The sequence below is a fragment of the Eschrichtius robustus genome, chromosome 2 (genome assembly GCF_028021215.1).
Source record: "Eschrichtius robustus isolate mEscRob2 chromosome 2, mEscRob2.pri, whole genome shotgun sequence".
Lineage (NCBI taxonomy): Eukaryota > Metazoa > Chordata > Mammalia > Artiodactyla > Eschrichtiidae > Eschrichtius > Eschrichtius robustus.
Window position 1 is genome coordinate 5,350,263 of NC_090825.1, and position 69,690 is coordinate 5,419,952.

At 53.6% G+C, this 69,690-nt stretch overlaps 1 protein-coding gene across 2 annotated transcripts; it reads left to right on the forward strand.

Annotated features, from left to right (window-relative positions):
• Positions 1–1,819: 1,819 nt before the first annotated feature.
• TENT4A (terminal nucleotidyltransferase 4A) lies at positions 1,820–45,448 on the forward strand. Of its 2 annotated transcripts, none has more exons than XM_068535132.1 (13): positions 1,820–2,573; positions 27,073–27,196; positions 28,010–28,056; positions 28,943–29,063; positions 31,286–31,393; positions 32,433–32,561; positions 34,932–35,145; positions 37,045–37,171; positions 38,187–38,287; positions 38,868–39,040; positions 39,461–39,619; positions 41,577–41,741; positions 43,208–45,448. In XM_068535132.1, exons 1-13 carry the CDS (start codon positions 1,861–1,863, stop codon positions 43,400–43,402), a joined length of 2,376 nt encoding a protein of 791 aa, XP_068391233.1. In that variant the 5' UTR covers positions 1,820–1,860; the 3' UTR covers positions 43,403–45,448. The 2 variants fall into 2 exon arrangements, with proteins under 2 accessions (XP_068391233.1, XP_068391234.1); XM_068535133.1 differs by having other exon boundaries at positions 43,211–45,448.
• The last annotated feature ends 24,242 nt before the right edge of the window (positions 45,449–69,690 follow it).

Genomic DNA, 69,690 nt, shown 5'->3' on the forward strand with positions numbered 1-69,690 from the left:
AGACGAGGAACAGACCATTTGAAATACGCCTTGTTCCCACACATTTAACAGGAATGGCGCCCAGGCGCTGTGGGAGTGAGGCACACAGCCTCAGGGTCCTGGCTCGGTGCCGTGAAGTCGCCTGGCCCGGGAACGCATTCCCCGGACTCAGGCCAGGACGCGGGGAGCGGGGTGGGGGTGGGGGTGGGGGGTGCCGCGGGGTCCGGCAGGCAGTCTGGGCTCCCATGGCACCGGCAGGCTTGCTTTGGATCTCACAGACTGCGTGGTTAGCTTTGCATTCCAAGCAATACTATTGTCATACCCGGCTCAGAGCATCCTCTGGACACGGGGAACTCAAAAGAGCAGACAGCTGGGCAGTTCTCCAATGCATCCTGCCAACCCTGTGCCAGCTCGAACAGCCAAGGCCACGCGCCCGACACCCACGTACACGGGCTGTTTCTCTGATGGGCAGCACTGCCAAGCTTGCCTCGGGAAATCGCTCCAGTGAGCTAAGCTGAACGTTTTTACACCCGTTTCTGCATAGAAAATCATTTTTAAAAGAAACTAAAATAGCCTGTGAGGAAACCGGCAGATTAGGGTTCTGCCAGGGCGCCCCTGGGCCCCGCTCCTGGCAGCCGCTCAGGGGCCGGTGCCGGCCGGGCCGCAGGGTGTGAGACCTGCTCCTCCGGGAGGACGCCGGCGAGCACTTGTGAGGGCGCCGACACAGGGACCGCAGCGTGACCGGCGGCACGCAGGACCCTGATGGACGGGAGGGGGCTTGGGGCATCTTTGTCCTTTCCCTGGAGCAGCGACGGGACCGCAGTGGGACCTCTCAGTTCCCTACGCAGGGCTGGAGGGTCGGCCGGCTGAGGGCGAGGACCCCGCACGGGGTCGCGGAAACGTCCACCGGCAGCCTCCTTGCGTCCCTGCGCACGCGCGGCGCGGCTAGGCGGCTGCCGGTACTCCAGGGCCAGCGCGCATGTCTCCACGCCTCAGCCTGCGCGCGACGGAGGGAGGTGGGGCTGTCGGCCGCGCCGAGGGCGGCGCGCCGCCTCGAGGCTTCTCCGTGCCCCACCGCAGCCCAGTTTGGTCTAGAAAGGCCCACGAAACTGCCGCCGCCGCCGCCCCCCTCCAGCCCCTCCCTGTCGCGTATCCTTCCGACGCGGTGCCCCCCCTGCCCCCCCAGGGCCTCGCCGAGGAGAACCCCAGTACGCAGGCGCGGTAACCAAGGCGGCGGTGTCTAGTGAGGATTTGAAATCGGCCGCGCGTGCGCACTGGCGTCCCGGCCCCGGCAAGGGAGGCCGCGCTTCCTCCCCACCACCCCCCGCCCGGCTCCCTCCCCGCCCCTCATTGGAGCGGAGGCGGCGGCGCCCCCTCCTTCCCCCGCGCCCTGTCGCCGCCGAGAGTGTCTTTTCGCCGCCGCCGCCGCCGCTGCAGGAGCGCGGAGTGAGCGGCGCGAGCGTGACCGAGGGCCCGGCGCACGGCGGCGGCCCTCCCGCGGGTCCCGGGCTGCGCGGCGCCTGGGCCCGCCCCCTCGGCCCTGCCTCCCGCCCCCTCCGATGGCCTCTCCCGCCGGCCCGAGTGGAACGCCGCCGCCGCCGCGGCCCCCGCGCCCGCCCCGCGCCGCGTGAAGGGAGCCCGACAGGCCTGAGCAGCCCGCCGCGGCCTGCCCGGGCCCCGCCAGGCGGCCGCGAGCCGGGACCCCGACGGGAGCCGCCGCCGCGAGCCGGCCTGAGCCGCGGCGCAGGCCCGCCCGCCCGTCCGTCCGCCCGGCCGCGCGCGGCCCGTCCGTCCGTCCGTGCGCGGCGCGGCCGGGGCTCGGGGCGCGGCGGGGGCGGGGCCGGGGCGGACGGGCGCGCGGGCCCGCGGGGCGGCGCGTGGATGGATCCGCGCGTGGCCTGGATCCAGCCCGAGCAGAAGGGGCCGGCCAATGCCCTGTGGATGCAGATCTGGGAGACCTCGCAGGGCGTGGGCCGCGGCGGCTCGGGCTTCGCGTCCTACTTCTGCCTCAACTCGCCCGCACTGGACACGGCAGCCGCGGCGGGGACGGCCGGGCTGGGTGGCGGCGGCCTGGCGGGGCCCGCGTTGCCCGCCGCGTCGCCCCCGCCGCCCGCGCCGGGCCCCGCCGCGCTGCCCCCCGCGCTGCTGACGGCGCTTGGGCCCGCGGCTGAGGGCGCCCGGCGCCTGCACAAGTCGCCGTCTCTGTCGTCGTCGTCGTCGTCCTCGTCCAACGCCGAGTCGGGCACGGAGAGCCCCGGCTGCTCCTCGTCGTCCTCCAGCAGCGCCTCGCTCGGCCGGGCGGGAGGAGGCCGCGGCGGCGCCTTCTTCCACTTCGCCGACGGTCCTTCGAGCGGCCCCGGCGCGGCCAACGGGCACCCCGGGCCGCGCGGCCCCGCGCCCGCCGGCTCCCCGCTGCAGCACCAGTTCCACCCGGGCCGCCGGAAACGCGAGAACAAGGCCAGCACGTACGGCCTCAACTACCTGCTGTCTGGCAGCCGCGCGGCCGCGCTGAGCGGAGGGGGCGGCCCCGGGCCCCAGGCGCCGCGGCCCGGCACGCCGTGGAAGAGCCGCGCTTACAGCCCGGGTATCCAAGGGTGAGTGCGCATGGCGCGGCGCGGGGACCGGGGAGGGGGGCGGGGGGGTGGCGCCCTCCCGTGGGGATCCCGGCCCGGCCGGGCGCGCCACCCCGCCGCGGGGCTCCCCGGGCAGCGCCGCGGGAGCTCGGAGGTCCCCATCCAGGCTCCCGTCTTATTTGGAGGATGGATGTTGGAGGCCATCGTCCGACTCCCTGGGAGGTTGTTGTTATTTCCATTTTAAACTCCTCTTAACAAACGAGTGAAATGTCCGGATTCTTGCACTATCAGTGCAGGAAAGGGACCGTTGAGACCGATTTGTGCGGATGTTTTCATTTTCTCCCTGGCGAAACTGGAAAGGAGGTCGCCTAACTTTCTCTCCGTCTCCTCCCACCCCACCCCGACAGGTTAGGGACCTTTTGTCAAAGTCGGGTGCAAATAGGTGTGGAGTTTTATGTTACCTTGCAGAGGATTATAGTATTGCCAGGAATTTGAATTAAGTGGCAGGTAAATATTGGTTAAATGTAACTTTGTTTCTCAGCGGAAATCCATTTGAAAGAGGATTAGATTTTTGGTAGCGATACAATTTAACCAACAGCGAATTTAGAAATGACATTTTCGGGAGTGGGTTTCAATGTTACGGTTTAATTTTGTGCCGAAAGTGACAAATAGCATTATCTGCAGGTTGTTGTTTTTTTTTTTTTTTTAAAACAAGTTAGTTGCATTCAAAGAAAGTAAGGTTTGTAGCAAATACTTATTCTCTGGAAAGCGTCACTTCTGTTTTATGTATTTCCACATCAGCCTAAAGGGGATTAGAAGTTCCTTTTAGGGCTAGTGCAATTACAGACGCAAAGACTGGTAAAAAAGGTGGGTGTGTGTTGTGTTGGAGCAGTCCCAGGTGACGCTGCTCAGGTGTGAGCGCTACTTACCCAGCCCTCTTACCTTCCTGTGCTTTTCTGAGCACCTGGAAACAAGATATCTGTATGTAGGTTTTATGTTGGCATTTCAGGACTTAAATCATAAACTCTCCTTGTACGATCTCATGCTGACTTAAAGGGCACCTAATGATTTTCCTGGGTGTTAGGGTTGGAAAACATTAGAAGCTTAGAAATCCCTCAATTGCTAGGTGTTGAAATTATCTCTTCAAGTAACTTTTTCTCTTCATAGGTCTATTTATTCTGGTTTGAAGTGTATTGTAAAACACTTAAGTTGATACTACTTTAGAGAGTGTATGATACCCAGTAACAGCTGCGTTCTGCAACTCGTTTCACCTGGTGTGGGTTGGAAGCATTACTTTCTTAAGTTCCTTGAAGCCTTGAGCATGCGCTCAGCCCCAAGGAGGAGCCCAGACTCCTCTTCCCTCTCTTTCTCCAGTTCTTACTTGTAGAACTTTCTAAGAAGAGGTGGTGGGGACAGTTTCTTCCTTTCTTCCTTTCATTTATTTATTTTTTGGGCTGCGTTGGGTCTTCGTTGCTGCACACAGGCTTTCTCTAGTTGCGGCGAGCGGGGGCTACTCTTCATTGCGGTGCACGGGCTTCTCATTGCCGTGGCTTCTCTTGTTGCGGAGCATGGGCTCTAGACGCATGGGCTTCAGTAGTTGCAGCATGCGGGCGCAGTAGTTGTGACTCGCGGGCTCTAGAGCGCAGGCTCAGTAGTTGGTGGCGCACGGGCTTAGTTGCTCCGCGGCACGTGGGATCTTCCCCGACCAGGGCTCGAACCCATGTCCTCTGCATTGGCAGGCGGATTCTTAACCACTGCGCCACCAGGGAAGTCCCGGACACAGTTTCTTGATGTATGGCGTTAAACGTAAAAGTTCTTCGGGGGACCTGTAGGTTTCCAGCCTGTCTTGTAACTGGAATTGACTCTCTGTTTTAGCACTTGGAAAACAGAAGGCACGTGGTCTTTGCTTGTAGAGCATTTTTGGGCCCAGACTGTCTGGAGTCCTGCTTCTTCCTCTCATGAGGTGGTAGCAGTGCCAGTGTGATGTCCTTGTTCAAACTGCTCAGGCTCTGGAAGCTGTTTCCTCATCCATAGTTTCTAGTAAGCCTCAGTACCTAGGTTGCTATCGCTTTCCTTAATAAATGAGCCTACCACCTGCCAGGAGCTGCCCTGGGACCTGGGGGAGGGGTCGGCATGGGGGAGACAGCCTCAGGATCCTGACTTGGAAACCTGAGTCCGGGGTGCCCGCACCTAGGGCCCATGAGCCCTGCCTGTTCAGTCTCTCTCTGCCTGTCCTCCTCACCGTCACGTGGCCGGTTGTCATCTCTAGTGAGGTTGCTCACGAACCCCGAGGTGGTCATCACGCATTCTTGCCCCCCTTGGACTGTTCCCGGCGTGGCCGGGAACATACCGCCTCTATGGGTGGCCCTGGGCCTGTCCACTCTCTGCCGTCCCTGCCTCGAGGAGCAGCCTGCTGGGACTGCCTGTCACGTGCCTGGAAGGGTGAGTACCCTGCGCTTGCTTCGCTGCTCTGAATCCTAGCGGACTGCCCACCTAGGAGGGCGGAGCGGAGGAAGAGTGCACCGGAGGGAGGCGTCCTTCGTGAGCAGACATCTCCACGGGGCCCGCCGGGCTTCTCCAGCTAACTTTTTGGTATCGAGAAATAGCTGTGTCTGGAACTTGCTCCAGGCTACCAGCTTACCCAGAGTGATGAGGAAGGCCCCCAGAAGGTCTCTCACTTGTGGCTTAGAAAGGGAAAGAACTGAAATAAGAGATCCTAGGCCAGCCGGCAGAAAAGAAGCTTGTTGATGAGAAGTTGCTCAGCCCATCTAGTCTCAGGACAGCATTTCTGGAAAGACAGTGTCTGCAGTCCTCAAGAAAGGGTAAGCGGTTGCTGGCGGGTGGGAGTGTGAGTAGCGTCAGCTGAGCCCCATTGGGCCTTTGCCTGGTGGCCCATGTGGCAGCTGGCACCATCCCTTCTTTCTTGGGGAGGTTTCTGCCCTTGGGAACTTTGCCTGGTGGCCGCCTTGTAAGATGACCAACCTGTTTTCATCCTTGAGTAAGACGAAGAGAAGGCAGGTGACAGTGGGCAGGAATTAGTGCGAGAACCTTCGGAGCGGAGAAGGCCAGATTCTTGTTGTGGAGCTGCCGCTGGTTCTGGTTCTTAGTCTGTTTCCTTGGTTGAGCTCTCAGTCTCGAGGCTGACCCTGAGCATGTGTCCTGGCCTCTGGCTGCCGCCACTTTCTCCGGCCCTTGTCTCCTGACCCAGCAGTACTTTGTGACTTTGCCTGGGTCAGTCTCAACAGCTTCAGAAACCTTCCCAGTTGAAAGGTAAAGAGAAGTCCTGCATAAGTGAGAGTGGGCGCGTGGACCTCAGATACTCTGCCGCATCCTTCCTGGTGCCCTGTAGACCCCCAGGAGGGAGATCCTGGAATGGGAGAGGACCCAGCGCCCTGGCGGACGCCTGCAGTCCGGGCCCTGCCCTGGCTTGCGTTCAGCGTTTGTCCTCTCAGGCCTGCCCGCAGTGTGCAGGGTCACATGCAGCACCCTCCCTGCGGGGCCCTTGACAGTATTTCATTTTTTTAACATCCTCTGTTCCCTCAAAGAAAATTCACTTAGCCTGAAGTTTGTGAGAAGCCGACAGATGTTGTTTCAGAGGAGTGGCCAGCGTGCCCCGCCGGGCCCCGGCCTGGGTTCTTTCTGACTCCACGCATGTTCTCTTTTCTCCTTTCTCCCGAGTCAGTGCCTGGAGAAGATTCAGGATCCCTTCTCTCCCTCTGTGCCCCCAGCCTGACGTGGCACTACCTACAGTCCAACGAATGGCCTCCCACGGCTCGTCCTTAGGGGACCAGTGGGAGGGCACAGGTGAAGGTCTAGCAGGACCCGCCATGGACCATGGCTGTCACCACTCTTGTTGCCTTTGTCTCATTCTCATCTCTTCCTGTAAACATCCGGGGATGCACAGGAATGGTTATTGTGAGATGGTGGCACACGTGGGCCTTGTTTTCTGAGTGTTCATCCTTGGAGGCCCCGAGGGTGACGCGCTGGGCACGAGTTTGCTGCTGCACTGACCGTTCATGAAATTAGCTCCCACTCGGACACTCCTCCCTGCGGGAAAGTTGCGTCCTTGTCCCTGCCCCTCGCGCCACGGCCAGTCTCTCTGCAAAGTGAAATTGAAAATCCAGCACAAGATGCTGGCTGTGACAGTCGGGGAAAGTGATGCCTGGGTGCTGGTAAACAAGGACGGGCAAAGCTAGCACAGGGCTGCCGAGGAGGAGGAGGAGGAGGAGGAGGAGGAGGAGGGGCGGGACGGAGCTCTGGAAGTGGAGGGTCAGGATATTAGGAGTCCTCTGAAAAGTGGGCCCTCAAATGATCTTGTAGAAAATGGCCTCCTGACTGCTCCTGCTGTGGAGGTCAGGGTGGGATAAAGCGGACGTCCTGCTGCTGTGAGCTCTGGATGGAAAAGCAGTGCCAAGGCAATGCCATTGCTGCCGCTTAGACGTGCCACGTGGTTGTGACTTAATTGCTCCTGAAAGTATTTTTAAGTGTTTTAAAGTAAACAGGATTTTCAGAATTTAAGATCTGTTTTTCAAAGTAAAGTCTCAGATCTTCTTTTGGTCTCTGTTTAATATGAAATTTTGGCCCCCATTTTAAATGGATTCGTGTAAATAGAAGGAGGGATAACAGTCATCCTTGGAAAATAAGGCTTTGTGTGCCGTGGTTAGGTCATTATGGCTTAAGATTTGGGTTTTTGGTTGTGAAGTAGAAGAGGGTTGTAGTCAACAAACAAACAAAAGCCTGTGATGTTCAGATTCAGAAACTTGACTTTGATGGTACAGCCAGAAGGCAGGCTCGCCGGGGAGGGGTGACTGAATCTCACTCACTGGAGTCACAGGAGGTTGTCATAAGCCGCAGCGTCACCTGGAAATTGCCACTGGCCAGCACAGCTGTGCAGAGGCCTGCCTAGAAGACTCTGGTCAGCTTGTCAGGGATTTCTTCTCTCAGAAGGCTGCTGAGTGGGTGTGGCACCCGAGGAAGGGCAGGTGGGTGGTCTCGGTAATCGAGACAGGTGCCCCAGACATCTGCCCCCAGTACGAACGAGCCTCCCAGTGAGGTGCTCACAGGTGCCTCTCCCCGACGGCTTGGGATTTGCACTGAAAATGAAATGTCTTATGCTAGGATTTCCATGCTGCACTGGTTTGCTGCTGCTGTGTAACAAATGTCCACGGGCTCAGTGGCTTTACAACAGCACTCATTGATGTCTCACAGGTTCTGGGGGTCAGAGGTTGGCGCTGGGGGCTGGGTTCTCTGCGCAGGGACTCCGCTGGCTGAAGTCTCGGGGCTGCCCGCTGTGTTCTCTGCCGGGGCTCAGGGTCCTCCTGCGAGCTCATTCCTGTTGTTGGCATGATTCCATTCCTTCCAGTTATAGGACTGAGGTCCCTGATTTCTTGCTGGCTGCCCGCTGGGGCCTCTCTCAGCTCCTTTAAGCCACCTGCATCCTTTGGCTCGAGGCCCTTCCATCTTCAAACCCCACCACAGGGCTTTGAATCGCTAGATGGCTCTGCCAGCTGAAGGAAGCCTTCTGCGTTAAGGGCTCATGGAGTTGGGTCAGGTCCACCCACGTGACTGTCTGTGTTTAGGGCACGTAGTCATCATACAGCATAATCACAGGAGCAGTGACAATTTCATCACGGCCGCAGGTGCCGGGGGTCAGGGTACGGAATCTTCTGGGGGCTGCCTGCTGCCTGTGCAGGTGTTCTCTCGTACGTAGACTTCTGTGCTGTGGGAACACAGGTTGTGTTTTTCTTTTCCAACACTTCTCTCCTTTGACTGGACTCCAGCCCATCACGATGACTCTTGCAGATTGTCTGTCCTCTGGCTTGGTTTTCACCCCTGAACTCAGGGACAGCCAGAGTGATCATAGCTGTGAGTGCCTTTCTGTGCCTTTCGCACGTGGACTGTTCTTAAAATATGTCATCTGAGAAGAGGTTATGTGAAAGCCATGTGGATGAACATACGGAAGTTACAGTGATTGAAAAGTCCAGTTTGTGAGGTGTCCTGCACTGGTCAGCTTAGGAAAGGTGCCGTTCCTGTGCTGGGGGAGGGAGGTCAGTGACTCACCCAAGTTGCCTCCTCCGGAGTCTGAGTACAGTGGATCCCCGCAGTGCATCCTTGCTTTGCAGAAGACCCTGCACCGCTTGTCCTGCAGCGCAGGTTAATGGGAGTGGTGTCTTGCCCAGAAGCCCCGCCTCAGAGCTCTGTCTCTTCCTGTGGAGTCACTACTACGCTTTAAAAACTGACCCCTGCTCTCCTGGGTCTCTTCGGGGGAAGATGGGCTGCGTCCTAGCCTGCATTCCCAGTGCCAAGCGTGCACCGAGCCGCTGCTGAGTAAGTGTCTGGTGAGTGAGTGAATGAAAGGAAGGAAGGAAGAGAGAAGGACTCGGGCAGCTTAGAGGAGCAAGTGAGGTGTGGCCGGTCTGCAGAGTTTAAATAAACCCAATGCTAAAAATAACTTTCGCTGTTTGTCTTCGAATTTCTGCAGACTTGATTGCCAACTCTGAAGTTATTTAAATGCAGAATGAAGTAAAATCTCTTGCAGTGTATCTGCCTGCCTTCCTGAAGAGAGTGGTTAAATCAGTTTTATGCCTTGTGACAGAATGTAAAAACAAAACATTCAACAAAAATTCTGTTCTCCGTTAGAAAGGCATCTCCATTTAGTTCCACCTGGTCTTTTTCTTGCTATAAAATTAATACCTGACATGAAAAGTTAGAAAACTTGGTACCTGGCGAGCATCCTGTCACCTGTTCGCACGTGGCCTGGGCTTCGGAAGCCTGTGTTCCCTTTGCTGGTGGGAGGGGACGGAGGCTGGGCCCCGCCCTGGCCTGCGAGGCTCGGCGCAGAAGTTTGTCCTTCTCTGCACTGACAGGGTGGACTTGACTGAGGGCTCTGAGGTTCCCCATGGTGGGGAGCGGCTTTGATTATCAGTACCATGTCTTTTTATGGTGGGCTTGTGCTCTTTTTTAATTCCCAAATCAGCTGCTCCGCACAATCATTTAAGCTCTCTGTGGTTTGAGATCAGAGTTAATTTCCTAAGTGATAACATGTGGATGTAGGTAGTTTATATCTTTTCATGTTTGAAAGAGATTTCAGGTGATCTTAACGTTTCTGGAATCCTGGGAATCTGAAGGAATGGCTAGAATGCTAGTAGTTAAAGGGAGATGAAAAATCAAACTATTTGTGTGTTTTTTTTCTTCCGTCCCGTTAGCATCGGGAAGCATATGCGAGGCCTTGAGCTTGCTGGCTAGCCTGCATCTCGGGTACCCTGGCTCCCGGGTCTGGGCATGGCTGGCTCCATCGAGGGTTCTGACTTCTGAGCCTCAGCGTCCCACCTGTGGAGCAGGGCCTGCCCCATTGCCCTCGCAGGGCTTATTAGAGAAAGGGGACATGGGCTCGCTGTGTGAGTGGTCAGGTGGGGGAATTAGGAGGGCTGCTCCTTTCCTTTTCTCCTCTCTTCTCGAAAGAAATGGAAACCAAACTTCTTGTTGCCAACCAGATATAGACAACTTTCCCTCTCAGGCCAAAACTTTTCTCTTGGAGAGACTGCTGAAGACTTGGAGTTGGTGTCTTCAGGGCAGGCAGCGGGCACAGCTGGAGACAGACCCACCTGATGCGTGGAAATGCTTTCTCCTTTTGAGCCAAGACAAACTTTTCTATTTTTAAAAATTTAAACAATGCCTGAGTCATGTGTCCTCTAGGTATTTAAGTAAGAATCTTGTCTTCCCAGAGCTTTCAGGTTTTTCCTGATGTATTTATCAGGTATGTGTGTGCTGCCCTGTGTAACTTGCTTAGAGTTGTTTGGGATTTTGGTCTTGTTCTGTGCAGAGTGGAAGGAGTGGATGTTATGCTATTTCTCTGAGCTCTTTGCAGCTTTTAGCACATGTTCTGTGTATAGTGCAGGAAGCAAAAGTGAGGGCCTCGGAAGGTCAGAACTAGAGCAGCACCATCTGTGGAACGTTCTGTGAGGATGGGGGGCTCTAGTTCCGTGCTGCCCAGTGTAGTAGTCACCGGCCACGTGTGGCCACTGAGCGCTTGACTGAGGGGATTGAGGAACTGGATTTTAAGTGTTTTTAATTTTAGTTGAAATTTAAATGGTCTTATGTTTGGACAGCACCGAACTGCAGTAACTTTACATTCCTTACGTGGAACACAGATTCCTTACTTGATTCGGTAACTGCTGCCTAAATAAATCCAAACTCAAACAGCAGCAAAAGCTGTGCTACTCAGCAAGTTGCCACTGGAAAGCTCCAGAAATTGTGTTTCTGCGTTTCTAGTATAAATCCTTTTCAGAGGGCTGCTGTTTCAGTAGCACATGAAGCATAAAATGGGTTCCTATGGCTCGGGGTGTCTGGTCCAGCAGGCAGGTGGTGGTTCTCTGCACCTCTGCACACGGGCTAATGACGTAATCCGGCCTCTTGCCACCGAGCAGTGTCCTTGGGCAGCAGCAGCAGGGCGCAGGGACTCCAGCACGGGGTCGGCTGTCCTGCACCAGGTTCCTCCCGGAGTCCTCAGAGCAGGCCCATGAAACGGGTAGTGTTTCTCTTGTTTTGGAGACAGAAGAGCAAAGCCTAGACAGGCTGATGTGATCTGGCCAAAGGTGCTGCATGTGGAAATGTCAGTCTAGCTCTGACATTGCGGAGCTGCAAACAGTTCTTAAACGAAGAACTTAAACGAAGTTCCTTAAATGAAGGAGCCGTCCCCAAGACGCGGGGCTGGAAACTAGCAGCTTGCTCTGCAGACCTGGCTTTCGTGTGTCTGCCGAGGGCCATTTGCTTTTCTGCCTTCCTAGAGAGAGCGGACTGGGGGAGGGGGCCCAGGTCCTCCCATAAGGACTTTGCCGGTCAGATGACCAATGACAGAGATGCGGGAGGTGGGTGGGGGAGCACTGGGGGAGGCCCCGGGGACCAGAAGCCCATCCTGCTGCTGTAGTACAAGGAGTTCCTGCTTCCCCCAGACGTCCGAAGCTGCTTGGGGGCAGTCGTGGTGGAGGCAGCAGGGCTCCTGCCGTCTGGGTTATTCTTAGAAGTTACACTTTATGAAAAACGAAGCATCTGATGAATTGTTGGCTTGTGTTTTTTTCTGGAAGACAGTGGAAAGGCCGAGAAGCAGGACTGGCGAGCGTTTGCCGACTGCCTCCTTGGTGTCAGGCGCTGCCTTCGCTGCAGATCCTGCTTTCTCCCAATATCCCCCGGACAGTAACTCGTTTTAAGTCTTGGTAGATGAAGAAGCGTCTCGCCCAGGGTGCAACCAGAAGATAAAAGAACGGGCGCCTCAGCGCAGGCCTGCTTGACAGAAAAGCCCCTGTGTTCATTGCTGCCTCCCAGGAAGGGGTTGGTGCCCCGAGAGAAAGAGCCAGAAGCAGGAACTTGGTGAACTGGCGGGGGGGAGGGGGCCTTAGCGCCACGCAGTAAGGAGGATTTTGGTTACTGGCGTCTTTTCTAAACGTAAGCAAACAGATCAAAAAATTGAAGTATAACTCTGAAATGACTGAAATAGAAAAGAGGGTACGTTGCATGGCTTGTGAAATGCAAAGAAATTCTGAAGTATTGTTACAAGTTATCTCCTGTAAAAACGTGGGTGAGGAGTCTGTCTAAAGAGTCGGTGTCTCTCGAAGACTGCCTCACAAGAGACAGACGAACTAAACCTAAGTACAAGATGATGGATAGAAATAAGAGTATAGAACTGAGACCAAATGCCAAAGAATGGGGACCTGTGAGAATAGTCACAGGCTAAGGCCTGGAATGAAAGGAAGCTTGCAAGGTTGGTAAGAGTAAAAAGGGCCTCTTAGGATCAGAGTAAGCCCGTAGGAAGTAAGTAAAAAGCTGGGCTGGGAAGACGGCTCAGTGTTCCGGAGCGTTCCGTAGCAGCTGGGTGCTTCCGCTTTTCCTTTGCTCCCATCAGGCAAGTGGTCCTCAGTACTTGTCATGGTATTAATCATCACTGGCCCTACTGAGCCCTCGCCCCTCCCAGGAGAGGGAGAGGGTCTTGCCTCCTTACTGTGTAGGAGAGGGTGGTGTAGGAGAGGGCGTGAGGCTCACACTGCCCATAGGTGCAGAGCTGGCGTGGGAGCCCAGGCAGTCTGATGCCACAGGCCGTCTTCTTAACTGCTGGACCCTCGGAGCAAAGAGGGGATTGTCCAAAGAGGAATAACAATCGGAAGAAAACACTTGCTTACGTTGAGTTCCAGTCTCTAGGTCAAGAGAAATGACTACTGGCTTCTCAGGAGGGGTAGCAGATGACATCATGAAGCTCCGCCCCATCCCTGTACATCTCTCGGGCACCCCGCAGATGGACCCAAGAGGAATCTGAGTAGCTTCCTGCAGAGCCAGCAGCAGGCCCTGGTCTGTCACCCTGCGGCTCTCCAGTGGCTCCTTTACGAACCGGTGACAGCACGGCTGTGCGTGACACCGTGCCTCTATGGTTCTGTTTGCTCGTTGCTTTAAAATGAGAGACTGATTCGGACTGTGCTTTATGCTGATTTTTAAATAATGGTATTGTTTTTATAAAACAGATTTGTGTGTATTTTTTGGTAAAAAGCAGAAAGCTTTAAAAATCAGTCAACCCCACCACCCAGAAATAACCACGGACCCATTAGGTGACTGCCATTGTAGACATCTCTCTAAGCCCCGTATGGACAGACACATGCATTGATCAACAGAAATACTTCTATTACAATTTATGTTCTCCTTAAATACAATTTGCTAAATTATTAATTTTCCGTGAAAGCGAAAGTAATGTTCAACTTCCAAAAGAAATAATAGTTTCTAAGAGATGTTGCTGAGACTAAGAATATAAAGAAGATTAAAAACCTTATGTGGCTAAGTGCAAAGAAAAGTTAAAGTTTTAATGAAATCACTTCAGTTTGTCTGCTGCCATGTAGGGTAGCGATGTTAGCCCTTGCTATGGACTGAGTTGTCTCCACTCAGATCATAGGTTGAAGCCGCAATGTGGTGGCATTAGGAGGTGCGGCCTTTGGGAGGTGATGGGTTTAGATGAGGTCATGGGTGGGGCCTCATCATGGGATTAGTGCCCTTATGAGAAAGATCACAGAGTTCACTCGTTCTCTCTCCACCATGTGAGGGCACATTGAGAAGTTGGCAGTCTGTGAGCCAGGAAGAGGGCCCTCCCCATAACCCGGCCTTGCTGGTGCCTGGATCTTGAACTTCCAGCTTCCAGAACCGTGACACATAAATGTCTGTTGTTTAAGGCGCCCAGTCTGTGGTATCCCTTTACAGCAGCCCAAGCAGACTAAGACAGCCCTTTATGTAGCCTCCCAGCTCCTGATTTGCATTATGTTGTTTGTCTGCCACCATGAGTTAGGCATTTGTATTTTGTTCTGCAATTATGATCACTACCATTTGTTGAGCTCTTACTGAGTGCTAGACCCCATTCTAAATACTTTGTCTGTATTCATTAATCCTCCTGACAATGCCACGTGAGGGGGCGCCATCAGCATCCTCATGTTTCACATGAGGAGACTGAAGCCCAGAGCAGCTGAGGGTCCCGCAGGGTTTTGTAGCGGATTCTGCCATCCTGCCTTGGCCCTGAACACCACAGTTTGCAGTCGATTAGTCTGGGCTCTCTCTTTGCATAGACTTCATGCTGTGCGCCAGGCTCTCACCGGGACTCCCGCAGCTTTCCACGTTCTGGTGGACATCTTCTGCAGGGCTCCGGGGGCCGTACTGCCCGGCCCCACTGTGGGATGGGCTCTGTGCACGGCCCTTCACTCCACTCTGACCGGCCCGGCCTGGTAGCCCTCAGCGCGCTCCATGGGTCCACGCGGCCCTGCTGTATTCCATCTGTGCTGCGTGTCGCGAGTCGAGTTTGTACGGGAGAGCTCGTGGGCTCCGTGTTCCCCGAAGCCTGCCGGGTGCCTAGAGCATGGGGTCCCCGCTTCATGACCTTGGCGTGCTCCCCAACGTCTCTGGCTGCAAATGTTGTCAGAGATCTGGGGCAACACTGATCCCGCTTCAGGGAGGTGGTTTCTCCTGGATGCCCGCCTGGCCGCGCCTTCCTCTCGTCCCCACCTGGTCGTCTCTGCCGCGTTGGCCCTGCATCAGCCCTTCCTGGACCGCAGCTGCCCTTCCACCCGCAGGCCGGGCTCTGCCTTGCCTTTAGGGGCTGGTCCCCTGTCGGGCCTTCGGCGTGGCCCTGGTTTCATCTTCCACCTTTTCCACGTGGACGGCTTGACTCGCTTTCTTTTCCTCTCTGTCCGTCTTCCTTAAACGGGCCCTTCTCAGGTGTTGGCACGGCGGCTTCCCTGTCCTCTCCTGCAGCTCCTTGCCTTCTTTTCACCCTGTGTTTACAGCCACGTTCTCACCGAGGTTTTCTGTAGCACGAGGCGTGGGAGTGGGTTTTCCTGATCCCGGCTGGCCTCTCCTCCCACACTGGGGTCCTTGTCCTCATGATGTTCTGGGCCCCTTTCTCTTCCTCTTTGTTTGCTGTGCCATGTTCGTGGGTTGCCATCTCTGCTGATGCGACCTGAGGGTGTTCTGAGCCCTCCGACCTCCCCTAGAACTTTCCCTCTCAGGCTAGGCTGCAGGTTTGAGAGGCTGCTGTGTCTTTGGCCGACCCTCTGGGACCCGTCGGCCCCCAGGTGGAGAGTCGAGTCTTGGGGCGAGTCCATGGGCCACCTTGTTGGGGACCTGACGTCTGTTCCCTGAATTAGTTCGGCCACTTAGGGCCCAGCTCATGGGGCCCAGTCCTTTCATGGCCTCGGGGTCCTCAGAAGCCTGGTGTCGTCTGCTCTGAAGTTAGCCCAGGGAACAGAAGACCCTCACTGCTGGTGTGTCAGACTCAGGCTCCCCCTGTCCTCTAGGCCCTGCTGACTTCCTCTCAGGGCCTCCAGGTTCGTCCCCTGATCTTTGCACATCTGGCTGCTTCTTGCCCTTCTGTCTTGGCTCCAGTATCAGCTCTTTGGGAGGCCGTCCCTGACCACACGATATAAAGTAGCCATAAAGGCAGCCGTGGCCACCATTTGGAATCTCTGCATAGTGTGCTTATACTTGGGGTTGATTTTGGTTATTTACTTTGCTCCCTTCTCCGTGCCCCTAACCCAATTCAGCGAGCATGAGGGACCTGCTGATTTTGTCTTGCTCACTCTATAGCCTGTGTCAGAGCAGCACCTGCTCCATCGTGGGTTGGCAGTAAATAACTGTACGATGATGACTTGCATCTGCTTTCTGTACTTCAGTATGGACCTAAACCTTTGGATCCGTTAAGTTCTGTGCTTTGCCCTCCCTTCCTCCCTGCCTTTCTATTTTTGCTAGTTTTCCAGCGCTGTTGTGTTGTCCTTTTTCTTAACATTTTTTTCTGGTCATCATGGTGGGGTCTTGGGAGGTTGATGTGTGCTCTTCCTGCCATCTTGAGCCAGAACCCTGGAGCCTGTCTCCTGAGACTTGAAGAGGTAGACATGCCTAGTTCGTGCTGAGCAGAATTGGTACCAATGATTTACTTCCTCCTTTACACTGGATGGAGACATTCCTGCTGATTGAATGAGAAGTAAACATTTGATAATTAGAAGTTATGTTTTTATTTTTCTGATACTGTAAATCAAACTTTGATACATATGCAAATATTGGATACAGGGAAGTTAAGTAGTTTTAATTACAGCAGACGCTCAGATATGCTGACACTCGGGCGTGTGGGGAGACCTGGCTTTCGTGTGGCCATGCGCACTGGCGCCTGGCGGTGACGAGCGCCCACTCTGGTCACATCTGCAGGCCGCATGGAGCTGGACACAGGCTTAACGAGTGCTTTGCCACTCTTGGTGATGTGGAAGGTGATTGGCATGCCCTCCGTCAGGTGCGTTACACACTTGGGCTCTCCTGCCCTGAGGGTCATTGGGATGACTTGTCCCGCCAGGACAGTGTCTCGGGGAGAGGCTGCGCACGTCTCGCGTCCCCTAGCATCACCGCTGAGGGGTCAGGGCCAGGGAGGGCGCAGCCAGCGCCGGGGAAGTGGAGCTGAGGCCCCGGCCGGCTGCAGGAGGCAGATGGGAGGGGGCAGTCGGTGGGGTGTGGACGCTCCGGGGAGCGCTTGGAGCAGTGTGAGCAGAGACACACTGTAGAGCTCCGTGCCAGGAAGCTTCACGGCAGGCGTGAGGCCCAGGCTGGTTGTCCAGCCTCTGAGCACCTGTAAAACGGGAGGTGGTGGTGGTTCTCAGGATCATGCTCGTGAAGTGTGTCCTATGCTGACTGGACAGAGCAGGCAGGTGGTGCGTGTCAGTTACTTATCATCGTCGTAAGAATACTGGTGGGATAGTATCACTGATGAATTTTAAGTTTCTAAGTCTGAAAATAGCCTCAGAATCCTACTCAACACAGCTCTCTGACAGCAGTGCCGTCGATGGGCGCTGGGACGGTGGGGAAGCCTGTTAGCTGCCCCTGGTGTGGTGTGGCCAGAGAGGGTTGGGGTACTTGAGAGAACACCCCCTTCCTCACAGGTCTCTGGGTTCAATCATCTACATCTGCAGAGGTTTTTCTGGGGTTGTAGGGTAGCTTTTTCAGGAGCCCTGTCTTTTGGCGGGGGTGTATGCTAAACCAGTGACTTGGGGTGGCACTAGAACCAGAACTTTAGGGGTGAAGGGACCTTTAGCCTTGCTGGACCTTGGAGCTGAGCAGAGTCACACGAGTAGTGTCCTTGGCCCCCAGGATGCCGGGCATGGGCCGAGCCAGAAGGGAAAGCCCACGTGGGTTTGGCCTTAATGTAAAGGCCAAAGGCAGCCAGTCTCAAAGAAGACTTAAGCACAGCGATGTCTGCTCTTTGATCTTTGGAATAAAGTCAGTGTCAGTAAAGCTGACATGATGACACTTTTTCTTGGCTATGATTATAAAAGCAATAAAGTACTTACTGAAGAAACTTGGAAAATACAGAAAGGAAATTACCCATAATTTTCCTGTTGTTAACACTTTCCTGTTCTTAACAGAGCATATGTCTCTCTGTTATTTTAATGTTACTTTAAATGTGTCACAGATGTGTCATTTTTGTATGTTTGTTTAAATCTAACTCTAGATAAGTGATTCTTCCTGTCTTAAAAAGCTCTTTTAAACAATTTTTAAAGATGGAATTGATGTATATTATTTCCTAAATAACTAGGCAGAGATGTTTACAACTTTTCACTTTTTGTAAACAGCCCATAGTGCATATTTCTGCATGTTTCTGTACGTTGGGCCACTTCCTGAGTGTGGCTTCACAGCCCTGTGGCTGAACGTCAAGATCGAGAGTTGCACAGCTCTGGGTTTGAGTCCTGGTCGTGGAATCTTGGACCATTTACCATCTGTCTAATGAATAGTTTTCTTAAAATCTGTAAAATGGAGAAAATATTGACTAATACTTGCCTCAGGGACTATTTGGGAGACTAACGAAAACGCTGGTAATGTGGGTGGTGTTGTGTAATATCTCAGGGCAGTCATCTTTTCAGGCTCTTACGCATACTGCTTCCCAGAAGGTTATCCAGCTCACCTTCACGAGGGTAAGCATCTCTGGAAACTACGACAGAGGATATAGCTGTTTTCATCTAAAAAATGATCCAGCTACTGGAGCTAGCGAGCAAGGCCGGGCCATCCTGCTTTCAGACTTGGCGGTTCCCTCCGAGCACCGTGGCCTGCAGGGGTCTGTGCTGTGGCTGCCCGGCGAGGCCGCGTGGCCGGTGGGCTGAAGCAGTGCATGGGGCCCAGCCAAGCGCCTTCTTGGCACCCCCCTGCCCCAGCGGCCCTCCCGGCCGTGAGCTCCTCCAGATTGGGGGTCCCGGAGTGCACTGTGGGTTCCGTAGGACACCAGCGTTGGGAGGCTGAGGCCCACTGGTCGTTCTTGCCCATGATGGGTTGAGGACGTGCCACGTGAGTGGGCTGCTTCCCTCTAGGTTGCTCCAGCTGTCCTGGCTCTTTGTGGGTCTGAGCCCTTTCTTTCCTGGGCTGGCCGTGGCCTGGGCCCGGAGCAGCAGGGCTGGGGCCCCAGCCCTCCTCCTGTCTGTCGCTCAGCTCTCAGGCCCTTCCCTGTGCAGCAGCTTCTCTGAGGGCCTCCCTCTCCCGTTAACATTTTAGAGGCTCTTCAGAGGCTCTCCCGCTAGAGAAGGAGCTGTGCACAGGTGGGGCGCTGCGGCAGCGGAGAGAGGCAGAGGTGCAGATCCCGCGGGCGGGCTGATGGGAGCGCTGGCTCAGCAACAGGAAGGAACGCTCTAGAAACACACAGGCTTTCTGCTTTGCAGTTTCAGTCGGCTTCCTCACACTTTTGAGCTTAGATTATAAACAACCTTTGAAGGGCTGATTCAAGACTTTCTAAATAGTGGTACAGACATTAATTGGCCTGTAACAATTAAAGATAAATAAAATGATTTATAATTAGCTCATTAACTGTGTCAGGAAATGGGAGTTTTAAAAAGGATCGTCCATCCCCAAAATAGAAGTGATTCAGTCACTCGCTGCAGGTCTCACTGGTCGCTGCCCAGCAGCCCTTCTTTGCAGCGGGTGGAGAGGCAGCTGCTAACTCGGGACGTCTGGGCCGCCGGGGCGCTCGGACTCCGCTGTCTTAGTGTAAGTGCATCCACGGGGGCTTGAAAATCTACCGTAAAACTCCAGTAGTGAACTCCAAATACTTTCCCCAAGCCATTGTTTTTGGCAAAAATGCAGACAGTGAACATTGTGGAGCTGAGGGGAGGGAGCTCCAATTTCTGAGAAACCACTGGCTTTTTAAGGCTTTTGAGGGTTTTAAGAAGACTTGGAAGGAGTGGGAGAGGGAGAGAATAAATTAACAGTTGAAGTGAGTTTCTAGTGTTTTCTGTGGCATTTTACATTGTAATCAAAAAGCCTGGTTTTCCACAAGCACTTGGAGTTGAGCAGGTTCCTGGAGGGTGTGGAAGGGAAGAGTGACTCACGGTCAGCAGTAGGGCGGGGCCCTGGGGACAGTGGGCTGGGAAAGTTGGATGAGTTAATACTTGAGAGCACAGCTCTGACTGACAGGATTGGGTGCTGACAGGTCTCGCGACCACATTGGAGGAGGCTGCCTTCATTCATCTGGCTTTTCTGTTCCTTAAAGCAGTGAATGAAATCTGACCTCTGACCGTGGCTTTCCTTAGAAAAAGCTGCGGGGATTTCAGATCTAGGGGAACAGGCAACCCTCTGTGCTTCCCCCTTGCAGACCCGCATCAGTAACTGCTTGGCCTGTTAGCTTTGCCCCTTTTCTGTCCACGCTGTTTTATTTTAAGTGTACTTCATTGTCCTCGCTTCTGGCCCCTTGTGTCATTGTGTCTCTCACCTGCTGTGGTGCGTCTGCCTGTCCTCCTTGTTTGTGTACAGAGATGTCACCGTGGAACAACTTGCAGGTTGCGCTGGGCTGGGAATGGGAGAAGGAGCAGCTTTGCGTGGGGCTGGGCACCGAGGCTCCCACGTGAGAAGGCAGGGAAAAACCGGGGGTGGGCGCCACTTCCCCGGGGCCCGCGCTTCAGAACCAGCCAGCCTTCCCTGGCTTCGGTTCAGATTTAGACAGAGTCGGGAACCCTGCAACCCTGCCAGCCCAACTTCTAAAATCGAAAGTCATCCTCCTGAAATGGGTCTTCTCTTTTCATGAATAGCTTTATTAGCTATGAAATTAGATAGTTTGGTTCTCTAACTTAATAATCCATCTTTTGCTCTTTAAAAAAGCTCATTGAATTGGATTTCATAAATGTTTACAGCAACCAACCGTATACCAGCTGCTGAGATAGATACGGAAACATTGCTGATCTTGATAATTTGGGACCAGAAGCAAAAATTAATCTGGGACATGTACTAAAAATTGAAAAGTCAGTCATTACCTTTTGAGTGGGTTTGGCCTCTTACAAGAGAGCAATTGTAAATGAGAAATGTCTTTTTTCATTTTTCAGTGAACTTTATTTTCTAATATCTAGATTAAAAGCATGCTTGTTAATAATGTTCAGAAGTTTGTTTTCCAGTAGTTTCATGATGAAAACTGAAATGCACCGAAAACTCTGGTCTCACCATTTTCATCTTTCTTAAAATAGCCAGGAAGGGAATCAGTTCAGGGCTTGCTCCGCTGCGTTGTATCAATTTGAGATTCTTCCAGATTGACTCTCGGAGTTGCGTGTGGTCTGTATGGGCCAGTAGCCAAGGCTGGAGTGTCTCCGAATCCACTGCTCAGAGACAAGGCATTAGGCGTGCTGCGCTTTCCTGCTTCCGCTGCCTGCAGGGTTCCTTTTGCACACAGACAGCAGACCTTTCCCACCGTGCCCCACCTGATGAGACCACTTAAGAGGCTCAAGCTGCCGCCACACAAAGCCGTCCAGAGCACCGCTCCTTGCGGGCCTTATCCCTTTAGGGCCCACGGTGGCGCGGGCACTCGGGTCCTCAGCTTAGGATGAGGGCTGCGTTGCGCGGAGGTTTCCAGCGTTCGTTCTCGGCCTCGTGGCTGCAAAGTGGGTCCTCTCTGTCGCTCTTGCTGCCCTCTCCCCACAAGACGCCTTGCGGTCAGCTTCTGACTCCCGTATTTCTTTGGATTTGAGGTGCTATTACTTGCAAAAACCCAACCCATTCAAAGTTGTCTTTTTCTGCGGGGCAGAAATATTGGGTTGGCCAAAACGTTCGTTCGGTTTTAAGTAAAACTAAGAGACGCCTTTTTCATTTTCACCAAGAACTTTATTGAACAACATATTCATTAACTGAACGAACTTTTTGGCCAGCCCAATATAAACTTCATCTGGACAACTTCCTACAGATCAGCCAATCTAAAGAGATGCACCGTTATGGAATGTACCATGAAGAAAGAGAAATATTTAACTTTGCATTGATTTAATGCTCAGCCATTGATGGAAAGATGCATCCCAATCTTAGACATGTTGAAATGTTAAGGAAAAAAGAGTACGTTTTCGTGATGATGAAAGAATCGTCTTGCTCAATTCCAGTTACATCAGTTACTTTGGAAAATGCTCTAATCAGGCACCATTGTTACTAACATCTTGTCAGGCTCTTAAATCCTAGTTTCGTAAATGGAGCAGTGAGTATGTGTTTAAATTATATCAAGAACTATAATGCTTAGTTTTGACAGACAAGGCTCTTATTTGTCCACATTTAGCCCTAAGATTCTAAAACGTTTACTTAGAGAACCTTTGAGAGCCCCCGGACCAGGGCGTGTTTTTATCCCTTGTCTCCCGTTGGAAGGCGCGTGGGCAGGGTGCACTCTCCCCAGGCCCCTGGGCGAGGCCTGTGCCCCCTGGGGGTGCCGCCCCTCATTCCCGGACGGTGGCGCCTAGCAGGATGGAAGGAGTGAGGATCCCAGAGAGGGCATGTGGTCCTGGGGCCGCCTGCTCTGCCTGTGCTGAGCGTCGCGTCGCTCAGCCGTCGGGGTGGAGCCCAGGGAGCTGCAGCCGCCAGCCCCACGTGGCTCTTGGGACTGAATGAAGTAAAGCTACAACCTGAGGCCCTCAGTCGCAGCAGCCATGCCTCAGGTGCCCGGTAGCCACTTGCAGAACGGTGTGTGCTCACAGGAGTCCTGTCCGCAGCCTGTGCTGGGGGACGGCTGGGCCCCTCCCACCTTGCCCTCGGCGGGCAGCATCGCTAGCCTGTGCCACCCCACTCCGCGTGGATTTTAGGGCCTGGCAGAGGTGCTGGCACCAGTAAACCGAGGGACTTGGAAACCTCGCTGCTGGTTAGGGGCGGGATGGGAAGGGTGGCGTCAGGGCTTAGAAGCCTGACCGACTTGATGTTCTTTTTTCTTTAAATTAAGCGATCAGTATTCCTAATTAAAATTAGGAAATGAATACAAGCAAAAAGAATAAAAAAATTACAAGTAATCTTGTCATCTAGAAGTACAGTTGACTTTTTTTGTGTTGTATTTAATGTTTTGTTGTTTCCAAGTGTTAAATATAATCAGTGGTGTAATGAGCATCCTCTCGGGCAGTTGTTTTCCCTCTAAAATGTATCATTTTTTCTCCTTTTCCCTTTTAAATTTATACATATGATGAGTACATTCTTGTAAAAACCCAAAATCCCAGCAGCGCCCGAGTGTAGAGTAGGAGGTGGCCACTCTCTCACCAGCTCATCCGTCACCCGCCGCCCTGGCACGCGGGCCTCTTAGACCTTCTCCTGAGTTAGGTGCACGCGGGGTGTGTCTGTCACCTCTCTGTCACGGAGCCTCCCCTTGCTCTTCTCAGTGGGCGGACGGCGCCCCGTCCTGACCCACGGCCCTGCTGCGAGCGTGTATGTGTGGGTCTGGAGCCCAGGTGTCCAGGCGTGGGGTTCCGGGCTCAGCGAGGGATGCCTTTCTTTAGCCTTGAGGTGCGTTGTCAGCTGATCCGAGAGCGTGAGGTCCAGTCCGAGAGAGGCCTGGTCTTTCTGAACAAGTCCTTCCTGCTTCTGACATGTGCACTTGACATTTGCTTTTTAATTTGTTTACACTCCGCATGATTCTTGTTAGAATTTCTTGGTAATTATTTGACTCTCTCAGTCTTTGCGTTGTGATTGTCATTTTTGTGTTGGAGTCTGGAAAGGCCTCCTTCAAGTTCGAGATAGCTGATGGTTCCCCTTGCTTTTTTCCCCTGACTTCTTCTATTTGATGTTTTCATTTAGTAGTTTAACTCTGCATCTGTGTTATGTTTTCAAATGTAGAACAAGGCAGGAATCTAACTTCATTGTTTTTCCACTACTGTGTCAGGATTAGGTTTGGCTACAAAGAGCGAAAGTAACAGAGTGATGGTGGCCTGATCCCAGGGGACCAGCCCACCTTCTCCCTCTGCTGCCTTTCTCAGCCTTGCGGGGATCACGGTTCTGGAGGCCGGCCGCAGGCCAACTCGCTGGGACTAGGGAAGGGGAAGGGGAAAGGGCTGTGGGAGCTCTCCCCTTAGGAAACCCTCCGAGAAGGTCTCCCCAGGGCCTTCCGCTGGGGCCTGCGGTCACCTGCATCTGCAGGATCAGATGGTCCCTGGCCTCTTAAGTGGCCTGGGCCCTCCAGGTGATCGTCGTTCCTGCTGGTTTTGACATACCACCTCTCTGACCCATGATAGAGGAATTTTTCCGTGATGGTCACAGCACAGAAATTTCCTTGGAAGATTTGGAGACTGAAAGCTAGTGGGGTGACGTGAGTTCTAGGAGATGCGGTGACTAAATTGTGAGCCATGGAGGAGACTTGGGTGTGGTTTTATGTAGACGTCTTGTCAGCTGTGAGATTCCTCTGACGTTCTGATATGTGAGAAGAGTAACTGTCCTCGTTTTCAAGTAGAAAAGATCAAAACTTTTGTGGCATAATTCAGCAAAGCACTTTGGAGAACCGAATGCGTGTGTATGTTCAGTGTCGGAAGCAGTGGCTGCACACGTGGTCGCTGGCACTTAGTGTGAGGGTGTGTTGTCCTGACCATCATAGGTCATTTCTTAAAGTGATGAAACTACTTGTAATGTGGTACTGAATAAATAATCCCAGCTCTTTTATTTAGCACTGTTTACATTTTTTTAAAAGGACAGTTGACCATTTAAGTCATTTCTGCTAACAAATCAAGTTATCCGGTACAGGGGTAAACTATTTCTTGGATGTTGATTTTTGATGACATTGTACAGGGAAGGAAGATCTTAAGTGACAAAGTCATAAGCAAAAAATGCATTTTATCGAAACTTGATTCATCCCTCACATATTGGTTGAATGCTCACCACGAGCGAGCGCTGTTGGGGCGCTGAGATCAGGCCTTTGCTCCCGGAGGTCACCTTCCCCGGTCAGAGCCAGGCTGCAGGCGGTCACCACGCCGGGCGGAGGGCGGGGCGCTGCTTCTCCCGCCTGCAGGCTCTGTTGGGCTGCCCTGACCCACAGCTGCACTGCCTGCCCCACCCCTCCCAGCCCTCGTGCTTCCCCTCTCCTCTCAGCGTTCCTTCCACCAAGAGCCTGAGCTGGAGGAGGCAGCTGCAGGGCTCTCTGAATCTGCCTGCGCCTCACGATGGTTGTTAGACCTTCTCGTGCCTTTCTGCTGCACCGATGGTGCACCACCCTCCAGAGCCACGTGGTCCTCAGGCGGCCCCAGCGGTCACGCAGTGCCTCGCCGGTCCCTGCTTGCCTCGAGGAAGAGCCTGCAGGGGCTGGGCCAGAGCCGCGCTGTCCAGCCAGGCCGCAGCAGGATCCCTTCCGTTCCCAGAAGGCAAAGCAAAAATCCTCTTCCTAATATTTGTTACAGCCATTGCCAATTTTTAGATGCAGTTTAATACGAATTTCAGCTAGGCGTTTCGTTAGTGTCTCTTGCCGCCGGAACCCAGCGCTGAAACCAGGAGGCGTGTGCTCCGCCGGCGCTCCGCTCTGGGACGTGGGCGCGCCTCGGCCTCGTTACTCATCTCTCCTGGATCGGGAGGGGAGGCGTGCTTGCCGGTGGCGGGGAAGGGGCGCCCTGCTCTGTGACAGGCACGTCAGCAGGCACCTGACGACGGACACTGTCACCCTGGGCGGTGTCTGTGCCTCCCGGGCCTGGGGACGGGCCTCCTGGGAAGCTGACGGGTGACTTCGCGTGTTGCTCCTTCATATGTGACAGTTCTCGCCACCCTGCAGGCGCAGCCTGGCAGTGACATTTTGGCAAATCGGAATGGCCTGTTTCCTAGATGCTTTAACGTGTTACATTTGTGGGGTGTGGATAGGATTTTGCCACGCCAGGTTTGCTGTTCTTCTTCTGTGTCTCTGGGCCAGTTGCTTAGGTGCTCTAGGCCCATATCCTTATTTGACGTCTCTATACTTCTCTACTCCTGGTGTTACCAGAACAGCGCTGAGCTGCAGGAGAGCGTGTGCTCTCAGTGCTTTGATGGACTGACTGCTCAGCGAGGTGACGGCTGATCCAGTGGCACGTGCTGTTGTCCCGAGGAGCCCTGTGCTGTCTCCTGACAGCGTTACTGTCACTTGTTAACAGGGGGAGGTCCCCGGTGTGGTCACTAACCTGACACATCTGGTCCTGCTGACGACATTGCCGAGCGCTGGGAACCATGGGCCACCCTGCTGACGTGACGTGCCTGCTGAGCTGCTGGAAGAGATGCGGTTAAAGGCTTAGGATGTAGTTGGCTCTGGGTGGTTGTTGAGATGTTAGAAGCTCTACCTGATAAATCGTGGAGTTGGGTAGATATTTTGGAAAAATTACTGCATTTTAATGTTGCATGACTTTCTGCCTTTTTGGGTTTACTAAAAACGGGACTCGTGGCTGAATCAGCAGCATGCTTGGGGTGAAGTTTTGCATGATTTAAAAAAAAAAATTAAACGTGATAACGTCAGGACTCCAATCAGTGATGGCCTCACTGACCTTGCAGATGCACCGTGAACAAGCCTGTCGAGCGTTTATTTCCTGTGTGTGTCCCGTGTGTGCTGTCAGTGGCTTCGAGTGGCTTTTAAACTGAGTGTTAGGATGGTCACTTCAATGAGTAGTGGGGGTGGCAGTCCTGAGGGTGAGAGAGTGAGGCTGGCCTTAAGCAAGAGCTGAGGGAAGGTGAGATGTTAGACGTCCTGTCCTTACCTTTGTCGCTTGGCACTGGAAGGTCTTGTTAAGTATTGTCTGCTGTCGGGTGGACTGTCTTGCTAGCTGTTGAGCTAATGTGATAGTATTGTTGAACAAATTTCATTTTGTCTTCTCTTTTCCTAGCTAATAATCAAACCTAGAATGGAAGCAGCTAGATTTGACTTGACGTAATTCCTAGGATTGGGTTACTTGCTTGCCGGTCTTTAAATCCCTAAAAGTACCTGAGGGTGACCTGTCTTTCCTTCCTGGGTCTGCGGCCCAGATCCTTGGCTGAGACTTGGCTCCCGTTGCCACCGCCAGGGACTGGCGGGGACGTGAGGTTTGGGGCAGGGGTGTGAGGCGGCTTTCGGCGCCCGCTCCTTTCTCCTGAAACCACTGCTTTCTAGACCTTTGTTAGGAAAGACCGAGAGGGAGAGAGGGCCGACTGACGCGTGTCCCGCACACCTTGGGGCTGGCCTCCTTGCGGGAGTCTTGAGGGGGGACGCTCCAGTGCTGAGTTGAGTGGGGCTTTCTGCCCGAGAGACGTGGTCGTGGGCCCTGCGTGCTGGGTCTAGGGTGTTGTCCGCTGGTGGGCCGGGCAGACCTGGCTGTTGAGACTTGGGGCCGCCAGGCTGCCGAGGACACGTGTCTTCCTGGCCTGTCTCAGACCCTTTCGTGAGGGTGCCCGTGGGCGCAGAGCACAGCCCGGACAGGGTGAGAAACCCACTGGGTTTCCCTGCGCTGCCTCAGTTGGGATCACCCTCCGTCTTTCACGGATGGAGTTCTCTCAGTTCGTTCATGTAAAGTCCCTGAAATGTTTCTTTTGAATAAGCCTTTAAATGCCAATTGAAAGTTTTGATATTTATATCAACAAAATTCGCTCGTGTTACTCTGTGGTGCTGAACCGTACCGTGGAATTTCATCCACCACAGAGTGTTCATTTCATTATATACTTTCAGAGGAAACAAGAAACTGGATTTTAAGTGGCCAGAAATATATTTTAGTGTCATGCTGATCTAATAGCAGAATGAGAAGTGTGGTTAAGTTTAATTGTAACTCTAGTGTGTTTCTCTTTTGTCTGCTAGACTTCATGAGGAAATAATTGACTTTTATAACTTCATGTCCCCTTGTCCTGAAGAAGCAGCCATGAGAAGAGAGGTGGTGAAAAGGATCGAAACTGTGGTTAAAGATCTTTGGCCGACGGCTGATGTGGGTATACCCTTTGCACTTCTGTGTCGCTACAAGTTCATGTCAGCACCCTGTGGCCGCCTGTGTCTGTGGGTCTGTGCAGACGTGGCGGAGGCCATGCTTCCAGGTTCCAGGGGGTCCTGGGATGGGTGGCCGCCCTTACCGAGGAGCTGGTTAGAGACGCACGCGCCCTGCCCCGCCCAGTCAGAAACGCTGGGCCTGCCCGGGTGGGATCTCTGCCGAGCTTGGGTGGCTCTGACACCTTCAAGTGTGAGGGCCATTGGCCCGAGGGAGTTCCTTTTTGGAACAGTGTGGTTATTTTTCCTGGTTTAAGTTTACCTTAAGATTAGAAGCTTTACCTCTTCCCTGCATCACCCATCGCAGCGTGTGTTCCGTTTTGTGAAACTACACACCACTGTTCCAGAGAGCGAACGCGTGTGCGTTGAGATGCGGTCCGTGGGCACTTGGAGCGCGGGGCAGCGGGAGACGGCCCTCGGGCCAGCCCCGGGCTTCCCCTCCTGTGCACAGTGACACACGGGGCACTTTCGGCTCTGCACTTTGGTGCCCTGGGACAGAGCCCTGCCCTGCGCCTTCCGCGGGCTTGAAACCGGCTCTCAACAGGCCCCGGCTTTGCGGGCTGTGGGTGAGGCCAGGAACCGTTACGCCCTTTAGTGCTGAGTTGTTAAAAGACTCCTTTCTGGGGCTGGAGTTTACCTTACAGACCGAGAGGAGTTTGTCTGACCGCTGGGCCCTGGCGGCGGCAGCGCGGCGGGAGAAGGGGCGGGGCAGGGCCGTCCGCGTGGCCGCGTCTCAGGCGCTCGCTCTCTGTTGCAGGTGCAGATATTTGGCAGCTTCAGCACGGGCCTCTATCTTCCCACCAGGTGAGGCCCAGCTGCGCCACTGCGCGCGCGGAGGACCAGGGTTGGGTCTGCATAGCGGGGGTGGGGGGTGTCTGCACGTGTGGCAAGGCTAAAGTAGGTTCCTTGCATTCAAAGCTAAGGCTAGAGACGCGAGCGAAAGGAAGAGACGGTGGAGCCCAGAGGGGATATTGCAGGAAATAAAAATTTAATGACCGTTTTGATAATTGACTGCTTTGCATTCTTCCTCTTGCACTTAATGTGGTGGGATACAGAGCGCCTGGCTCCTGGGAGCCGGAGGAAGTGAGAGCCGTGGGAGCAAGTGCAATAGAAGACGGTCTGAGACTTTTGGATTTGTTTTTGAAAGATTCATCTTATGTTTTAATGAAGGTTCAAGCAAACTTCTACTTGAACCGTATTTTGTAGGGATTTTTATGGGATAGAAAAACGTCAAAGAAGTTTGCATTCTAAAGCCGTTCTCCAGTGTACCCTCGTCAAGGACTCTTCAGTATGTTAGTTTCATGTGTATCATTTTATTAAAAGCGTATATTCTCCCAAGCCACTGTTAACGCTTGGAGACTAAAGAGGCCACAGTCTCAGGATTTGGGTTGGCGTTGGCAGGGCCAGCGGGGAACTGGACAGATTCGAGGTGTCCAGGAGCCCGGGCTAGCGCAGCCGTGAGGGCCTCGGTTGCCTCGGGGTGCGGGACACTCGGTCAGCGTTTGCTTTCCACCTCTGTTATGAGTGGCTCGTAAGCTGCTCTCTCTCACCGAGCGAGGGGGGCTTCACGGCACTCCGTCTGCCTCTCGGAGGACCTGCGGGCCTGTGCCGGGGGCGCTGGTTGGCTCGGCCGCGTGCGCTGCCGTGTGGGGAGGCGAGCAGGGCTCACACTCGCTTTTCTCCCACCCAGCGACATCGACTTAGTGGTCTTTGGAAAATGGGAGCGCCCTCCGCTGCAGCTGTTGGAGCAGGCCCTGCGGAAACACAGCGTGGCCGAGCCGGGCTCCATCAAGGTCCTCGACAAGGCGACGGTAAGTGCGGGTTGTGGGCCCCGTCCCCGGGCCCGTGCAGGGGCTCTGCACGCCCGCAGGCAGCCTGCGTCCCACGGGGTCAGCTGATGTGGACAGCGGTTTCTGGCTGCGTGTTTGAAGGCTTCCCTGCTTGTAGTGTAAACGCGCTTGTATTTTTTTGTGGCTAGGAGTTCAAGCTGAGAATGTTTAGATACCATCTGAAGTACAAGCTGTGAGAGCGCCAAACTGTTCCTGCTCTAAAGTGTACGATGGGGTCGTCTCTCGTGAGGCCGCATAGGGAAAGGATGTTAACACCCGAAATGAGACACATCCAGAGGCTGCCTTTTGTGGAGAATGTAGCAGAATGATTAGACTGTGGCATTTATTACGTAGAAAAAGATTACCATTTGCCAAGTTATACTTCAGAGAGAGAAACTTGCCTGTCCTTTCATCGTTCCAAAACTGTACCTGTGTGAAAACTGTGCTTCTCTCGGGAGAGGATGGAAGATGAGGCGGCTTTGGATGCGTGGGCCCAGGTTCACCCTAGTCCAGGGCTGCCGGCAGCTCAGGAGCCCGGGGTTACCTGCCTGTGGGTGCTGGTTATCGGAGCCTCAGCTCTGCCCTTTTGTGGCTCTGCCGTTTGTCCGTCGCGTTGGCCCCTCGAGAGTGCACGGTGGGTGGCCGGTGGTCTCTGACCTGGTGTCCTTGTTGAGGTGTAGAGCAGCTCAGGAGGCTCAGCCTGATTGTCCTGGGTTCCAGAACTTTCTGGAGGACAGACCATATGCTGAGTAGATGCTGCAGGAGCCGCGTGGTCAGGTGGCCCCATTGCTGTCACACGCCTCCTCAGCTGCTGGAGGCCCGTCGTAGGCCGAGGGGCGGGGTCCACGTGCTCTCCTCCACGAGTGTCAGCTGTTGCCAGGCAGCCCTCTCTGCTGGGCAGCCTCGCCGGCATCTCATCACGGGCTCTGAGCCCAGCGCGAGAGCTGTGTTTAAGGTGAAAAGTGGTCTGTTTTGAACAACCACCAGAACATAAGTATTGCAGTGTTACTACCAATCTCCAGAATCTGGGGCTTCAACACATGAGCAAGGGAGAGAGAGAGTGTGTGTGTGTGTGAAGGGCAGGAGGGTGCCGGGAGTGATTTGGGGAGAGAAGTCAGTGCATACAGAAGAGGCTTCATAGCTGTGTCCAGAGGTGCTGGGGAAGATGCTTGCCCCTGAGGAGTTTACCACGTCCGGGAGGCGTGGGCCCTTGACCATGGGCTCCTAAGGCTGAAGCAGTTTTGATCAGTTCTGTGGGAAAGTGTTTTGTTTCCTCTGCCTTCTTGGACCTCGCCCTGCCTGGTGGTGGAGGTGATCTCCAGGAGAGACTGTCACCACCTGCTGGCCTGTCTCTCTCACATGTGTCCTGGGCAGTCGGCCCCCAGGTGTGTATGTTTTAGAGCCCAGAGCAGGTGTGGACTTCCAGACATTTCAAACCTTTCGTGAGACCCCGATTGTTTTGGCGGAGGGAATGTCCTTTTTTATGCCTTAGAGGTTGCCTTTTTTTCTGGAAGAACACAGTTTTGTGTGGGGCAGGTGTGGTCTGAATGGTTGCTTCGGCAGCTTTTATGAGGCTGGTTTTGAGTGCCTTTTGGTGATGATTCTTGTTACTGAGAGTATTTCCAGAATAGCCTTTTATTTGATTTTCAGGGAAAAAAAATTTTTTTAAGTTAAATGGTCTTAAAGAGTGAAAACCCACAGTAGAGTTGTTTGGAAAAACAATATCAGTACAAAATATAATTTAAAAAATGGCGTTGAAGTTACTTTGAATGCTTTCAGAAATTCTAGCAAATGTGATTTGGGGACCAAAAGCTCCTGCCATCCCCAGGCCCTCATGGTGGCACAGGGCCTCAGCTGGCTTCCCCTCATGGTAGGCAGGCTTGTGGAGCACAGGCCCTGCAGAGAGCAGGTGGTTGGTGCTCGGTCACCAGCGAGGCGCCGGGTCAGGCTGGCAGGGCCGGGCAGAGATGAGCGCTAGCTGTTGTCGGATGGGGGGTGGCCTCGCGGGCTCCTGGGGTTGATGCTGGGGAAGTCCCTTTTCTTCTCATCTTTACAATCCGGGGTTCATGATCTCTAAGCCCCTTTTGTGTATAAGGAGAAGAACCCTCTGTACAACTTGCGAAACATCTGATGCCTGAACGTGGAAAACGTTGCCCGTTAAAGCACAATTTTCTGTTTTCTAAAGCACAATTAAATTTTTGCAGGTACCGATAATAAAACTCACAGACCAGGAGACGGAAGTTAAAGTCGACATCAGCTTTAACATGGAGACTGGGGTCCGGGCAGCAGAGTTCATCAAGAATTACATGAAGGTGCTGTCTCAGCAAGTTAGCACAGTGAAAACAAGGGGGTGATAATCTTTAACGAGAAAGACCGTAGCAGTTGAATTTATCCTACAGTACTATTTCTAGAGACGCTTTGAAACTACAGAGCCGTTTTGCAGATTTGCCTTCCTTGGCTAACCGTTTCATACACTTGAGCATTATTTTAGAGCACGTTGTTGAAATATTCTTTCTGATTATTACAAAATGACCATCCCTGTAGCTCAGCGTGCCTGATTGGAAGTTGAGTACATCATAGTGGAGTGTATGTAGATGTGCTTACTTTGGGTGGTCTCAGTGCCTAAGGATGGGACGCCTTCACTGGACTCTGACCAGGTGTGTGGTCCAGTTAAGTGGAGAGTCCTTCCCTCCTGTTGTCGCGGAGGTGGCGAGGCGACCCCAGCACCATCATCTGGACCCTGCCTCTGCCCACAGTTTCGGGACCGTGCGCCTCCAGAGCTCCCCTTCCCTCTGCACCATCAGGCTTGTCTGAAGGGCCATTTCTACCCCAGCAGAGCAGGAAAAGCAGCAGAAGCTTCCACCTCCCTCCACCCCCTTCTCAGCCCTTCTGCCCTCCACCCTTCGCCCTGCGTTTGGCGATGTTGCCTTCTGCTGGCCTCCTGCTGCCCCCCTTGCTCCTCTCATGGGTGCTTCTGAGTGCTGGCGTTTGCACACTGCTGCACAGCCGGTGAGCCCTGAGAGCCCTGCGCTGGGCACCGGCGAGCGGGGAGACACTGGGAGGAAATGCTCATTCACTCCCCAGCCCCACTGGGCTTGGGGTCTCCATGCAGGCTCCCCACCTCATCCCTGCTGAACCGTAACCTGGGGAGGGGCCCCCCAGTGGGGCCCTGACGAGCCCCTCACGTGATTCATTCTCAGGCCCCTACGGTGTGAGGATGATTGGCCTTGAGCCTTCCGAGGGGCAAGAGGATGAAGTGAGCTTCCTGTCTGCCACGTGGAATTTGTTGTGTGAGAAGTCTTCCAAGCCCTAGAATCTAACCAGATGATGTTTTTCTTTTGGAATTTACAGAAATATTCATTGCTGCCTTACTTGATTTTAGTACTGAAACAGTTCCTCCTGCAGAGGGACCTGAATGAAGTTTTTACAGGTGGAATTAGCTCGTACAGCCTAATTTTAATGGCCATCAGCTTTCTACAGGTGAGTGTGCTTTCTCTCGAGAACCTTTGACCCTGAGGCTTCTGTGGGAGTATCCTTCCTTGACGTTCTTACCGGTTGCTTCACGGGTTCCAGCTCCTTGCTGTCCCTTCAGTATTCTGTTTTGGTGTGGTAGAAATTGACTTCTAATCTTCATAATAAAACTCTGTTTTGATCAGTACTTTTTCCTTTGCTCCTTCATAGCTTATTTTTGTATCCGATTTAACTGTTGGAGGGAGGGCTTATCTCGTTCTGTCAATCGGGTGTATATTGATCTATCCTTGAAGAAACACTCTTTATATTTAGAAAAATTTCATGCCTTGAGGGACAGTGAAAAACTGTTTCTCAGTTCTTGACTGTGATTTATACTGCAAAATTTGTCTCAGAAAAAAAGTTGGCTACCACAGAAAGTAAAAAAATACTGAAGAGGGCTTTTTTTTCTGAGTGATGAAAAATCAGTATTTTGTCTTTAATTATCTGTCGCCCTTATTTTGTTGAGTACCATGGAAAAATCAATCAAGAGAGAACCTCCCTAAGTTATTAAATGCTGTGATGCAGTGATAAACTATACTTATACTGATTTTTAGACATATATTCTCTAAGTTAACGGAGACATGAATTGCCCCGTTTACATTTACTGGGATGAAGGACTGCGCCTGTGTTCTAGCTGCACGGCACCGTCCTCCATGTTTACCAGCAGGTTTGCATTTGTGGTTTATGTCCAGAATTTGGTCATTTTTCTCAGTGTCATTAGTACAGCTGACAGTAGGGTTGCTGGTCACAGCGCATGTTGATTTTTTCCACCATGTTGATTTCACCATGTTGATTTCCTTGGCATGTTTTTGCAGAGGTGCTGTAAGAACGGTGAAAATGGAGTTCCGCGCCTGTTTTCTTACCGTTCTAATGACACTGCCTTGGCCTCCCCTTTCACCCCGGAGATGCCGCCCTTGTAGCCGTTCTTCCTGAGTTTTCGGACATTATTTTGAACAGAGCACAACCTTGTGTGCTTTATTTATCTCCTCCCTTTTTCCTGATTGGAACTATTCCAGTAGCCTTGTAACGGACCACTGCCCACTCTCGTGGTGCTGGGCTCCCCGTCTGAAGTGACCACGGAGGCCACACCCGGCCGGGGCGGGGTTGCCCCTGTCCCCTGCCCATCCCTCAGTGCCTTGCCCGCCCTGCCTCAAAGCCGTGACTGCTGTAGCAGTCTGTGTTCATTTCATGGCTCATTGAGGTCAGGAGGCCCAGCCTTGCCCCGGGTGGGCTCTCAGCTGGATGATTTTTGACTAAGGCCAGGAAGATAAGGAAGGGAGAGGTAAGGCAAAAGGAAGAATGTAGCAATGTGCCTTTGTAAGGGCTTCCGAACCCTGAAAACACCTGCAGGCCTTAGAAGCCATATTTCCTTGCAGAGCCCTGTGTTATAAACATTTTCAGCCCTTGTGCTGCCAGGACCTGGACTTTTACGTCCTTTTGGACTTGACCGTCCTTTTCTTGATTGCCGCTGTCCAGTGTGACTTGCTGTGTGAGGGCAGTGCTGTCTGCTCGGTCCAGCAGCATGGCCGTGTGTGCTTTCAGGGCGCTGGCAGTGTGGCTATAGCAGCCCAGCAAACTGAATGTTTAATTTGTTTGTTTTAATCCGTTTAAGTATAAATACTCACATACGACTCGTGGCCGTCACAGTGGGCAGCGCAGGTCCCTGTTGCTCACATTCGTGAGCCTCTTAAATTAGTGACACTTGGGTGGGGTCAGTAGACAGGGGCTTGGAGCTTCAGAATAAATCCATTACCTGCTTCAGGAAAGCGTGGTGTGGAGCTGAGGCTGACGCGCACCCGTATGCCGGGCAGGGATGTGCGTTTGCTGTAAACATCGGGATGCGGTGCTGACTGCCATACGCGGTTTACATGAACCCTTTCACGTGGCGCTGTGGTGCTGTTCAGTCTCACACTGCCCCCTGTTGGCTGTATTTCAGAATCATGGAATTGAGATTAGAATCTGTGAAAGTACCTCCACCATCTAGGTGACTAAATTGTGCAGAATATGGCCCACTTACTTATCAGTGTTTGGGAATTTGCGGTTCATCAGACGTCTGTGTAGGAGGTAGCTATATGGGTTACAGATTTCAAAGAATTAAAGTATAATTTAAAAATTCAGATGAGCAGCCTTTATTTCTTTTGCGCACTCTTGATTGGCAAAAGGTATCCAGACTCAGTGGGTGCCTCCTGGCTGCCTCTGCGAGTGTTCTCGCAGTGCTGGTGAGCAAGCGAGGGCCACCGACTGTGCGCACCCTCGGCTAGCTAGCCGACGCCCCCGCACGCTGCTGTGCGTAGAGAGTGACCGGAATCCCTGCAAACCGTGGATGCCTTGCTTTTACAGTTGCATCCGAGAATTGATGCCCGGAGAGCTGATGAAAACCTTGGAATGCTTCTTGTAGAATTTTTTGAACTCTACGGAAGAAATTTTAATTACTTGAAAACTGGTATTAGAATAAAAGAAGGAGGTGCCTATATCGCCAAAGAGGAGATCATGAAAGCCATGACCAGCGGGTACAGGCCATCGATGCTGTGCATTGAGGACCCCCTGCTGCCTGGTAAGGACCCTCGCTTTGCACTCGCCCCAGCATGGAGGCGTCGCGCGCCAGCCGGGTGTGGAGGGGCATGCACAGGCCCGCCCCCCACCCCCGCGACCACCCCAGCCGAGGGCACGGGATCCGATGCAGGTTCCTGCTGTACTAACAGAGTTAATGGTGGCACGTTCAGAATTTGTTCTTAATGCTTCTAAGTAACGTACTGTAAAGTTGCAACTTTGTTTACTTTCTGTAATCAGAAAAATGTAGAAAGTGAGAATTAAGAAAAAAAAATTACTTTTTCTGAATAGAAAAGTGTTACGTATCCATCAGAAACCATCTGCTTCCCAGAAGTTTGTCACATAGAAAAGTGAAGTATGCCATAATCCCCTCCCTTTTGATGTGTTTTTCTCCAGTTTTCCATATGTGGCTATTAACATTGATTGTTGCCTCCTTATTAATTGAATGGCGTCACATAATACCAACAGACTGCAGCTTGTCGTTTTATTTAAACAATACACCCGAGACCCCTTTCCTGTGTGCATGGGGAGTGTTGGTTGTAAGGGCTTCCTCCCCGAAGACCCCGAGGCAGGTTAGGGCGCTTTACACCCGCACCTTTGGCGGCCGTCTTCTAAATCTTTGCCGATCTGATGAAACCGTGCAGGGCACACTGTCACGCGCCTTACGGCTCTTTAATGATGAGTGAGGTTAGACACAGGGTTCCTGTCAACCACACAGATGTTTGTCGAGCATTTATTAGGTGACACCACACTGTTCTTACTGTTGGTGATAAAGTCAGTGACAGGGAAGGAGGTGGAGATTGTTAGCTCCAGGTACACTGCCCTTGGTGTTACTTTTTGTGTGAGCTCGTGTGCTTTGTCCATCTGTCTGCTGGACTGTCCCCACTGACTTTGTAAGGTCCTCTGTGGGTCAGGGAAGCCTTTCTTTGTTGACATGCTGTACTTTTGTCTCTTGTGTCTGTATTTGGTATTTTTTATTGTTTTGCTCCTGTATATGTTTTCCAACATCCTCAAATTTATGATTTTTGTTTTGTTTTGTTTTGTGGCTTCTGGGGTATGAAGTTTATTTCTCAACAGTCTTTCGGAAGGCTCTCCTCTGTGGTCTGTAAACGCTGTGGCCCACACAGTGCTTATCCCTCAGCCCAGTAGGACAGGTTTCTCTCACCGGTTTGTCTGTTTGGATCAGTTAAATGGCAGCCAATTCCTTGGTCTTCAGTGTTTGCTGAAATGTAACTGAAAAATGAAAACCCACGTAGTTACTGGGTTACATTATTATTAAACCTGGAAAGGAGAAGATTCCAGTACTTAAGGATATGTCTCCTAAAAAACACCCTCACCTGAATTGTGAAGAACGAGTTACGTGTAAAAATTAAAATTGGAAACTCTGCCATTCTTAACAGAAGTCAGCTCCTTGCCTGTAGCTCACTTGCCGACTTCAGTGGCGGCTTCGTTTTTATTTGCCGTCCACCCGAGAGTTTGGCCTGGCACCTTCTGTCCTCGAGGGTTTGCTCCTGCAGGTCGCCTCGGTGCTGACAGGTGTGGGACTCAGGCTGACCTGTCCTCTCGGTCAGGCCCTGGCAGTCTGGTTAAGGTTGTGCTTTGGCTCCATTGAGCTTTCTGCCATCCGGGGGGCGACCCTACTGTTTGAGGAACTGTCACTCTGTCTCCATGAATGACAGCTCTTTTAACGGAGGTGGATCCTGATCTGATGGTGAGATGGGCCCTCGGGCCGGAACACCCCCAGCTGCCCACGGCGATGGGCGCTGTGCACTTCCTGGCACCCGATCCGGCTGTGCTGGGGGGCCTGGAGGGCGTTTCAGGGCTGGGGGCCCGTGTGGGAAAGGCTCACGCAAGAGGACCACGCGGCTGGGTAGCGGCTCCCACGGCAGCCTTTCTGTTTCAGGGAACGACGTGGGCCGGAGCTCCTACGGGGCCATGCAAGTGAAGCAGGTGTTCGACTACGCCTACATCGTTCTCAGCCACGCCGTGTCGCCGCTCGCCAGGTCCTATCCCAACAGAGATTCTGAAAGGTAGCCCCGTCCTGGGTGCCGCAGCCTCTGCAGCACCGGCGCCCTGGCCTCTGTCGTTTGTTGATGGGTGTGCCACCCTATCTTGGGAGAACTGGGAATACTGGTAAAGGAAGGCCTTCCAGGAGTTCAGGATGGCCATTGTGGTCAAGAGTGGAAAATTTTTATTTAGGGAGTTAACATTTTCTCAGGGTGTTAGTTTTGGGGAGATCACTTCTGGTTTTTAAAGCTGTGGCACGGGGGCTTCCCTGGTGGCGCAGTGGTTGGGAGTGTGCCTGCCAATGCGGGGGACACGGGTTCGGGCCCTGGTCTGGGAGGATCCCACATGCCGCGGAGCGACTGGGCCCGTGAGCCACAACTACTGAGCCTGCGCGTCTGGAGCCTGTGCTCCGCAACAAGAGAGGCCGCGATAATGAGGCCCGCGCACCGTGATGAAGAGTGGCCCCCGCTTGCCGCGGCTGGAGAAAGCCCTCGCACGGAAGCGAAGACCCAACACAGCCATAAATAAATAAATATAAATTTAAAAAAAAAATTAAAAAAAAAAAAAGTCAATGACTCAGCTACTTGCCTTTTTAAAGCTGTGGCACGTGGTGCTTTTTCTCAGGCCGTCTTCAAGATGTGGGTGCTCAACTCCGAGGGACACGTCCACCCCCTGCCCCGGCCCCTTCCTGCACACTTGTCCCCCATTCCCTGTTTTGAGTGTGCACTCTCGTGGTGTATGCGCTGGGAAATGGGACCCCCGTGGTCACTGGGGCTGGGGAGGGCGGGCTTCCCTACTCGGCCCTGGGCTTCAGCAGTCTTTTGTAGATAGACGTAGGTCCGAGGACTTCTGCCTAAGAGCACCCACTTTTTCTGTACTGTGATCGCAAAATATGTTTGGGCTCAAACACCAGAAGTCGTACAGATTTTGTAAAATTATTTCGGCTCTTTACCCACCTTTCACTTAACGAGGTTCTGTGTTAAAATGTGAAGTAGCTGCTGGGAAGGATTGTTGACTCCCTGTGTCTTCTTGCTGCAGCACCTTAGGGAGGATCATCAAGGTGACCCAGGAGGTGATCGACTACCGGGCGTGGATCAAGGAGAAGTGGGGCAGCCGGGCCCACGCGGCGCCAGACCCCGGTGAGACGCCAGCCCAGGGCCGTTGCTGACCCGTCGGTGCAGCAGTGTCTCTTTGTCCCTTGGTGGTAAACTGTTCACTCTAAGGACACCTCGCCTTCTGTAAGAGTTTCATTTAAAACTGTTAGGGTTAGGCCAGTGCTGTCCACTAGAAATAACGTGTGTGCCACACGTGCAGTTCTAAAGCTCCTAGTGACTGCATTGCCAGCGTGGAAAGAAGCAGGTGAAATTAATTTTGATAATATATTTTATTTAACTTTTAGTATTCAAAATGTTAACATTTGAACAGGTAGTCAATATACGGAGTTACTGAGATTTCTTTTTGGTACTGCGTCCTTGATATCCAGTGTGTTTTTATACCTAGAGCACATCGTGATCAGGGTTTGTGCAATTTCCAGTTGAAACTGTACATCCACCTTGTTCCAGGCATATTTAAATGTTTTCCAGTAACTGAAGTGTAATTTAAAACATTAATTGAAACTAAGTAAATTAGAAATGCAGTTTGTCAGGCCCCTGAGCAGCATTTAAGGCACGGCGGGGCCCTCGGGCTGAGGTGCGTGACAGCTCTGTCTTCCCTCCGCAGACGACAGGATTAAGACCGCCGAGCGGGTGGGCGCATGCGAGGGGGAGCAGCCTCCGCGCCGGGACCCCGAGTCGCCCTGCGGCCCGCGCCTGGCCCTGTCCCTGCCCAGCCCCCAGCTGCTGTCCTCCGGCTCGTCCGCCTCCTCCGTGTCCTCGCTCTCCGGAAGCGACATCGTGAGTGTGTCTGCTGGGGGCGAGTATGTGTGGAAAATGCCCGCAGCCGTGAGTTTAAACTCTGCCCCCCTCGTTTTATCGCTTGCTCTGTGTGCCTGAGGCCACCCCACGCGCGCGCCCAGCGGTCCCCGCTGAGCCGAGAGCTTCAGGTGGCGGGCACGTGGCCCCTCGGGAGGGTGGGCCCGCGCAGCGCGGCTGCCGTGGGTCGTGTCTTACCCACTTACTGGGAGATGAGACCTTGCAGTCTGGGCGTCTCTTCTGCATTTCCTTTATGTTCTTCTTCAGTTTTGACATGACTCGGGGGAGACCTGGGCAGACCGGGGCTGCCTGCATCCTAGGACCCTGGGGGCTCACCCTCGGCCGCTCCCGTTGATGTGAGGGGCATGGGCCTCGGGTGTAGCCGTCCTCTTGTCCCCCCAGGATTCGGACACGCCCCCCTGCCCGACGCCCAGCGTGCGCCAGTTCAGCCTCCAGGCGCCTGCCCCTCTGCCGGCCAGCCTGCCCGCCGCCCTGCCCGTGCCGAGTGGCAGACCTCAGCCCGCCACGCCCAGGACGCTGGTCATGGCAACTAATACCCAGGTAAGCGGCTGGTGACGGCCCCGGGACCAGCTCCCAGCTGCTGCCTGCGCTGTAGGACTGGCTGATGCGGTAGAACTAGAGAAACAACTTTAACAATCTTTGGAAGGTCCATTTCTGTCTTGTAGGAAATTCTCTTCTCTGGGTGGATAGGATGTAATTCTTGTTCTATAGATGTCCGTGCAGCTGAGGCCCACCATGTCCTGTGTTTGCAGTGAGGGGACTCTTGGTTCCCGGGCACTGAGGTGGCTTTTGACAAGGTCCACATTGTTTTTCTGCAAATTACGTTGGCACCCAGCGTGAGACGACCGTCCTGGGGCCGTGCTGAGAGAGGGACTCTGCTGCTGTCCCTGGCCGGAGACGGACACTGTCCTTGCTTTCCCCTCAGATTCTCAGTGTTTACACTCTCACTAAGTTTTGATATAAACTTTGACTTCTCCACATTATTCATTAGGCAGTATTTATAGGGTTGTTTTCTATTTGAATATGTCCTCTTTTAAAAAATTTAGACAAAATTAGAGCGTAAAAGTTAATTTTAAATATTTTGAATTTGTACCTACTTCCCAAATATACATCAATTACACGTATATAAAACCCGTCACGTTAATTTACTTCTAAAGTAGAGCCAGTTTCTACAGTGTGGGTTACAATCCGAGTGTAAAGCAACGCGATGCGTGCGAATGTGTTGCCGAGTTCCTCGGCGTTGCCTGGCTCTCCGTCCAGGCAGGGCGTTCTCAGGACACGCCCCAGGCCGCGGGGACTGAGGGCAGCGGGTCCAGGATGCGTGGCGGCGGCCATCAGCATAGCACCCCCAGAAACCTTCAGTTGCTGTGTAAGCGTGAAATGAAGAGGCAGGTGCCTGCACTTGGAAGTAAACTCTGCCACAAATGATGAACTTGGCTCTAACCTCTCCTTGGGCTCAGCTCCCTCGAGAGCTGCATGCCGATCGATGCTGCCCGTGCTCTTCCTCCAGGATGCTGGGAGTGTCGGGGGGATGGTCAGGACCACATGCTGTGCCCGGTCCCATCTGTCACACGCACGGACAGTGAGTGAGGCAGAAGCTAAGATCATTCAAGTCTTAAGACGAGGCTCAAAGCCCACTTTCTCATTTTATTCCCAAACTTCAAACATTACTTGCAGTGGAGTAACTAAGGGAAATCCCACTCGAAAACCTCACGTGTACAGTCTCCCCTGCCCGCTCAGCGTGCAACAGGGACTTAGAGCTGGGGCCGCGAAGCCGTCAGAGGTCCCGGGAGTGGGCTCTTCCCGGGGCCTCGTGCCCCTGGGGGCTCAGAGCACCCATGGAGGAGAGGCCGTGGGTGTGCTCAGGCCCCGGGTGGGGGGAGGAGGTGTGAGGAAGGGGCACTGTGTGTGCCCTGCAGCCCCCGAGCGCACCCCTGAGGCCCCAGCTCCTGCTGCAGCCGCTGCCCTGGTGGCCACGGCCACTCTCCAGAGGTCTTTGGGGCAAATGCATACAATTCTAAGACGAGAGCAGTGAGGTTGGTGAAAGTGAGTGGAGGGGCTCCCGCCAGCACCTCTGCACCGTGACGGGCCGGTGATGCAAAGACGGAAGCGTTGGGAACTGGCGAGAGCGGGGGAGGGTGGCCACCCCGTCTGCAGGCCTTCGCTCGGGCCGGCCTCACGCCTTTCATCTGCCTTGTTGAGGACTCTTTCCGGAGACCAGGGGGGACAGGTATTTTGATGACTGTGGTTTTTTTGAATTGTTTGGTTTTCAGTGAATATTAAAACCTCACGACTTGGGTGACTGGACATACTTAACGTCGTCGTTGCTGTTTCAGAGTATAGAATGTGTCCGATTCAAAACAAAATGTTGTAGTCGGACACAAACTAAGGAGCCTGTTTGCAAATGGCACCCTCGTCGGCGCCCGTGGTAAGAACGGGATGGTTTAGCCTGTGTTGCGTTGGTGCCTCATGGATGTCTCCGGTCGCTCTCTCCCAGACCAGGTTTACGATACCTCCACCAACGCTCGGGGTGGCCCCCGTGCCCTGTAGACCAGCTGGCATCGAAGGAGCTCCGGCGCTGAAAGCTGTCCACCACGTGTCTTCCCCGGCCGTCCCGTCTGCGCCCCCCAGCGCGCTCGCCAGCCCTCACCTGTATTACAAGGTACGGGTTCTGTCCGCCCGGGTCCTGGGTTCCCACCAAGCAGGTTTGTGATAGCCCAGTGCTTAACACTTTCTCCACCGGAGAGGGAATTCCACAGAGATTTTTTTTTTTTTTTTCCTTCTCTGATCATTCAGCTTCATGTTTGCTTTCCCTGGTAACAAAACTTTACAAGCATTAAGAAGTTATTTTAAAATTTCGTATAGTTTAATTCATCATGTGTCTCTTTTTTCTATTGAATTTGTTAGCATAAAAATTATGTTTGAAGCGAAGAATATTTTGATTTCCCATTTTTCTGTTAATGTACATGCTAAAAGAACTTTGGTTTGCCAGAAGCAGATGATGAAACCAGGAACGATCACGCCCGTTTGCAGTGTTGTCTTCTCACCGTTTCACTCCCTCCCCATTCTTTGCCGTGGGTGCCCTGGGCAGAGGGCCCGGCAGGGCCTGCGTGCGATTGGCTTTCTAGTGACTGGGGGGTCCCTGTGAATGTGTTTGTCCATTGCCCTGTGGCTGCTCTAAGTCCAGATCCCACACGTTAGAAACTTGGTATCAGGAAGGCAGGTCGTTGTTACGGCGCCAGGATGTTGGAAAGAACCATGGCCGCGTACAGGCCTGGGGGTCGGGGCGCGAGGTCCACCTCCGCTCTGGTCAGCGTGCTCTGTTGCTTGTCTGATCACGTTTGCCAGTAAGTTTTGATGCCTGAGGGTTGGCTCTTTGGACCTATGTCACTGAGTCCTGCTTATCTTTTTTATTTAGAGTTAAGTAATAGAACGTTCCTTCCTGGATTTATCCATCCTGTCGCTACCTGGCTTGCTACGCTGATCTGTTAGAAATACTCAGGATGAAATTATAACTTTGCAGAGGGCAAAAGCACTCTTCCTTAATAGCATTTTGGCTTTCCTTCTTAACACCCTTCTGCTGGTTTTGCTCTGAAACCTTCCTGAGACCAGCCGTGTCTTCCCTGGTCTGCTGTGCGTGGGGCTTGGTGGCCTGGGAGCGGCCTGCACACACCCCGCTGACGTGGAATCCGCTCATGTGTTTCCAGAATGTCATGGTCGAAGTCTGGGGAAGAAAGTGAGAGGGACCCTCTTAGCTCTGTGGACACGTAGAAGCAGCTAGAAGTGAGATTCTGGATGTATTTGGATATGAACGCGTGTGGTTCAAACAGGCCCACAGTTCTCGTGTTGCCGAAGCTCTAGGGTAGGGGTAGTTCTCCGTGTCTGGAGGTAGCGACAGGCGTCCCTGTGAGGTGTGAGCAGTGGCCCGCTGTCGGTCCCGGCGCGTCTGGGGTCGCGTGCACACGCGCAGCGGGCCACCGTGCGCAGCGCTGCAGCCCTCCCCGCGGGCCCGCCAGCGGGGTCGTGGCTCCTGCTTGCTCAGGCTCCCAGCCCACGGAGGTGGCGGGGTCTCCGCGTGGGCCCTGTCCAGGCTGGCCTCCAACCCTGTGTCCCTCTTGGTCCCCTCAGCAGCACAGCGGCATGAAACTGTCCATGAAGGGCTCCCACAGCCACGGCCAAGGCGGCAGCTACAGCGCGGTGGGCAGCGGAGGAGTGCGGCCCCCCGTGGGCAACCGGGGGCACCACCAGTACAACCGCGCCGGCTGGAGGAGGAGGAAACACACACACACGAGGGACAGCCTGCCCGTCAGTCTCAGCAGATAATAGTCCCGGTGGCGCCACCCGGCCCACACCTCCCAGACTGGAGCCGGGCGGCCTCGGCGCCCCCGGGGCCTGAGACCAGCGCCCAGCACGTCTGCCGGGCCCCCGGCGCCCTCGGCTGCTCGCCCTGCATGTTCCACGTGCGGTGGCCACGTCCGTCGTGAAGAGCGGCTCCCGTGCTCGTCTGTGGAGCCTCACTGGACGTGGACGCTGCCTTCTGCCTCCCCAGGAGTCTCCCTCCACTGCTGGAGCAGGTCTGGCCCGGGAACTGCGGGGACGGACGGGGCCTTGGCCTTTCTCGGTACCGTGTCTGTCCTTTGCGTTGGTACTTCATTCCATGTTGTCAGAGCAACGGAGATCGAACCCCGTTATTTGTTGGGTGGTCATCCTTGTTTTACTGCCCTCACATTTTGTTTCAAATTTCAGAACTGTTTTTCTATGTAAATATTGGAAATTTATGATTTGTGCAATAACTCAGATATTTTTTATTTAATTTCATATTTTCACATAAGTTATATTTAAGGGAGGAGGGAATTTTTTTAAACAAGCTTAGATCCTTTCCCGAGTTGCATTTTCTAAGTTGGGTTCATCCTGTCGGCTGGTTGTCTGATGAGCATTGTTACGAACACCGCGAATGAGGGGCTTGGGGTTTACTTTTATGTTCCTTCTTTTGGTCAGACGTGAGGCCTCTCAGTTCGTGGTGAAGGAGCTGAGTCCCCGCCGCCCCCAGCGGGTTTCCGAAGGGGTTTGGCTCCGAAGCCTTCTGACCAGCTGCCCGCCGGCTCTGCCGTCCGGCCTGTCTGTTGTCGTGCTCTGACCGTGGAGTTTTAATGTTTTGGGTTTGGTTCTTTTAAACTAGACAACAGACCCAGCATTTAGAGTGCCAGAGTGTATAACTTTCTATGGGGAGAAAAGGTTGTCACATTATAAAATCTTAAGCAAATGTGGACTTTGGAACGCCTCAGTGTTAGTAACACAGCCTGTAAATGATGGGTCTGGTGAACATCGTCACGGACAATGGTACCCAGTTTTAGGAATGTGGAGAAAGGAATTATGTTGATTCCATTGTGGAATCTGTCGCAGTATGCATTCGTTCTGTTAAGAGCAAATATAGGAGAAGTACTTGAGCTGCTCAGTGCGCTGTGGAGGGGTTTTTAACGCATCACAGGAGAGCACAGCCCAGTGTCGGGCCCCGGAGCGGCTGGCGCCCGACTCGAGAAGCATACAGGTATACTATGCAAGTGTATTCTGCCATGACAGCCACTGTCTTTGTTACCCATTTTTGAACACTAATATACCCATCCTGCCTCACCCTGAGTTTTTGGAGCACCACAGGTGTCCTGGGAGTTAGGTGCCTCTCCTAGGTCATCCGACTCCCATTTTTAAAATGGGAGTTCTGGCCCTGCTGACGCTACAGGTGGGATGGTCTTTGAAGTCCACTAGCAGAGAAGGTTGGGACGAGAAGCTTACCGCCCTGACCCCGGTGACATGCAGAAGCGGGGCGTCCTCAAGTGGGGTCTGAGTGTGGAGAGGCTCACCGCGTCTGCGGGCCCCCTGGAAGCAGGACTGGCCCCCGTGCGTTGAGAGCGGCCGGCCGCGCCTGCAGGCTCCCTGGGAGGCGCCCAGAGCCGAGTAGCACACTTTGTCTGCAGTTCTTGATGATCGGAGGTTATCAAAAATATTTAAAGATATTTAAATCGTGAACCTATTGATAAAGAAATATTTATAAAAACTGATCCGTAGGCCTGTAGTAATCTCTACGCGTTAGCAATATTGACTGTAACCCTCCTCCGAGGAAACGCTGCGGGGGACCGTGGGAGCGCCCTTGGGTGTGCCTCGGGACCCTCAGTCCCTGACCCGGGCGCCAGGCTCCAGCCCCGTCACGGTGAACCAATGAATTGGCCCGGCCGCCTGTGGCCACGCGCCGCAGGCCTGACAACAGGATATCATGTTTCGATTTTTTGTGTGTGTGGACAACAATGTGGAAGCTAAAATTGACATATTTTTATGTAAAGTTTTTCTATTCTTTGATTTTTAATAAACTTTAGAAACCAGGAGGTGGTTGTGTGTGAGTGTGTCTTTTCCTTGCGGGATGGGCGGTGGCTCCTGCAGTTTATGTCCTTCTCTAAGTTCGGAGGGCGAGCCATCGTGTTACCACTGGTTCGGTGAACTCAGAACCTGGTGAGGTTGCAGGCCGAGCGCAGGAGAACCAGACCTGCCACAGGCGAGGCAGGCAGGATGCGCCAAAGCCATGTAAATGATGCTCTTCGTGCGCGGCTTCCAACCAGCTGGTGTGACACTGTACTTAGACGCGCGGCTTCCAACCAGCTGGTGTGACACTGTACTTAGACTTCCCGACGACTCATCTGTTTCTTCCACGTCTCTCTTAGGTCAACGTTATAGTACTTCAAAATAACGCATTTTAAACCACCGAACATCGCGGTGCGGCTTAATGTAGCTGATGATTAGGATTTATAAAGAAACGTATAACACTTCTTACGCCAGCGAGTGACTGAGCTGCTCGTCCCGGGCTGCGCGGCCCCCGCGGTCCCCGCGGCCCCCGCGAGCGGGGTGCTCCAGGACCTCGTCAGTAGGGCCTGGCGCTGTAAGGCCGGTGTCATGGGTCCAGTGCTCCTTCGGGTCCCTCCACAAAAGGCTTCCGAAGGCGCTCTGGGCAGCTGCTGTCTGCAGCTGCCAGGCCTGCTCCTCGGGCACCCACGTCCCAGTGAGGTCGCAGGGAACCTCCGAGAGCCGCTGATGCCACGTGGCCTCGGCAGGGCAGGATGCCGTGGCTGGAGGTGAAGAGTGACGGGTGTGTTTTTCTGAACAGGACCGCCTGGGGCGGCCTTGGGCCCGGGACCTGAGTGGCGCCAGGGAGCTGGGTGCATCGGCACAGCAGGAGGCCTGACGGCCGAGGCGGGGTGCAGAAGCAGGCTAGGGCGGTGGGCTGGGCGAGCCCCTGGAGGCCGCGAGGGGAGGTGGGAGGCTCTCCATGCCGCTGTGGCCACCTCTGGAGGATGGGCTGGAGGAGGGTGCTGGGATGGTCCAGGCGAGAGAGGACGGCTGCTCGGGGCACTGGACGGGCTGCAGTGCGGGTTTAGGATCTGGGGTCGGTCTGGAGGTGGAGCTGGTAAGGCCGCCTGGTGGACGGAGTGATGGGGGGGGGGGGTCGGGGGGGGGTCGCCCTTGGCCGCCTCTGGGTTTCTGCCCACAGCTTTCCGCAGGAGCTCGGATGGCGTGACTCCGGATGCTCGAGGCCTCCCCGAGGAGCAGGGGCTGAACAGGCCAGTTGCACGGGGAGCCTGGAACCCGGGGGCGTGGAGACTGCGGTTACCTGAAGTGTAAGCAGGGCCTCGGGGAGCTCAGAGGGGAGGCGGTGCCTGTGCTGTCCCGGCGGGGCCCTGCGTCCTCCCGGGATTTGGCGAGCCAGCGTCGGCTGTCGTGAGGGTCCCACCGCAGCTCGGCCTCAGTGTGACCCTCTGCCCGTCCACCACGTTGTCTCAGGGCCCATCAGCGCTGACTCCCAGGCTTCCAGATAAACCCCTCGCGGCCACGTCTCCAGGACTTCCCTTTTCATTTATTTGTTTGTTTGTTTGTTGAGACTCGTGGCTTGTGGGATCTTAGTTCCCTGAGCAGGGATTGAACCTGGGCCCTCGGCAGTGAAAGCGTGGAGCCCTAACCACTGGACTGCCAGGGAATTCCCTCCAGGATTTCCTCTTTGAGTTGCTGCAGGGTCTCTCGTGCCCTGTCTTATCCCCGTTCGAGGTACCTGGTACGTGGGCCCCAGACAGCCTGTGTGCACGGTGGCGGTGACATTGGTAATTCAGACACACATACACACTTTGGTTTCAGTCACCTTGTGATGATTTTTTAAAACTTACTCTTTATTTTTCCAGTGAAGTATAGTTGACTTACAATATTAGTGTCAGGTGTACAGCACACTATTTCAGTATTTTTGTAGCTCATCCTCCATTTAAAGTTATTATGAAATATCGGCTGCATGCACCCCCTGTGATGATTGGATGAAACTTTGAGGTGGGTGTGATGTTTATCCTTACACTTCAGAACTTGCAAAGCTCTTGCCAATCTTTAGGCGCCTTAGATGACCAGAGCAAGCCGATTACAGTGGATAGTGGCTACCGTGAAGCACAGAGCCCCAAACGCCCCACCCTTGGGGCTAATTCCCGTTGGTTAAGAGCGACTCAAGAATAGGTTTCATTACGGTGTTTCCTTGGCTGCGTGAGGGTGGGGCAGGGCAGCTCCCCAGCAATTGATGAGGAGGGCACCTTGGCCACACCGGCTGGTGTCACTCACTGTCAGTCTCCCAGCATCACAGGGTCCTGGAGAAGGACCAATTCGTGATTCACAGGCCCCAGAGTGAATTCTGGGCAAGATGGATAAACCCGGTGTTCGTTAGTGGGGTTTTCAGAAGGTAGGGCGAGTTCTGCCTTCAGTGGAGCTGCGTGCCAGCCTGGAGCGCCTCAAGGTCTCCCGTGATCCCCAGAGAGACCGCTGACTTTAGGCTGGATCCCTTCGCCTCACACTGGTGTTGAGGGCCAGCCGGAAGCCCCCTGGGTTGATGTGTTCAAGTGGTTATGAGAAAACCACCTGGACTTGGTTTTCATGGCCAGTGTTTATGTTGTAAGATAGTGGCCCTCATAAAGATGGATTCCAGAAAGTGCGCTGTCCTCCCAACCCTCTGGACCTTTCGGCTCCTTCCTGACGGAGCCCGTCTTCCTCTGCCCCTGGCGCCTCCTTTCTCATCCAGCTAAAAGCGCACTCAGGCCCTCGTGGTCAAATCCCTCACCGTTGTCTCTCAATTGCATTCTCCCGGCAAGACCTTCACCCGAGATCCATGCCCCTGCCGGCCCCTCGGCCCTGCGCACAGGGGAAGGAACACCGGGGGCAGGGGGACGGTCAGCTAAGGCCGGGGCAGAGGGTCCGCAGAGACCAGGCTGACGTTCTAAGTACTTAGTGGGCCCGGATCACCCTGTGACGCCGCCAGCGCTGTGGCTTTGCACGCCTCCACGCCGGGCACAGGTGACGTCCCATCCGCAGGTGAGTAAGGGGAGGCACAGAGGTTAAGGAACTCGGCCAGGGTCATCTAACAGGTGTGGGGTGAGATGGGACACGGCTCCCCGTACCCTCAGGGCTCAGGTGCTCCTTCCCCCTTTCTCAGCGAGGAGGGTCTCAACCGCTACTTGGTTCAAATTCACACCCCACCTCCCTGCTCCCCTCCCTCCCCTCTCAGACATGGCCTTGCCTCCTGGGTCAGAAAGCAAACCCGGGCCCCAGGGTGCCTGCAGCACCGGCCCTGCTCCTTCCCTGACGTTGTAAGTAAACACAGGAAGTGCAGCCCGGCCCTTGCTGGGGCCCACTTGTCCTGTCCTCTGCCTCAGACCCCTGCTTCTGCCTCCCGCCAGCCTCCAAATCCTTCGGGTCTCCCCCGTCTCCTCCCTCTCTGGAGGCTCCTCGCCTCTTCCGGAACCAGCTGCCTGCATGGCTCTCTCCACCCTCTGCCTCCCCTCTGGGCTCGCATCCCTGCCACTCCGTGAGACCTCGGGGCAGCCTCAGCTCTGCTTGTCTTGGGCTGGGCTCCCAGGACGCCCTCACCTCCTTGGCCTCCTTGACATTGTTTTCTCTGCATTTTCCCGTCTCCCAGCTCTGCTTGTGCCCTGGCTGGATTCCCCAGGAGCAACTCCCAGGGCCCGGCCACACTGGTCTCCTCCCCTCCACCTGTGTCCTCACCTGCTTCCTGGGGGGCTGCCCTCAGCCTTCCTCGATCATCCTACCTCATCCACTGGGCATCTGTCGGCCTCTAAATCTGCTACCTACAACTCCTCAGGACCTAGACCCATCCCTTCCTCCTCATCCTGACTGCCTGGGACCGCCCTACCCGCCTGGCTCTCCCTGTCACCCTGCCCCGGGCCCGCCCTCATCCCCGCCCCTCTCCTGGACGCCCCGCCCTGGGCCCGCCCTCCCCTCCCCTTCCCCTCCCCTCCCCCTCCCCCTCCCCTCCCCCTCCCCCTCCCCCTCCCCTCCCCCTCCCCCTCCCCTCCCCCTCCCCCTCCCCTCCCCCTCCCCCCTCTCCTGGACGCCACTCCAGGGGTCAGCCTTCAGTCCATTCTCCAACTTCCCTCCACGGAGCACCACTGACGATCTTTCAAAAACACAACCTCAACCCTGTCTCTGCTTCTCAAATCCTGGCATGTCTCTCCAGGGTCCTCAGGATGGCCTTCCCCAACATCAGGCTTTATAGTACTGAATAGTTCCTTCCCAGTTTTATTATCTCTCTGCGTGTACTGCCTGAATTGTTACTTACCTCCTTTTTTTAAACGCAGGTCCACTTATGTAGGAAGGAAAAGATATCCCTTCTTAAGTGGTTTGGGGCTGAGACTTGCAGGTCGTACAAATGCTGTGGGGCTGGCCAGAGCACTGTATCCTGTGACCGGAATTGGGAGCTTCCTGGGGTTCTGCATCCCCAAACGCGCCTGGTCCAGAGAGGAACAGGGAGGAAGCCGGTCACCTCTCATTTCCTGTTTGCCTCCTCATTCGCAGGGGACACTGGCCAGCCCGGGCGCTGGGGCGCTGGCTTCACGACAGCCCCGCGTACGTTTCCCTTAGAGCTCGGCCTGAGCCTTCAAGAGCCCTGGACAGTCGTGGCTGGCTGGTAGGACCACCCTGGCTCCCCTGTAGGGGGCCGGGCAGCCCTTCTGAAGTGAAGGCCGCCCTTTCCGATGCCCTCTGAACACTTGTATCTCAAATGGTCTGTACTGAAGGACTTGTGAGTTGTTTCTTTTTTAATATCCGGTCAGCCATTTACCAATAGTCATGTAAAATACGATAAAAAATGAATTGGTAGAAAAAGAAAAGTGGAAAAGCAAAACCCTGCTTATAAATATACAGATTCAAAGCTCATGTGGTTCGTTACTGGATCCGTCAGACCTGAGCTGTGCTGTCAGGTGTTTGGGTGTCTAAATGTTCCCACCCATGTTCATACCTCCCTATGTGGCCGTGGCTGGGCTTTGGGGACCCAACTGGTCCCTCACCTCGCTCTGAACGGCGGCTCCCACCCATTCTCAGGTCTCTCCACGGCCCTCCAGGGGAGCATTTATCCTTTGGGAAGGCCCATGACACTTAACACACGATTTGCAGCGTTTTCTTCTTGTGGGTGGCCATTGCGTGCCCACGTTACACCACTGCTCTTGACAAAAGTGATTGGAAGACCTGTGTGGGCGTCTACACGGAGGCTGGCTGCCTGAGCCCCACCTGTAGGGATCTGAATTAACTGTGTAGACGGAGCCTGTGCCCACCAGCTTTAAGCCTCAGGGGATTCTCCTGTAGGGTCAGGCTGAGACCCATCGCCCAGAGCATCATGTTTCCTATTTCTACGACCACCTCACCAAAAGGAATACATGTTACTTTGCCGCCACGTACATATGACTCTACAAGTTAAATGAACCACTGCCCATGCTTACATGTGGGATCGATTCTGTTCTACTCTGTCCTGCTCTAGCTCATTACAAACAAACAAACAAAAGGGGAAGGGGAGGGATAAATTGGGAGATTGGAATTGACATAGACACACTACTATATATAAAATCGATAGCTAATAAGGACCTACTGTATAGCACAGGGAACTCTACTCAATACTCTGTAATGACCTATATGGGAAAATAATCTAAAAAAGAGTGCATATATGTATATGTATAACTGTTTCACTTTCCTGTATAGCAGAAACTAACACAACACTAAATCAACTATACTCCAATAAAAAATGAAAAAATAAAAACAAAACAGAGTGCTGGTGGCCTCACCCACTGCATCTCTCTCGCCAGCCCTGATGGTCTGGACCCATCATTTGAAGCACAAGACCCCGGAGCCCAGAGAGGACACGAGCTGCCCCGGTTGAGGAGGATGGGAAGACAGCGGAGTGCAGCTCCTTCCTGGGGTCCCTGAGCCAAACCAGCATCCTCTGTGCTGCTTTCAAGAGAAACTGGCTGGGTGGGGTCCGAGGGGCTTGGCCCTTTGAGAAGCATCTCACTGGCTGAAGGTGACACTGTGGTCACAGTCTAAATGCTGCTGACTTCTGTTTGGGGTGCAAAACAAAGAGCGGTTGGGAGTTTTTTTGGCTTCCCTCCCTCCCCATGTCCTGAATTTCCAGCTCGCTGTGAAGGTGTAGAAGCCCAGGTAGGTCTGGTGCAGGGCAGGGGGTCCTTCCTGAGTGTGGGAGGCCCCCGACACCCCTGGCCTCCACCTGTGTGTCCCAGGTCCCTCTTGGGCATAGGGAAATGTTGGCTGTGGTTGGGGGTGACTAGGTCCTCCTTTACTCTGTCCACTTATTCCAGGGCCGGCTCCTCCGTCCACACCCAGCGGCTCCCTCCTCTGCTTGGAGCCTCCTGGAGGGTCAGAAGGGCTGTCCGTCTGCACCGTGCTGGGTTCCGTAATCGTCATTGGTCAGTCAGTCAACTTGCTTTCTGATATTTACTATACCGTGGTAAAAAGGTAGTATTTCTTCTGTGCTGTTACTTGACTTTTTCAAATTTATCTTCTTTACTCAGTAGATCGTGAGCTTTCTGAGGTGTGTGTGTGTGTGCGTGTTTGTGTGTGTGAGTTCGCGTGCCTGTGTGTGTCCCTCCCAGCCTCAGTGCCAGGCGGGACATCGCGAAACTGCTTGCTGAGATCTCACTGGTTTATGGGGAGGTGCACATGCTTCTTCCCTGCTTCTGCTGTTACACAGGGAAGAAAGAAGCAAATAGACAGCAAAGCTTCAGTGAGTTAAAAAATAAAAAAATTTAAAAAATGCTTTTATGTGGAAAAATGCAGCAGGAAATAAATAGTAAGACTCCAGGTTCATTTTAGGAAAATTGGAGTCTAGATAACACACTAGAATTTAAAAGAATGTCAAGTCCTCCCTTTAGCCGTAACACATCTCACTGCGGTGTTGCCCGTCCTGGAGAGTTTTGTTTGGTTCTCTGATACCCCGCCTGCCAGCTAGTCGGCACGGGAGGAAGAAAAGCTGGAGCCACAGTGAAGCCGGACAATTGTCAACGTTTTGTTTGGCTGCTTTGTTCCATCGCACCCCACCCCACCTCCAAGTTCCAGGGTGGGGTGTCTCCTGGCGGCGAATCTGCCTCCCTCACAGGTGCTCCAGGCCTTCCTGCCGCCGCCTGCCCGGCGAGGGGACCTCTGCGCGACGACCCGGGGTCCGGGCGGGCCTCGCTGTCGCCCCCGGCCCGGAACTGTCCCCCGGGAGCTGCTCTGCCAGCCCTTCGCAAGGCCTGGCTGTGGGAGCCTCGCCCCGCGGAGGAGGGAGGGCGCTGCCGGCTCACAGCCGACGCCCCCGGTCCACCGCCCCTGCCTCCCTCCCTCCGCCCCACGGGAGGGTCCCTTTACCGACGGAGGGCGGCCCCCTGCGGCGGGCTGTGCGCTCCGTTAATACTTGGAAAGAAACCACGTGCCCAGGTCTTACAAAAGCACAGGGAAACGGGGCAGCAGCTCTTCCCTTCTACCGCGACCAGGAGAGGTCTGGGACCTCCCAGCAGTGACAGTGCGGGTGGGACCGCGGCCGCTCCTGCCTCTCCGGGGGTGCCCGTCGGGTCCGACAGGGGGCGCCCCGAATTGCCGAAATCAGGCGTCCATCCTCCGTGCAGACCCGACGGCGTGTCTGGCCCGGGCAGGGGGTTGGTGGCCCTGCTGTCCTCAGGTCCCCGACGGCGACGATGTGCTGCGAGGGAGGCCGGGAGGGGGCAGCTGCCGCAGAACAGCGGCTGGACCTCGGGGAGGGGTCCGTGGTGGCGACGGCGCTCAGCCCCGCAGGAGCGGAGCGGGGAGCATCTCCTGGGGGGAGAGGAGTTTCCCACGCAGAGAGGGGGCACTGGCCCCGGGGGTGGCGTGGCCCTGGGGAGCCCGTGGGCAGTGCGGGTGGACAGAGGTCTCTGGAGCTGCGGCCGCCACCGCGGGGAGGGGAGGGTCACTCGGCCCCATTGGAGGGGCTGCTTGTGGCCCCGACCTGCAGCCGAGGACGCCGGGGGCTGGTGGTAACTCGGGGGGTCGTTAGGTTGACGGCCGCGTTCTGAGAACAGCCCCGTCGGCAAACACTCTGCGAATAGATGCACAGAGCCTGAGCTGGTGGAAGAAATATTTCTTATTCTCTCTCTGCTTTTCCTTCAGGGACCTCGGCCTCCCTCTGCCTATTTACGTCCTGGGGGCGCATTGGAGGCCCTGTTCCCACAGGCCTGGTGCCTCCATGGGGCCGGGGCCTCCCACCCCCCTCCCCTCCCCTCCCCTCCCCTCCCCTCCCCTCCCCAGCAGACACAGCCCCCCAGGTCCACCAGAGGGACTCCAGGAAGTCCTGCTTTCTTCTCAGAAACCCAGCTCGTCCCGGAATCCAGTTTTTTGTGTATCTGACAGTTTGAAGCAAACAACTATGAAAGCTAGTTTTTAATATACAGTGTTTATGTTTTTATTTTATTTTTTATTTTTCAAATATTTATTTATTTATTTATTTAGGCCACACCGCGTGGCATGTGGGATCTTGGTTCCCTGACCAGGGCTGGAACCCGGGCCCCTGGCAGCAGAAGCTTAGAGTCTTAACCGCTGGGCCACCAGGGAAGTCCGTATGAAAACTATCTTACTTCACAAATGTCCAACTTCTTTTTGCTCTTGGTGATGTTATCGAAGTCACAGACCAGGCAGGGCTCCCGGCCTCCCCCTGCCGGCCTCATTCCTCCCTCCCCGACTTCAGGACGAAGGTGGGCGCAGCACCCAAGCCCCCGGGGGTGCATAGCAGTTGGGAGGGTGACCCAGGAGAGAGGGAGGGGGTGAGGGGGAGTTGACCCTGTAAGTGGCGGGAGTGAGTGTGGCCTGACCCTTTGTCTGAACCAAGCTTCTTTTAAGGCTTCCCACCTGTGGCCGAAGTGCCACCCTGTGTGGACCAGCACCCTGGGGACTCCGGTTCCCTTGGCCTGGGGGATCCTTGGATGACAAAGGGCAGGGTGGGGTCTGTGTGGCCAGCGCACCCCACAGGCAGTGAGCTCAGGTGATGCTGGAATCCACAGGGTGAGTTCCACACGTCCAAGATGCTGGTGCCCAGCCCGAGGGCCTCTGGTTGGGAGGGGCCGGGAGGGGCTCCCACTCCACTTCTGTCACTGGCTGGAAGGAGATGTGTCTTCACGGTGGCTCAAAACCAGCTTCAGGGAGACTGTCCTAACCAGGCAGAGCCTAGGTGGACCAAAGCATCACTGTCACTCAAATCCCTACTTGGGACAAGTCCGCTGGACTCAGCAATCACCGTCATCGTCACACGAGAAATCCACGTTACATTTATCAGCGAAGGGACAGAAGGATTGTCAGGTGCTTCACCCTCATTCCAAGGGTGGTCACCGTTTGAAGGGTGGTGGGGAATGCCCTCCTGAGCTCTGTTCCCCAATCACGTTAACAGAGTGTCTCACCCATGGGGTCAAAAAGAATTTGAAGACATCGTCACTAAAAAGTCCTGAACAGGGATCACACAACCATTTCAAACACATAGCTTGATATAAAAAAGTCAGGCTCGGAGAAATCCACTCAAACTTTCTATTACAAACATAGTAAAAGCTTTTATTTGGAAATTTTACACAAATTCAACATTTATTATCTCCATATACTGTATTTCATTGTAAAATTATAATGATATACAAAAGGGAATAACTTTTTTGCCACACTTCATGTCGATGCCCCCAATTTTTTCCAGTTTACCCAAAGGTACTATAAAAATACAGTAAAATAATAGTTTCTGTGGACTCAGAATTTGCTCTAATTATCACTAGTATTGGGAATCCCTGTCTTAGAGGGCAGTGAGTTTTGTGGTCACAGCTTCATAAGAGTTCTTATGTTACCCTTATATTTATACTGCTTTTATTATAAAAATCTACAACTGATGTGGGATAAAAACTAATGAAGATCTGAAGCACGTTTGCTTTTCACTACCTGTGAGATTGCTGTTCAAGGCTCTAATCACAGGACCCGGGTGGGTGAGAGCTTCTTTTCCACCCAAAGAAGAAACCTTCTGAGGTTCCATAATGTTAAAAGCCCAGTCGGCGCCTCACATCCACAGAAACACAGGGGGTTAAATTGGGCAGGTCCGGACATGTGGCTCAGCTGGGGGGCTGGATCCTGGCGGCCGTGGCTTTGGCAGTAAAAGCTCTGGAGCTGGGCTCTGCGGAGAGAATCTCCCAGCGGGATCGGCCGTGACAGGGCTCTTAGACGCACAGGCTCAGTATACAGGGAAAGGCTCACTCAGCAGGGTGATAAACCCCGCACATCCTTCCAAAAGTTGTGGTCCTTGACCATCCTAGGGGGTCACCTCTAAGCCCCTACGTCCTGCCTGATGAGGGGGGTCTTCGGTTATCTGGGGCTTTGGGCCCTGGTAGATTGTCAGGCTGGCAGTGTGTTTCCTGGGGTCCTTGGGTCACGCTGTAATCAGTTTGACCTCTAGAGGGTCCAGAGACTGAGGATCCAAGGTCAACCCCCAGGGAAACCTGGGACACAAGGCTCAGGTAAGCTTCCCTGGTTGGCGATACTTCACACTGTGGTCCCATGTCACTGCTGGGAGGGTTCAGCGCTGTCCACACAGCTCCGTGGACACGACAGCTGGAGGGTTATGCGTTGTCTCCCCTGGACTCTCTCAGGAGCCTTTGCCTTCGCCGATTTTAGTCTGTATCCTTTTGCTGTCGTAAACTGGAGTAATTCGGCTTTTCCAGGTTCCATGTGTCCTTCCAGCAAATCATTGAACCTCAAGGTGGTTTTGAGGACCGCAGCAACACGTGGGGACCCTTCTTCTGCTTGTTGCCATTTTCAGATAGGAAGAGGAGGGTGAGGGAAGAGATTCAGCACAAACACACTGACATCCATGTTGCTGGGACCCAGGGATTTCCTGGGGGTCCAGCGATCTCCTCCAGAGATGCAACCACTAATTGTCTTGGTGAGGGAGGCCCAGGGACGGGGGCTCTGGAGGTGAAGTGCAGGGGTCTCACTGTCATCAGGGGCTATCCTTGGGCCTCCTCTTCAGTGACAGGCACAGGTGCAAGCCCACCACGCTCAGTGCTTGTAAGGAGCTCCCTGGGTGGGGACCTCTGGGTGCTGATGCAGTTCGAGCTCTGTATCTGGTGCCGACGCTGGCCCAGGTGAGGTGGCAGTTAGAGTGCGGACTGTGGGTCGAGATGCTGGAGAAGCACAGCCCCCGCTCCTCAGCTTGTGGAGGATAAAATCTGGGGGGAAGGTGGTCCTGTGCCCCAGATCACGCTGGGCTGGCTGCACGGGTCACCCACACAGTGCTGGGCTGAGGAATGGCCCCAAGATGCTGTGTCCGTTTCCTGAGGCAGCTGTGACAAAGCACCACAGACGGGGCAGCTAGACAACAGAGCTTTATTGTCTCTCAGTTCTGGAGGCCCGAAGTCCGGGATCCCGGTGTGGGCAGGGTGCGTTCCTCTCTGGTCCAGGCCTCTCTCCAGCTTCTGGTGGTCTGCTGGCAACCCTTGGCTCAGAAGCGTCACCTGGATGTCTGCCTTCATGTTCAAGTGGTGTCTCTTTTCATGCACTTCCCTGTGTCCGAACTTCTTTTTTTGATAAGAACACCTGTCAGGTTAGGGGCCTGCCCTGCTCCAGTCTGACCTCATTTTACTAGTTTCATCTGCAGTGACTTTATTTCCAAATAAGTTCACATTCTGAGGTTTTGGAGGTCAGGGTTCAACATATGATTTTGGGGAGGGAATATTATTCAGCCCATAACAGCTGCCCATGTCCTAATTCCCAGAACCTGAGCATGTTACCATGCACGGTGAAGGGCACTTTGCAGATGTGATTAAATTAAGGATCTTAAAATGGGGAGATTATTCTGGATTGTTTGCGTAGGTCCTACATGTAATTGCAAGTGTTCTCCTAAGAGGAAGGCCGAGGGAGATTTGACTACAGAAGAGGAGAAGGCAATGCAGTGATAGGAGCAAGGGTTGGAGTGATGTAGCCACAAGCGGAGGGACGCTAGTGGTACCTGAAGCTGGAAGAGGCAAGGAATCTCTCTCCCCAGAACCTCCAGAAGGAGCCAGCCCTACCGACCCTCAGCGTTAGCCCCCGACACTGATTTTGGACTTCAAAACTGTAAGAGAAGAAATTTGTGTTGTTTTCAGGCACCAAGTTTGTGGTCATTTGTTACAGCAGCTGTAGGAACTGATATGGCACCACTTCCTCTTTCTGAGGCAGAAGGAAGGGCCCTGGAGCTGCGTACCTGCTCCTTTAAATTGGTTTTTCCATTCGGTTGGTTCAGAGGAGGACATGAGAGACTGATAGAGTCAGTGAAAGAAGGTTCTAGAATGAGCTTGGTTCACTTAGGTGAAAAGTGCTCCATGTCCTGAGGGATAATAAAGCTCTAGCCTTGGGGATGCTTCTACCGCCTCACAGAAATCCCTACAACTTGTCAACATCCACAAGTTAGCACGCGGCTTGCCTGGTCTTCACCAGCGGTCACGAGGGGGTCACAGCCGTGTGTGTCCTGTGTCCTCCGGAGGGCCGGCCTCGGGCTGCTCTGATCTGACTCTGCAAGGACACAGGCGCTGCCTCTGCTTCACTTCCCAGCCTCGCGGGGTTGTCTCCTCACTCGCTCAGACATGGTGTCACCACGTGGATGGAGCGATCACGGCGTGGCCTGGGCACGGAGGCGGCAGGTCCCAGGGGAGCAGAGAGGAGCTGCCGTCTGGCCGCCCCTCAGCGTCTAGGAGACGGTACCAAGGACAAGGGAATCACCCCTGTGTCTAGACTGGCTCTTCCCAGGGTCTTAGAAGTGCTTTTAGGTACAAGGCAGCGAGTCTGCTGCTGGCTTATGTTGTGCCATCAGCACTTCTCTGCACGCACACACCTGTGAACGGACCCGCACCCTCTGCCCTCTAACCGGCCGCCTCCACTGCCGGGGCAGAGACTGGCTTGCTTTCCCCGAGCCTCTGGGTGGATGCTCGGGGCGGGGCCGGGGGCTTTGGCAGAGCTGGCTCACGTGGGCTTCACCTCTGACCACTTGTCACCCAGCACTGCTGCGGTGGCCGAGCTGGAGGTGAGCTAAGCTGGGTAGTGTGTGGGGCTTCACCCCGACGGGGACGCTCTGAGAGCCAGATGCTCAGCCGCTGTGAGCCCCTAACACTTACTGTCTGCCTGGGGTTTTGGGGGGCTTGTGTGGGATCTCCACAGGGCCACCCCAGCTCAGGGCTCTGCTTGGAGGACTCACAGGACTCAGCATGCGATCGTACTTGTGGCTCAGATTTATTCCAGCAAAAGGATACAAAGCGACACCAGCAAAGGGAAGAGGTGCACGGGGTGCCGTCCAGAAGGGACCAGGCGTGAGCTGCCAGGAGCCCCTCCCAGGGAAGTGCTGTCGTCCAGGGAAGCTCAGCCATCCCGGTGCCCAGGGCTTTTCCTGGGGGCTGGTCACGTGGGCACCCACTGCCCAGCAGGGCCGGAAATTCCAGACGCCAGAAGGAAGCGGCTCTTGCCGGCACGGTCTGGACACAGTGAGCCCCTCTGGTCAGTGAGGGGTGGTGGGACCCTGCAGCCGAGCCTCGTGCCCGCCCTAAGGAGAGTTGTTTGTGTGGGCACTTAGCTGCAGGAGCCGAGTGGCCAGGGGACACGCCACTGGGCTCTTTCTGGCCCTTCCTAGCTCAGCAGACATCACCGGCACTTAATCCTGAATCTTAATCTCTGACCTCCCCACCCCCCGAACCCCGCACAGTGGGTGCTCAGCAGATGTTCGTCAGGAAGGGAGGGAATGACGGAAGGTGCGGGGTGCTTCCAGAACACTCCTGGGGGCTGCTCCTCCACCCCGTGCACCTTGGCAGGAATCCCTCAGCCCCACGAAGCCCGGCTCTGGCCCGACCTCAGCTGGATGGGGAGTTTCAGACCACGCTCAACTCACCGGCGCCCTCTGCCTGGTGTGGGAGCCCTGAAGCAGGGCTTTAAAAGCCTTTTACTTTGCTTTCTCCACAGCTGAGTCCTGAACGCTGCCTGGCACACAGATGCTCAGAAGAGCCAGTCCCTCAAGCAGCCTCTGTGGTTAGAGGCAGGTGTGTCCCCATTGGCTCAGCTCGGACCCCAGCTTCCCTGGGGCCTGGGGGAGAAGGGAGCATCCCTTCAGGAACCAGAGATCCCGTGGGGTGGGGCTGTCCCGGGGAGAATTGTGCTCTGTGGGTATAACATCTGACCGTCCTCTGCGGTCAGCATGCCTGGGCTGATTTCTGCCTTGAGCTTTCGCCTCTTTGTTCCGGGAGGAGGGAGCGAGCAGCCCTGGGGACAGGAGTCGGGGGTGGGGAGGTGGCGGGTGAGTGGGCTGGTGGGGGAGGTCGGCAGCTGCAGGAGGTCTGGGCGGTCGTCATCTCTGCCGGCAGGAGACCTGCAATCCCATCTTCCCTGTTCCTCAGCCAGAGGCTGAAGCCACGGCCGGCCAGCGCTGGGCTCTGTCCTAGCTGGAGTGGGTGCTGCCGTCTGTTGCATGAGCTCGCAGGCCCGGGCCTCTCTCTGCCTCGCCATCTGCCCTCCAGCTTCTCCGTGGTCCCATTCCATGGGCTTTGGTGCCACGGGGCTCCTCTGGCCGCTTTGGACTGTTCCGCCCTGCAAGGGTGACCCCCCGCTGGGCCAGACCCCCACCCCCACCCCACCGCTGCTCCTTGGGACCAACTCTGGCCCTCCCAGCACGTGTGTCTGCCCGGGAGCCCGGGAGTTTGATGGGCTCCTCGGGGCGCTTCGGGCTACACAGAATCTTCTCTGCACGAGGGGCCTGGCTGAGGGCAACCTGCGGCGGGGCTGTGTCTGCCCAGAGGAAGGGGTATCTCCTCCTAGTTGTCACAGCGGTGTGTGTGGCCTAGCGGGGCAGGGGGACCCGGGCACAGCCGGGTGGCATTTGGATGGTGGTCTGTGGCCCGGATCCCGGGCTGCTCCTGCCGGCTCTGGTGCAGCCACAGCACTAAGGGTGCAAGAGGTAGGGGCCTTGGCGCTGCCGGGGGCTCTCAGAACTTTCCCTCAGCACTTGCCAGCCCCGGGGAGGCATGCCTTCAGTCCCGATGTTGCTGAGGGTGGTGACTGGGGGGGACCCACAAAGAGACGGGCAGGTCAAGCCTGGGCTGGTGACCACGGCCTTGAGGACTGGTTGTGAGGCTGACCAGTGTACCTGCGGGTCCAGGGGGCTGGGTGGGAGCTCATGCTGGCTTCACCACGAGGCCCAAGTTCTTTGCCTGTGCTGGGAGCTCTTCTCCTTGTCCATCTGCAAAGCTCTACTGAGTCTCCAAGAGCCACCCGATGTGACCTCCGCTGCGAAGGGACTTGCCCAGCCTGACTCTCACAGACAGAATTAGTGACTTTGAGAAGAAATGCACACTCATCCCCACCTTCCTGGCACAGCATCGTGCAGTAATGACGCAACCTGGGAAAGGCGCGGATGATGGGATTGAGGGAACCGTGTACGTGTGTGTGTGTACACTCGTGTGTGCCTGTGTGCGTGTATATGTGTGTTTACCTGCACACATGCAGGAAAACACACCCTTAGACTTAACGCAGATGCTGCCAGGCAATCACCCAGGGGCCTGTCGATTTTATCCTCTTATAATTACATTTTTTTTCCCGAAACAATTTCCAGTTAAATTTCTGTTTGACAAGGTACCAAGTGAAACCCATGTAACCCAGAAAATGACAGGAACACGTTTAATCTTTCCAATTTAACCTTTTCATCCTGACTTAACCTTTCCCTTCTTGACATAAATGGAGAAATTAGGGCTCTTGACTTATCGATTTAAGGAGATGGCAGAGGCGCTGCTTGGGAGAAAGAGCAGGGCATTTAGCTCCCCTGGGCCATGGAAAGAGGGTGCTCGGCGTTTGGGGTCTCAGACCCCTGAGAAGAGGCAACTCAGCCAAAAGCACAGCCCTGCTCGTGGCCCCATAGGACATGCGGGCAGTCTCCACGGAGGCCGCTTATGCACCGGGCGCAGCTCCGAGCACCAGGGAAGGGCCGGTTTATCTAACGCTCAGCAGATCCTAGGACGTGGGCACCGGAGTTGTCAGCAGTGTGTGTGGGGGGGAGGGAGGCGGGAAGTGTGCGTGAACCGCTCCCCTCCCGGCTGGCAGCAAGCCAGGCTGGGCTCCGGCTCCGTGGCTGCTCCCGTGGCTCCCGTGGCCCCCTGGAACACCCCTCCCCCCCGGAACACCCCTCCCCCCTGGAACACCCCTCCCCCTCCCCCAGCACAGCAGCACCCACGGGGCGGGCGAGGGATGCTGCCAGCCAAAGGTGGTTCTCCTTCAGGGTTGAAGGCTGGGTGAGCCAGTGGTCCACACGAATGAGGGCATGTGCACAGCAATTCACTAGAGGCCATGCTGGTGTCCTAGGGCTGCCCTGACAGCACCACAGGCTGGGAGGGCTGAGACAGCAGACAGTAATCTTTTCATATTCTGGAGCCAGAAGCCTGAGATCAAGGTGTCAGCAGGCCCACGCTGTCCCTGAGGGCTCCAGGGCAGGAGCCCTCCTGCCTCTTCCAGCTTCTCACGGTGGCTGGCAATTCTCACGTTCCTTGCCTTGTGGAAGCATCGCTTCGTCTTCACATGACCGTCTTTCCTCCGTGTCTGTGTCCAAATTTCCCTCCTCTTATAAGTACACCAGCTTTGGAAGAGTTTAATTTACCTAATTACATCTGCCAAGACCCTATTTCCAATTACTGTCCTATTCTGATGTTGCTGGTGGACCTGGATTTTGGGGGGACGCTGTTCAACCCAGTACACCAACCAACTACTCAGTCACCCCCGTCCTGGTCAGCCTGGCGGCCACAGCAGAGTACCACAGCTTACTCTGTGCCTTAAACAGCAGATGCTTATTTCTCATGGTCCTGGAGGCCAGATGTCCAAGATGAGGGTGCCAGCAGATTTGGCTCCCGGGAGGCCTTTGTTCCTGGCTTGTGCACGGCCGTCCTCTCACTGTGACCTCATGTGGCCTTTCCTTGGTGTGTGCCCATGGAGGGAGATCTCTGTCTTCCTCTTCCTGTGAGGGCACTAATCCTGTAACAGGAAGAGCATTTTGCATTCTCTTACAAGTCCGTCACTAAAGGGATGTCGCCTATAAGCTTAAATGACACATCATGGCCCACCTCTGGGAGCCCTGCCTCCCACGTAATGAGCATGAAGCTGAAATACCTTTGTTTAGCTCACAGGAAAAATCCTGACCAGGCCCACCGGTGAATGGCTGCAGGAAGGAAGAAATGAACGCATGCCCTCCGGAAGCTGATGCAGGAAGTGTTTGACTTTACTCCCTCCCTTTGTAGTATAAAAGGAGGCTGAATCCTAACTCAGGAGAGATGGCTCTCTGGGGCAGGAGCCCACCGTCTTCTCGGTTTGCTGGCCTTCTGAATAAAGTTGCTGTTCCTTGCTCCAGCACCTCATCTGCACCCCAACTGCTCATGTGAACAGCATGAGCTTAGACTCGGTAACAATCCCATCGTGAGGGCTCTGCCCTAATCTAACCCTAGCCATGCCCCAAAGCCCCACCCCCAAATGGCATCACACCGGGGGTTAGGGTGCCACATGTGGATAGTGGGGTCCCAAACCTGCAGCCCAGAGTGCTCGCTCACTGGCCCTCGGAGGAGGTAAGCAGGGGTCTCCTAGTGGGCATGGCCCAGACGCCAGCTTCTGTAGACGTTGCCTCCCTGATGGTACAGAAGGGACTGTCCAGTGATGGGGCTGAGGGAGAGGAGGACACGGAGGACTGGGGTGTCTCGAGGGGGTGAGGCAGGTCACCTGTTCAGCTCTCCGGACATCTGTGATGCCAAGGCTGTGATGTGTGGTCAACCTCATCGGGCATTGGACCACGGGTCTGAGTCTTTGGCGTGTGAATCAGCTTGGGGACCGCTTCCCTGCTCCCGTGGGTTTCCTGCGTTCCCATCCTCTGAGGGAGAGATCATGGTGGGTGCAGGATCTAGCCTCTCGACTGGCCTTTGTGGAAATCGGGGTGTGAGTGCAGACGTCTGGGGCCAGTGTGAGTGGGACCCTTTCCATCCGCCCTAGGGGCACGTGCAGTCAGGACGGGAGCTGCCTCCTCATCCTCACCACCCCGTCATCTCCTAGAGGTGGGGTCCTGGCCTGGGGTCTTACCTTTTGCATCTGTGAAATGGGGGTAAAATAATATCCACCTCCCAGTGTTGTGGTGAGGACGAAGAGTCAATTCCCGTTCAGAGAGAGTATTCAATGCAGCTATTTGTTGTTGTTATTACTTTCCCCACCATTTTCACACACTCCCCGTCTGCTAATGTCCTGTTCCTATAAATGGAATCATGCAATATGTCACCTTCTGTGTCTGGCTTATTTCACTGAGCATAATGTATCAGTGCTTCATTCCTTTTTATGGCCAAATAACGTTGGCTTGTGTGGGTACCACGTTTCATTTACCCTGTCAACGGTGGATGGATTTGGTGTTTGTTTCTACTTTTTAGTCACTTTGAATAATGCTGCTATGAACGTTCATATACAAGTTTTTATGTTGACATATTGTTCATTTCTCTTGGGTATATACCTAGGAGTAGTGTTTCTGGGTTATGTGGTAATTCGATGTACGACTTATTGAGGAATGGCCAAGGAGTTTTCCAAAGTGGCCTCCTCATTTCACATGCCCACCAGCCATGTGTGAGCATTCTGATTTCTCCACATCCTCACCAACGCTCACGATTATCTGAATTTTTTAAAATTGAAGTATAGTTGATTTACAATGTTGTGTTAGTTTCTGGTGTACAGCAAAGTGATTTAGTTATACATATATATGTACGTATATATATTCTTTTTCATATTCTTTTCCATTATGGTTTATTATAGGATAATGAATATAGTTCCCTGTGCTATACAGTAACACCTTGTTGTTTATCTATTGTATATATAATAGTTTGCATCTGCTAACACCAAACTGCCAATCCATCCCTCCTCCACCCCCTGCCCCTGCAACCACGAGTCTGTTCTCTATGTCTGTGAGTCTATTCTGTAGATGAGTTCATTTGTGTCATATTTTAGATTCCACATATGCGCGATATCATGTTTTACTTGTCTTTCTCTTTCTGACTTACTTCACTTAGTATGATAATCTCTAGGTCCATCCATGTAGTTGCAAATGGCACTATTTCATTCTTTTTTATGGCTGAGTAATATTCCATTGTATATAGGTACCACATCTTCTTTATCCATTCATCTGTCGATGGACATTTAGGTTGTTTCCATATCTTGGCAATTGTAAATAATGCTGCTATGAACACTGGGGTGCATGTATCTTTTTGAATTAGAGTTTTCTCCAGATATATGCCCGGGAGTGGGATTGCTGGATCATATGGCAACTCTATTTTTAGTTTTCTGAGGAACCTCCATGCTGTTCTCCATAGTGGCTGCACCAATTTATAGTCCCACCAACAGTGTAGGAGGGTTCCCTTTATTCCACACCCTCTCCAGCATTTGTTATTTGTAGACTTTTTAACGATGACCATTCTGAATGGTGTGAGGTGGTACCTCACTGTAGTTTTGATCTGCATTTCTCTAATAATTAGCGATGTTGAACATCTTTCCATGTGCCTGTGTCTTCTTTGGAGAAATGTCTATTTAGGTCTTCTGCCTATTTTTTGATTGGGCTGTTTGCTTTTTTTGTTGTTGTTGTTACCGAGTTGTATGAATATCTGAGTTCTTGATTCTAGCCATCCTAGTGGATGTGAAGTGGTATCTCACTGTGGTTTTGATTTGCATTCGCCTAATGGGCAAATCCATGATGAACTCATGTCAAATACCACAGAACACCCATGTGCTATGGTGTCTTAAGCATTCCATACATGAGTGTTTCTCTGCGTGGTGGGATTAAAGGTGATTTCATCTTTTAAAATCAACTTCATTTCTCAAGTTTTCTAAATTTAACATGCATTTATTTTGCAACAATATTTATTATTTTTCTAATGCTTATAAAAGACAATGAGAGATATTCTTTTTCATAAGGGTAGTCCCTGGAGGAAAACATTTATTTAAATTTATTTATTAAATTTATTAATTAGCTCAAATTCTCATAAGAACTGATGTCTTATGAGGTCAAATATTGGTTTGAGAAGGTGGATGATGGGAAGCACCAGAGAGAGAGCAGCAAGTACCAGCAGCTAGTGGGGGGGGGGGCTCCCTTCAGAAGGATCCAGGAGCTCACCTGTGTCTGTGACCGCCCACTTTCTTAGGTGACTACTCAATCCACACAATTATGTGTGATTCCCAACTTGGGGATCAATCTTATGTCCATGGCAACCTACGAATCCCCATGAGGACTCTTTCCCTTGGGATTTGTCCAGACCTTCTCTTCACCCAAGACAAGTATCTTCCCATCCTTACGTAGGGGGACCCCTGGCCCCTGCGAGCTCCTCTCTCTTCCACCCAGCTCCCCTGCCTGGAAGGAGGCAGAGTTGCTGGCCTCACTGACAGGGTCCAGAGAATGAGACTGATTCACAACTCACTCCATCCTTTGCCCTCTCCTTCAGCTTCTCGTGTTTGAAAGCAGACCATGGAGGCTGGAGGCCCCGCGTACATTTCTTTGCATCCTCGAGGGCAGCCTCTGTTGGGTACCATATCCAGGTGTCTGACAGCTGTGCTGAGGCCCCTGGCAGTGCCATTGGCACCACAGGGAGAGTTGATGCTCTTGTGTGTTTCCCAGGTGGCTGGAGGTGCCTGGGGGTGAGTGAGGAGACACTCCCCGTGGAGAACAGAGGCGGCAGGAAGGTGCCCAGGAAGCTGGCCGAGCCGTCTGCTTCCATTAATTGTGAGGTCCACCCGGCTGCATGAATCAGTCACACGACAACTATGCTGGGATGAAAGACAGGTTTCACTCGGCCGTCACCATCACAACCAGAGTGCTTTTTATGCTCAACTTCCTGAGACGCTGTGACCCAGCAGAGCTCACTGCTGCTTCGGTGACAAGATGCTCATCGTCTGCAGGAAACAGAGGAAATGAAATGCATGCAGCAAAGGACAGCGGTTCAGCTGGGAGAATTGTTCCATGTAGTGTGCAGGGGTGTTTGTGAAAGAATACATCAAACTCTCCCTTAGGTAGTTTTTAAAACTAGGAGACAAGCATCTATGCCACTTTCCAAAGTGATTCTTGCACAGGTAAGCTGGGATAATTTCTCTGAAACATGACACAGACTCATGGTTTAGTCAGGTTTGGGGGATGGAGCATGGGGTCTGTCCTGAGTCCCTGGTCCCCCGTCTCCTCTGGTGAGGATGGAGCCTGGTGTGCCCGCTCGCAGCAACCCTCACGCATGGGAGATGTGTGAGCTACACACATCAACTGGGCTCTGGACTTCCAAACCGCGACAGAGTTCAAACCGCCTGAGGGAAGGAACCTGCAGCTGACTTTTATTCACTTCTTTTCTCCACGCTGCCATTTGGAAGCAAGTCGGCAACTTTATGTTATTTTACACCAGATATTGCTGTCACTTGCAGGAAATTAACCTCAGCCTGGTGTTGGCAGCCCCAACACAGGGGATGTGCCCCAGATTCCTGCTTCAAACCCTGAAGGACGTCACAGTACCTGCTGTTTGAAGCCTTGCCCTGGGTGTATGTTTGGCGAGGAGCGGGGTGGTGGGGGGAGTGTACCAACAGCGGGCCAAGGGGCTCCCTTCAGAAGGATCCAGGAGCTCACCTGTGTTTGTGACCGTCCACTTTCTTAGCTGACTACTCAATCCACACAATTATGTCTGATTCTCAACGTGGGGACCAATCTTATGTCCACGGCAACCTAAGAATCCCCATCCAGGACTCTTTCCCTTGGGAGTTGTCAGGACATTCTCTTCACCCAAGACAATCAGCTTCCCATCCTTCTGTAGGGGGTGGGCCTGACCCCCTGCAAGGTGTTCCTCTCTCCTCAGCTTGGCTCCCCTGCCTGGACACTGACAGACAGAGGTCAGGGGTCGGGGCTAACCAAGAACTCGAGAAGCCCGCCGCGTTCCTCTTGGCTACTCACCTCTGAGAACAGAGCAGTAGCCAAGGCTGATCCTTGGTGTCCAGGGAGGGACTGCAGATGTGTGGGAACCTGGGGGCCTAGAACCACCTGCTGCTCCTCGTGTCTGCGGGGGTCCCTGGACTCTTTTTGGAAGAAGAACTTTTACTCTGTGTGTTGGCAACTGGGGTTCTGTTGGCTGTGGTCTCCAGACTGGGGGTAGAACTCAGCATGTGCCTCTTTCAGTGTGTTCCAGATCCTTCAGGGTCCCAAGTGGAGCTAAGGGGTGATTCTGCCATGAAGGCGTATCTCCATCTGTCCCCACGGGAGTGACCCTGGCTGTGTAGACACTAGCCTCCTGGGTGTGGAGGGGGAAGTTCTCATGTCTGAGCGGGGGCCTGTTGCTGAGGATGCATCCCATTAGGCGGGTTCTAGTTCAGTCTGGCTGGTGTAGAGACCACGGTCTCTGTTTTGGGCTGAATTGTGCTCCCTCAAAAGATAAGCTGAAGTCCTAACTCCTGGAATCCGTGGACGTGCTTTTATTTGGAAATAGGTCTTTGCAGATGTCGTCAAGTTAAGATGAGTTCATACTGGATTACGGTGGGTCTTAATCCAATGGCTGGTCTCCTTGTAAGAAGAGAGAAAGGTAGACAGAGGCACACAGAGAGGAGAATGCCATGTTAAGACAGAGGCAGCAATTGGAGAGACCTGGAGCGATGCGTCAATCAGCTAAGGGTTGCCGGCGACCATCAGAGGCCATGGAGGGGCGTGGAGAGGAGTCTCCTCTAGAGCTTCCAGAAGGACCCAGCCCTGCTGCACCTTGATTTTGGACCTATAGCCTCTAGAATAGTGAAAAAATAAGTTCTTGTTGTTTTAAGCCATGCAGTTTGTGGTATTCTGTTACAGAAGCCCTAGGACTTCATAGCCCTCTTCCAGACGTTGCTAGCCAGGTCTGAGGCTGCCCCCAAAGGCCTGAGAGGCAGGGCTGTTTCTGGTTTGGGGCTCTTTCCCACCTCCTCCCCGTCCCTGTTCTTGGCCATATTGATGGCTGAAACATAGTATCTCCTTTTTTTTTTTTTTTAATCTTCATTTCATTGATTACTATTTAAACATCTTCTTATATATACTGGTCAGTTGAATTTCTATATCTGAGTTGCCTATTTAGATTTGTTATCTGTTTGTAAATTCTTTTTCTCATTGTTCAGAAGCTCTGTAAGGTTAAGGTTGTACAATGTGTTGATGCGATACACTCACACACTACAACTTATATACTGAGTTGATTTGTGTGTGGTGTGGTATAAAACAGGAGTCCAGTTTCATTCTTTTGCACGTAGCTGACCAGTCTTCCCAGCACCATTTATGGAAGAGACTATCCTGTCCCCATTGTAATTTCTTGGCTTCTTTGTCATAAATCAATTGACCATGTACGTGTAAATTAAATTTTAAAGGAGACAAATTAGAATGCTTTTTCCTTTTACATATATATATATTTTAGAAAGGCTTTTCTACTCCAATACCTTAAACATCATTCTCCTATACATTTTTTTTTTTTAACATCTTTATTGAAGTATAATTGCTTTACAATGGTGTGTTAGTTTCTGCTTTAAAACAAAGTGAATCAGTTATACATATACATAGGTTCCCATGTCTCTTCCCTCTTGCATCTCCCTCCCTCCCACCCTCCCTATCCCACCCCTCTAGGTGGTCACAAAGCACCGAGCTGATCTCCCTGTGCTATGCGGCTGCTTCCCACTAGCTATCTATTTTACATTTGGTAGTGTATATATGTCCATGACACTCTCTCACCCTGTCACATCTCACCCCTCCCCCTCCCCATATCCTCAAGTCCATTCTCTAGTAGGTCTGTGTCTTTATTCCCATCTTGCCACTAGGTTCTTCATGACCTTTTTTTTTTTTTTTTTTCCTTAGATTCCATATATATGTGTTAGCATACTGTATTTGTTTTTCTCTTTCTGACTTCCTTCACTCTATATGACAGACTCTAACTCCATCCACCTCATTACAAATACCTCCATTTCATTTCTTTTTATGGCTGAGTAATATTCCATTGTATATATGTGCCACATCTTCTTTATCCATTCATCTGATGATGGACACTTTGGTTGCTTCCATGTCCTGGCTATTGTAAATAGAGCTGCAATGAACATTTTGGTACATGACTCTTTTTGAATTATGGTTTTCTCAGGGTATATGCCCAGTAGTGGGATTGCTGGGTCGTATGGTAGTTCTATTTTTAGTTTTTTAAGGAACCTCCATACTGTTCTCCATAGTGGCTGTATCA

Coding starts and splice junctions, on each gene's coding strand:
- TENT4A (XM_068535132.1), top strand. CDS start 1,861: ATGGATCCGCGCGTGGCCTGGATCCAGCCCGAGCAGAAGGGGCCGGCC. Junction 29,064..31,285: donor AGGTCCTCGACAAGGCGACG/GTAAGTGCGGGT, acceptor AAATTTTTGCAG/GTACCGATAATAAAACTCAC. Junction 41,742..43,207: donor GCCCTCACCTGTATTACAAG/GTACGGGTTCTG, acceptor TGGTCCCCTCAG/CAGCACAGCGGCATGAAACT.